The sequence below is a fragment of the Brachionichthys hirsutus genome, chromosome 13, assembly GCF_040956055.1.
Source record: "Brachionichthys hirsutus isolate HB-005 chromosome 13, CSIRO-AGI_Bhir_v1, whole genome shotgun sequence".
Classification (NCBI taxonomy): Eukaryota; Metazoa; Chordata; class Actinopteri; order Lophiiformes; family Brachionichthyidae; genus Brachionichthys; species Brachionichthys hirsutus.
In genome coordinates, this window is record NC_090909.1 from 11751765 (window position 1) to 11821517 (window position 69753).

The 69753-nt window shown below is 47.8% G+C and overlaps 6 protein-coding genes across 6 annotated transcripts; 1 reads left to right on the top strand and 5 right to left on the bottom strand.

Annotated features, from left to right (window-relative positions):
* Window positions 1-5390: 5390 nt before the first annotated feature.
* On the bottom strand, window positions 5391-10629 carry fbl (fibrillarin). Its single transcript, XM_068747285.1, has 9 exons — window positions 10520-10629; window positions 9526-9672; window positions 9242-9394; window positions 8105-8199; window positions 7833-8003; window positions 7498-7630; window positions 6733-6845; window positions 5915-6060; window positions 5391-5696 (listed from the first exon to the last, which is right to left on the bottom strand). The coding sequence occupies exons 1-9, from the start codon at window positions 10527-10529 to the stop codon at window positions 5672-5674; spliced, it is 993 nt and encodes a 330-aa protein (XP_068603386.1). The 5' UTR covers window positions 10530-10629; the 3' UTR covers window positions 5391-5671.
* Window positions 10630-11168: 539 nt separating this feature from the next.
* sacm1la (SAC1 like phosphatidylinositide phosphatase a) lies at window positions 11169-31576 on the top strand. Its single transcript, XM_068746988.1, has 20 exons — window positions 11169-11299; window positions 11906-12003; window positions 13600-13674; window positions 13757-13884; window positions 19559-19708; window positions 20668-20727; window positions 21150-21183; window positions 22206-22307; window positions 23479-23564; window positions 24624-24710; window positions 24798-24866; window positions 24996-25075; window positions 25182-25280; window positions 25370-25508; window positions 25753-25822; window positions 27260-27332; window positions 27987-28080; window positions 29558-29650; window positions 29729-29786; window positions 29863-31576. The coding sequence occupies exons 1-20, from the start codon at window positions 11271-11273 to the stop codon at window positions 29997-29999; spliced, it is 1761 nt and encodes a 586-aa protein (XP_068603089.1). The 5' UTR covers window positions 11169-11270; the 3' UTR covers window positions 30000-31576.
* A 360-nt stretch (window positions 31577-31936) lies between these two features.
* s100v2 (S100 calcium binding protein V2) lies at window positions 31937-39136 on the bottom strand. The gene is made up of 3 exons (XM_068747283.1): window positions 39066-39136; window positions 34611-34742; window positions 31937-33563 (listed from the first exon to the last, which is right to left on the bottom strand). The coding sequence occupies exons 1-3, from the start codon at window positions 39072-39074 to the stop codon at window positions 33393-33395; spliced, it is 312 nt and encodes a 103-aa protein (XP_068603384.1). The 5' UTR covers window positions 39075-39136; the 3' UTR covers window positions 31937-33392.
* Window positions 39137-47222: 8086 nt separating this feature from the next.
* Window positions 47223-52529, bottom strand: thap7 (THAP domain containing 7). The gene is made up of 5 exons (XM_068747632.1): window positions 52450-52529; window positions 50750-50887; window positions 49634-49688; window positions 47757-48281; window positions 47223-47648 (listed from the first exon to the last, which is right to left on the bottom strand). The coding sequence occupies exons 1-5, from the start codon at window positions 52527-52529 to the stop codon at window positions 47223-47225; spliced, it is 1224 nt and encodes a 407-aa protein (XP_068603733.1).
* A 4146-nt stretch (window positions 52530-56675) lies between these two features.
* On the bottom strand, window positions 56676-58831 carry polr1h (RNA polymerase I subunit H). Its single transcript, XM_068747380.1, has 5 exons — window positions 58714-58831; window positions 57868-57987; window positions 57424-57527; window positions 57231-57340; window positions 56676-57153 (listed from the first exon to the last, which is right to left on the bottom strand). The coding sequence occupies exons 2-5, from the start codon at window positions 57983-57985 to the stop codon at window positions 57129-57131; spliced, it is 357 nt and encodes a 118-aa protein (XP_068603481.1). The 5' UTR covers window positions 57986-57987; window positions 58714-58831; the 3' UTR covers window positions 56676-57128.
* Window positions 58832-65694: 6863 nt separating this feature from the next.
* mgat1b (alpha-1,3-mannosyl-glycoprotein 2-beta-N-acetylglucosaminyltransferase b) lies at window positions 65695-68927 on the bottom strand. The gene is made up of 2 exons (XM_068747440.1): window positions 68073-68927; window positions 65695-66393 (listed from the first exon to the last, which is right to left on the bottom strand). The coding sequence occupies exons 1-2, from the start codon at window positions 68919-68921 to the stop codon at window positions 65695-65697; spliced, it is 1548 nt and encodes a 515-aa protein (XP_068603541.1). The 5' UTR covers window positions 68922-68927.
* Between the last annotated feature and the right edge of the window lie 826 nt (window positions 68928-69753).

A 69753-nucleotide genomic window follows, 5' to 3' on the forward strand; every position in this document is an offset into this window, starting at 1 on the left:
TCAGCCACAGACTGTTTCTCTAGAATGCAGGACTAAGATTCCCTCTAGAATGCGGGACTAAGATTCCCTCTAGAATGCAGGACTAAGATTCCCTCTAGAATGCGGGACTAAGGTTCCCTCTAGAATGCAGGACTAAAATTCCCTCTAGAATGCGGGATTAAGGTTCCCTCTAGAATGCAGGATTAAGGTTCCCTCTAGAATGCAGGACTAAGGTTCCCTCTAGAATGCAGGACTAAGGTTCCCTCGAGAATGCAGGACTAAGGTTCCCTCGAGAATGCAGAACTAAGGTTCCCTCTAGAATGCAGGACTAAGGTTCCCTCTAGAATGCAGGACTAAGGTTCCCTCGAGAATGCAGGACTAAGGTTCCCTCGAGAATGCAGAACTAAGGTTCCCTCGAGAATGCAGGACTAAGGTTCCCTCTAGAATGCAGGACTAAGGTTCCCTCTAGAATGCAGGACTAAGATTCCCTCTAGAATGCAGGACGAAGGTTCCCTCTAGAATGCAGGACTATGGTTCCCTCGAGAATGCAGCAGTCAGACTTTAATTCACTGGATTCTAATTCCACAATAAATATTTATAGGTTTTGATCAGTTTGAACCATATTGGTATCAGCCATGCACTGTTCACTGTGTATATGTGTGTATTATACATATCTAGTATTTCACTATCCTGGATGTGTATTTGTTACTTATTTGTTTAAACTGCATGTATTTTATTCTGCTATTACTATTATTATTATTTTGCAAATTGCTCACTGCGTGTTACTCCAGAAATGCCTCTTTTATATGTTGTTTTAAATTCTTTATTTATTTATTTTTACGATTTCCATGTTTTTATTAGAATTTTTCTTGTACATATTTCTATGTGTTTCCTTTTGTGAATGAGAGACTGTATTCACACAAGCTGCTGCTGTAACAGTAATTTCCTGCAAAAGATCAAAGCATTCAGGCAAGCGCTGTAAAAAGTGATGGAAAATGTTTGTGGAGCAGAGAAAGTTTAGCATTAAAGGGAACCACGACTATAAATACAACCATAGACCTCTACTATGGAAATACAATGACAAAGATATATAAACATGTCTTATAAATTATAAAATGCATTTTGTTTACAACATAAATTGGTACATGGTGAGAACACGCCGGCTCGCCGAAGAGGCGGGGCTTTTTATTATTATTTCTCTGCACATTAATATGGCTTTTAGCTCGCTACCTGCCCCGGTCACACCGACACACACGTCCCCTCCGCGGGTCGCTCACAGGGGCGCGCACACACTCGCGCACACACTCGCGCACACGCATTCACACGCTGAACTCTGCCTATTCCAACACATCAGCAAGACACGTCTCACAACACCTCACAAGGAGCACAAACGCTCACGAGTGAGAACAGGACCAAAAGGCGTGAAAAGCGGGACCGGTTGGACCGGTGGACAGTCCGCGTCTTCACCTACGGAGGACCCGGAGGACTCGGTTCACACTGGAAGGAGCACCAACACAACATGCCTGTCAAGCAGGACGTCTGTCAGTGTACAGTTTTCACTACGTATGAAAATCTAGCATCAAAGACGCCCATCAAAGACGGCCATCAAAGACGGCCATCAAAGACGGCCGTTCCAGCATGAGCACCGAGTGAACACCGTGTTTAGTTTGGTAACAGTAAACCATGCTGTGGCATTACTCAAGCACATTTTCGGACGATATTCATGTATTGCACTTTGGGACGCCGTAATATATTCTTTGATCTCAACACCATGAATTGTGAATTTACTCTGTTTTAAATTAAAATAGTAAAGTCGGTGGGTGATTGTTGTGGATTAGCTGAATCTCTAGCGGCAGATCATTGTGGCAATTCTAAAATGTTGTCAGGCAAATACTTTTAACTGTAAGCAGGTTTCGCTTGAACCAGATCCACGATAAACAAGGAAGCATTTATCCAAGCAGCGAGAACAATATCAAAGGATTCAAAGGAATCTCAGCGGGGGGAGAAAAATGTGTGTGTATTTGCACACATTAATATTTTATTTAACAATGGGACTGATAAAATCATGACACAAAACCGGTACCTCGATGACATCAACACAACCTGGATCAACGTCGCTGATCAAACAGTTCTGCACTTCTGACAATTTGTCCAATCTGAGAGAAGACATACCCCCCCCCCCCCCCCCCCACCCACACCTGTTTTATTTCATTTAAAATGCCAAACTCGTCTGTTGAGCAGCAGCAGCGTGACTCGGCGTGTTCGGTTCTGATGCGTCCTGCGAGCCATCAGAGCCTCCTGAGCTTCCTTCACCGCTCGGGAACCGGCTCCCGGTGTCCCGGTGTCCCGGTGTCCCGCCGCGCACAGCAGGGCTGGGGCTGCGGCGGTAGCTAAGCTAGCGGCTAGCTGTCATGACGTGGGGGGGGGGGGCTGCAGCCTCAGGGGAGGCGGGGGCCGCCGGCCGGCTAGCTGCGTTGATCTCTAATGCCCGGAAGGATTCCATCACCCGTTCTGGTCGTGCAGCTACACCCCCCCCCCCCCCCCCCCCCCCCGGGAGGGTCCGCGGGCATCAGCCAGGCTGCGTGCAGGTCGCCGTCGCGCTGCGCGGAAACCTGCCCAGAGACACGCACACCGGTTTCACGCAGGACCGTGGATCCGAGTGGACAAACTAATATCTGGTTCATTCACCAGACGGTCGTCCATGAAGCAGGGGTCTGTCCCGACGTCCACGCAGGGGACATGATGGACTAAGAGAAAGGGGGGGGGGGGGGGGGGCAGTCCCTCGCCATAATACATGTCTCAGCCATTACCGACCAGCATAGTCTCTTATTTAAATCAAGTCCATTGTCCAACGCAGCAGGCGTCCGTCCTTGTCCCCGTCCCTGTCCATGTCCTCGGCCATGCCGCCGGGACGGAGGGACCAGGGGCGGGGACGCGAGGCCGGCGGACGGAGCAGAATAACGGACGATGCGGCGACATCAGGAATCATTACCACAAATCGAATGTCAAGCAGCCTGTCGTCCAATCCATGCGTTATAACGGACTGTAATAAGCGTCCAATTCATGCATTATAACGGACTGTAAAAAGCGTCCAATCCATGCGTTATAACGGACCGTAATAAGCGTCCAATTCATGCGATATAACGGACCGTAACAAGCGTCCAATTCATGCGTTATAACGGACCGTAATAAGCATCCAATTCATGCGTTATAACGGACCGTAACAAGCGGCCACTTCTTACCTCAGGCGGTGCGTCGAACCGAGTTCCGCGGAGCAGCCATGTTCGGAAGCCTCTATCTCCCTCCGTCCCCGGGAGCAGCCCCCCCTCCCCCGGGACGACCGTCCCCTTCCCGCGGTACAAATCCAACCAATATATTATAAAGTCGAGGCTGGCGGCGTCCGGGAGCTTAGTGTCCGCCGCGAACGCGTCGTTGTCCGGAGCGGAGCTGTCGGGAAAGCGCAGCGCGCCGCGCCGGAAGGGAGACGGACAGCCCGCCGCTTGGAGCGCCTTCCTGCCCGGAGAGCGCGCGTTACGCGTCAGCGCAGTAAAGCTAACGAGGACAGCGTCACCGGTCGGTTGTTCACCATTAGTTAGCTGCTATTAGCATCGTGCTAACAGCGGTGCGTCTTATAAACTACCGCCGCGCGGCTTCGGAGGACAGTCCGGGCACCGGCCAGCCGGTGAGCCGCGGGGCCGCGTTGGAGCAGAGGATTCCGGTTGGCTCGCAGCGCGCGCTGGCCATCCCCTCCGCGGCGCGAACAGCGGTCAAAGGAACGCGGCTGCGTCGAAAGCGCACTCCCGACACCAGCGGAGTCGGGCCCGGCGCGTTCCGGAGACGTTTCCCACAAAATGGCTGCCGAACAGACCCGCCGGATTCTGCTCGACAGCCGAACGTCGACTTTAAATCACGTTTCTGTTCTGTGCCCGGATCGATCTCTGGATCTCTGGAGCTCCTCGTGTCCTCGGAGGGACGCGGGCGTCTCACCTGTACACCGCTGATGTCCTCACAAACCAGCAGCCTGTCGGGTCCCGACGTGTCCACCATGGCCAGGACCCCAGAGCTCTTCTGCACCCTGCTCTGGGGGTTATACAGCCCCCCCACAGGACAAGCCGGTCCACTGGACCGGGTCCAGAGACCCGGAGCTCGATTTGTACGAACTTTTCAGAACTTTTCACGCAGCAGTGAACGCTTCGGACCCGGGACACTTCATGGTTTCTGCTCACTCATCTACAGAACGTACATCAAAGCGGATTCCCACTGGTTCTGTTCTGTTCATCTGAAAGCAGACAGATGACCTTTGAACTCCGACACAAGCGCTACCACCATGAACATTCACCCAAACCAAAGACATCTGCGCCATTTCTATAAATACCCGGAACTCCCGAGCAGCCAGTCGGATCTGAAGCGTCTTCAGTCCAGTTGGCTTCGTTGGACGTTGGACACAGCTCTGTCCAGCTCCGTCCCGTCCTGGGTGACTCAAACTGGAGTTTGTAGGACGCCGTCTGGACATTTTCACAATCTCCTCGTTTGAAGGGGGTATTTGGAGCTTAGTCACCGTCCGTCCGGTGCCACGTTCACGGGGTCTCGGCAGAGAGCTTTTCTGGACACTCAAAGACGCTTTACATCGTCCATTATTCAGCCACTCCATACTTGGTGGTGGTGAAGCTACTGTTGTAGCCACAGCTGCCCCGGGGTAGACTGACAGACGAGAGGCTGCCAATTTGCACCAGCGGCCTTCCCGACCACCACCGACATTCACTCGTTCACCGCATTCACACAGGCAATGAGGGTGAAGCGTCTCGCCCACGGACACAAGCGCCGGGAGTCGAACCGCCAACCTCTCGATGAACAGACGACCCGCTCAGCCACCTGCACCACCGTCGCCCCGTAGTTGCACTGACTTTTTTTGGGGGGGTCATTCAAATGTCCAGTGAGCTTGATAGCTGCATGTGTTACTTGTGCTGTTACTACTATCAATATAAGTACTACAACAAATACTTGTTTTGAAAATTAATTTGTTTATACAGGTTGACACTGTAAAATCGGCAAATCAAACAATCCGGCATAATTATAATTTGCAGGAGGAATTTAGGTTTCCCGGTCGGATTATTGTAAATGTGCCGCAGCGACCCCATCCTGCTTTTGGGAAGCCGGGTCGTGTTAAAGTCCGGCACGGAACACGGGGGGGGGGTCCACGCTCCCAAGTGACCAGGAAGTGACATCATTAGTGAAGCTAAAGTTGCTTTCACACCTGTCCAAATTAAAGTCGACGCTCAAATTACAGAGGGACTCATTTTAGAGGACACTCCGCACCCATCCGAGACGCAGACCATCACCCACAAACCTCCGGAACGCCGGGACCGAGCTTCAGATCAAGGAATTATGAACCAAGAAATTCACATCATCAATGTTTGTCAAAAATTCCAGCAGTTTATTTACAGCATAAAAGTAAGTCCAGTTCTGCTGGGGGGGGGCTATACAAAGTCGTTCCCGTGGAATATCTAATCAAACACAAGAACCCAACGGTCTTGATTAGGTAAAAAAAAACAACACACGGTCGTGAGAAGTTGAGTATAATGACAATTCAACACAAACGTTGTATCGATAGTCTCGGTGACAGAAACTCTGAAAAGTACTGCAGATGGTGGAAGAAGACGAGGATCCGTTTCCATAAACTCTGGGCCACAGCTCATTTCTTCTGTTTGGGTAGCGGTCTGTGGGGGGGGGGCGACAGGAGTGCATGTTAACAACCCCCCTGCAGGAATGTACTCATCCACAGCTGTCACACATCGTCAATGCCGTTAGAGAGACCGTCCTAGTCGTGTGACTGTCCCAACGGTCTGGTGGGGGACACGGCAAGCTCTCGAGGTCGCCGCCATATATATATGACAAAGTACATAGAGACAGCACAGAGACTGAAGACAACGCGTACCTGTAGACGCCCACCACCACAGCGTGGTCCCTCTCGTAGGGCTCCAGCGTCAGCTGCTCTTGTGGCTTCATGTTCTCAGAGCTCATCTTCTTCACTTCTGAAGCAAACACTGCCTCTGGAGCTGCCGTCGAGTCTATACAGTTAGCCTGAATCAAAGACAAGGCGTCCGTCAATACAGCGGGGGACACTCCATCAGCAAGCACCGACGACTGGGACATCAGGAGCTCATGGGAAGGACATGAAATTACCCAGCAAGCACCAATGTCCAACATATGAATTCAGAATTTAGTTTAATGTAGTTTCAGAGCTGTTTGAGACAGAAATGAGGGACGCTGTCCCGTCCAAATGAAAACACTACCCATAATGCAGCATACCAGAAACTGGGTCTTTATTAGGGTGGAGGAAATTATGAAAATGTCAAAATCCCGATCATTTTTGTGATTTCAGGTTTCTACCAGAAAGCTAAAGATGAAGAGGAACCTGCCAGGAATAATGGCCCAACTTAGGATGTGCAATGCTGAAAGACTCCTACCAACACAAACTACAGGAGAGAAACAAAAGGTGTGTTCAAATATCGAACCAAGTTCATGTACTTTCTAGTTTTTCCATTCGTGCACGTTACGGCCCATGTCAAAAGGTGCAAATATTCTGAAAGTATTTCTTTGTCTCGAAATCATAGCATGTAAATAGGGGTGCAAAGAAATGTATAGCAGCCGTAAAAATTACGTGATGATTGTCGAGCGGTCCGCTGGTAAAGACAAGCTTAACTCCAACACACAGACTCTCGGGACTTCCGCACGTGAAGGCAGCAACGTTACCTTGATGGAGATCACAAAGTGTCCGCCGTTCTTCAGGAAGTTGTGCGCGTTCAAAGCAACAATCCTCGTCTGGTCAGGTTGGGCGACATCCGCAAAAATCACGTCCACCATGCCTGGAGAGGACATACCATCACCATGGTGACAGCATATATTCAGCCATTTATGGGTTCAGTCTTACTACGCAAGTCCAGATCAGGCATGGGCAACCTAAGGCCCGGGGGCCATACACGGCCCGTTGGCTTTTCTAATCCGGCCCGCCGAATTTGTCCAAATTCTCATTGAATTAAATGTCATTATAACAAAACCTCATTCATTTGAACTTTTCCCTGTAATGCTTCCCGTAAAAGGCCAAATCCTTTAATGCAATAGCTTTTACATGTCATTTATATTAGTTCACACAGAGTGGAGAGTGAATATGACCGAAACAAGGGCCTCACTCCTTCCTGTAATTTTGTGAGAAGTGTAAACGGGTTCATCGGGCGACATGACACCGATCTTCGTTCGTTTCGATCGCGCTAGCAATACATTAAACCGGAAAGGTACGCAAGTGGACCGAACCAAAACGGTTCAACACATTAGGTGAACCGTTACACCCCGAATATATATTTTGAAGGTAGGTTAAGGCAGTAGTAGACAATTTTAAGTCGTCTTAAAATTGTAATAAACATCCTAGTTCGCTAAAACTCACAGCTACAAGTAGCTTTCCGGCTAGCTAGCCTATGTGACGGATGGCTGTCGCCATGGCGGCGGCGCCGCTCCACTCACCGAGCAGCATGCGGTATTTGTGCGGGTGACGAGCGTCTTCGATGATCGGAATGATGTTGGTACGTTTCTTTGCCACATTGAGGAGGTCACGACCCGATCGATGGGAAAACTCCACAGCGTAGACCAGGCCGTCCTGAGACACATCAAACGCTCGCATGACTTCAAAGGGAACCCGACGGTTTCTACAAGTCGGCCTAGAAATACAGACAGACCTCTACGGACACAAATATAGAGACATGTCTCATGACGCAAGAACAAATCGGCGAATCGAAACAAAATACCACGCTCGATGCGCCCGGGTTTAATTTCTCGGCCACGCAGGGAGGCGCACTCACCGGTCCAACGATGTCAGAGACGTGGGACACCGTGGTGCCAGACGCCGCCCCCAGATACAGAACCCTCACCCCCGGCTTGATGTGAATCTGATCGATTCCCCCCAAGATGGCGGCGGCCAGCTTGGAGCGGAACGGGTTCCAGGCCCTGTACTCAATCTTTGTCTCTCCTTCCTAATGGAAGGGAGGAGGGGGGGGGGGGGGACAGAGACACCAGCTTCAGACGTCACGCAAACCGGACTCGTACTCGCCGCTTTGGCTGCCGACAGTCTCACCTCCACGTTGATCCTCTTCTCTCCGTACACCGACTCGCCGACGACCATGTTCTTCGTCACCAGGGCGTCTTCCTTCCCTCGAGAAATGAAGACCCCTAAGGCACAGAGGAAACGCTGTGTGAGTTGCTAACATGGAAAGTGCACGTGTGGCACAGAATCGGTCACACTGATGACATCACTGGTCCGGTGGCGGCAAAGGTTGAAAAAAAAAGTTGAAAACAGAAACGACCCGAGCCGTGTTAATTACCCTCACCGAAGTTTGTCTGTCTGTCCGAGCGCATAACTCAAAAACTAGTAACCCAATCGACTTGAAATTTTTACACAAGCAAGGTTCCGTCCGTGGCTCGGTCCTCCCCGAGAATGGCGTTGATCCAGATCTGGGTCCAGATTCTAGAATTATTTTTACATCTGGAATTGTGCCTGTGCTGTAAACTGCCACTTTAAGAGGGAGGGACACGAATGGCATGATGGGAAAAAGAGTCCAGAAGGAGTCTTGTAGTACGTTCCGGAGCAGCAAGCTAGAGCAGGTTTGGCCCCTCTGATCCGGAAGCCCTGTTTACTGTCTCACAAGATCCAATAGTCTTTTGGAGGCGGGGTCTGCAGTCTCTGATTGTTGTTTTCTAGTTTCTATTGAAATCGTCACAAAGATGCTGCGTTTAGTCTTTTTGCACCACAAGAAAGGAAACTTATAAAGAACTCAGGACGCCTCGTTGGTGGTTCAGGTCGGTTTGTTCGTTCGTCATCCGTCATTTGTAAAGGCCAGTTACGGCTGTGTACTTTATTTTAGGCTCAAAGCAGGTCTGCAGCATCACCTGTTGCACACGTTTAGTTTGTTTTCACTAAAGCAAAGATCGGAACACTGCTGCTAGTTATTCTTAATAAATCGGTATCGGGCCCGAGTGTTTTGACCAAGCGTCAGAAAGCAAGGCACTTTTCCGGGATCGCTCGTGGCGTCTGAACCGACAGGTCTCGGTTCGTCACCTTTGATCCTGAACATTCCCTTTGATGATTGCAGAGGACAATCCTACGATAACGGCGCCAACATGAAGGGGAGGAGCTAAGGGGCTCGAGCCAGAACCGTCATGGCTTCATGTTCCACGTGTTGTGTTACTATAGCAACACAGTCACAAGGATCACCTTCATGTCTGTGCGGCTCAACCAGGACCTTCACCCCGCCGCCGAAGCCTCCTCTGCCGCCCCGCCCGCCGCCGCGGCCTCCTCGTCCCCTCGGGGTGCCTCTGCCACCACCCCGCCCACGAAATCCTCCGCCCTCGGGGGACCTGAATCCACCTGGAAAAAACACATTTAGCCCAGGTCAGGGGTCACGGTCATCCAACCCGCCGCCGTCACGGCGGTTGTGTCTCGGACCGGAGCAGCGTCCCAAAGACAACGACACCGTAAACGGCATCACTCAGTCTCACCTCGTCCTCCGAATCCTCCACGTCCGCCCCCAAATCCGCTGCCACCTCGTCCTCCTCCGAATCCCCCACGCCCTCCTCCGAATCCTCCGCCGCCCCGTCCATCACCGAATCCCCCCCGACCTCCGCTGTCCCTGCGAGGAGTGAACCCTGAAAAACACAAAAGCATTCCGTGTTCGTCGGCGTCTTGATTCTCAAGAGACCAAACGCGACACCGAAATACTGAAACCGGCGGCGCCCGAACCGGGTCGACCGGCGCCGACTTCCTTCGGCGTTTGGCGTGAGGCGACCCTCCAGCAGCACCGCCACCATGCGCTCTGACGTCTCTGTTCGGTGGAATAACGTGTCTAATCGTCGTTTTAACGTTTTTAAAGGGGCTTCGGAGTCGAGGCAGCCGGATGACGCGCGGCCACGTGCTGGAACAAATACATCCCATAATGAGCACTGCCTCCTGCCCGATCCCACCGGGGCCGTAGCGTTACAGCCGCATGCTAATGCTAGCTAGCTGCCGTCCTGCCATGTATCCACGTTGAGATCTCTGTAGCCCGCAGAACACGCACAAGAACGCACGGCCACGCGCGCTTTGGGCTCGGGCTCCGCGTCACGTGGCCGCCTTTCAGTGATCGATAAAGTCAGCGGCTGAATCCGGATCTGCGTCGTTGGCGCGTCCGGATCGCATCGCCTTAGAAGTTTCCCTCCATTACAGAAACTTTAGTTTTGTGTTCACAAGTACTCCAGTACTACGCACTCGTTTACTCACTTGTGTATTCACTCGCGTACTCACGAACGATCCTCATCCAGCCGAACGGAAGCTCAACACGCGTTTGGATCACGGCTAGTAGCTAGCCAGGTACGCTAGCGCTAACTGGCTACGTATCTTGCGGTATTCCGCGGGACGCGCCGTTGTGCGCAGCGCTGTAGCCGGATCAAACGACATGCAGGTAATATAATGCTGCTCTAAGCACCGTCACAACGCGCGCACGCGCCTGTAGCTTACCTGGTCTCATGTTGTCTAACGCGTGAACGCAAAGGTGCGAACGGGATTCAGTGCGAGCCGCAGAACGAACGCAGACGCGACACGTGCGATAAATGTGTGGCTTCCGCTTCCGGTTCCGGTTCTTCTTCTTCTTCTTCTTCTTCTTCTTCTTTAGATTGTGGGTCGCCACCAGCTGGGCGGTGCGCTACCGCCGCCACTGTCGCGAGATTTCAAGAAGTCTCTGCAGCCTCATCACGGAACACACAGTTGTTCAAATCGAATTGAAATCGATGATGTAATAATGCAGAAGATGTGTACCGGTATACATTTATTAGAGTTTTCAAATAAATGTTCTTCACTTTGGGGTTCACAGGTAACTTAAGGTATGCATTTTGAAATGAGCTTTCCCAAAGTGATCATGTATTTGTATTTGTTGTGGATGGAGGTGATTCGTGAACATCGCAGTGATTACTTCATTTGGAAGCCTCTTTGAGACAAAGTACAAAGTACTTATATCGACATAAATAAACCTGCAGTTCCGAAGAGGAGTCTCATGAGGGGGAACAGCTGGACCTGTGCGCGGAATGAGGTGCCTGAGCCACACCGGGTCAGTAGGGGGCAGTAATTCCCCTTCCCGCAGGTGGCCAGCCGGCGTCAAACACCAGAGGAAGAAGAAGGAGAAGACGAAGAAGAAGAGGAATAAGAATCTGCGCTTCCTTATCAAGTAGCAAATGCGTTTTTGCCACGTCACTGAGGTCAAACGACAGGAAAGATGGCGAGCACCCCTGACAGCTTTAACCTGTAAGCGACAGAAATAAACATCGTCGGTTTGGGTTACTGTCCCGGGGGGGACGGGGGACAGGGGACAGGGGACGGAATCCAGCCGAGCCAGCGTCGTGTGTCCGAGAATGGACGTCCGTCATCGCGAAACGGAGTTCGGTCTGATTCGCGGACAGGCTACATGAGCTAAAAGCAACCTGCTGCTACAATGCTACATAAGCTAAAGGCTACCTGCTGCTACAATGCTACATGAGCTAAAAGCAACCTGCTGCTACAATGCTACATAAGCTAAAGGCTACCTGCTGCTACAATGCTACATGAGCTAAAAGCAACCTGCTGCTACAATGCTACATGGGCTAAAGGCTACCTTCTGCTACAATGCTACATGAGCTAAAGGCTAGCTGCTGCTACATGAGCTAAAAGCTACCTGCTGCTACATGAGCTAAAAACAACCTGCTGCTACGTGAGCTAAAAGCTACCTGCTGCTACAATGCTACATGAGCTAAAGGCTACCTGCTGCTACAATGCTACATGAGCTAAAAGCTACCTGCTGCTACAATGCTGCATGAGCTAAAAGGCGTCTTTGTGGGGTTTAACGTGCTCCTCTTCCTCCTCTTCCTCCTCCAGACACACCACACCGGAGAAGTTCTACATCGAGGCTTGTGGCGGTGGGTTCGATGAGATCCTCGTCATTGACAGGCTGTCCACCGAGATGACTCTGACGGGTAAGAACCGGCGAGGAACCAGGAAGTTCTGGGAGAGGCCGCTCTCATCACTATGTTGTTATGAAACGTTCCTAAAATCCAAGGGAACGCTCCTGAGACCCGAGGGAACGCTCCTAAAGCCCGAGGGAATGTTCCTAAAACCCGAGGGAACGCTCCTAAAATCCGAGGGAACGCTCCTAAAATCCGAGGGAACGCTCCTAAAATCCGAGGGAACGTTCCTAAAATCCGAGGGAACGCTCCTAAAATCCAAGGGAACGCTCCTGAGACCCGAGGGAACGCTCCTAAAGCCCGAGGGAATGTTCCTAAAACCCGAGGGAACGCTCCTAAAATCCGAGGGAACGCTCCTAAAATCCGAGGGAACGCTCCTAAAATCCGAGGGAACGTTCCTAAAATCCGAGGGAACGCTCCTAAAATCCGAGGGAACGCTCCTAAAATCCGAGGGAACGCTCCTAAAGCCCGAGGGAACGCTTCTAAACCCAGAGGGAACGTTCCTAAAATCCGAGGGAACGCTCCTAAAATCCGAGGGAACGCTCCTAAAATCCGAGGGAACGCTCCTAAAATCCAAGGGAACGTTCCTAAAATCCGAGGGAACGCTCCTAAAGCCCGAGGGAATGTTCATAAAACCCGAGGGAACGCTCCTAAAATCCGAGGGAACGCTCCTAAAATCCGAGGGAACGTTCCTAAAATCCGAGGGAACGCTCCTAAAATCCAAGGGAACGTTCCTAAAATCCGAGGGAACGCTCCTAAAGCCCGAGGGAACGCTTCTAAACCCAGAGGGAACGTTCCTAAAATCCGAGGGAACGCTCCTAAAATCCGAGGGAACGCTCCTAAAATCCGAGGGAACGTTCCTAAAACCAGAGGGAACGCTCCTAAAATCCGAGGGAACGTTCCTAAACCCAGAGGGAACGTTCCTAAAACCCGAGGGAACGCTCCTAAAATCCGAGGGAACGTTCCTAAAACCCGAGGGAACGTTCCTAAAACCCGAGGGAACGCTCCTAAAATCCGAGGGAACGCTCCTAAAATCCGAGGGAACGCTCCTAAAATCCGAGGGAACGCTCCTAAAATCCGAGGGAACGTTCCGAAAGCCCGAGGGAACGAGCGAGTTCCCAAATCCCGCCGTGACAGCAAGCGTTAAACTTCACGGTATTTCTACAGTCGGGTCTATTTACGGAATAACTGCAGAGATGAAATGAAAACATGTCAAACAATAGATGTTAAAGTAACATGGAATGGTTTAAGAGTACATTGAGTATTATAGTGATTTGTGTTGTGTAAAATATCCTTTACTGTTAGGATATATCTATATAAATACTTCAGTGAAAGCCTTCGTTGTTGTATTTCTGTTTTCTTTTTCGTGTAAAAAGGGTTATGACGTTAAAAAAATACAAACATTTGACACAAATGAAGTTCTTTAAACGAGCGGCTTATCGGGACAGCAGACACAAGGACACGCTCGTACGAAGACGTGTCTCCAGCCAGGAAACGGAAAGGAAGTCCTTCTCGTATCAGGAACTCGAGTCTTTTGATTTGTGCCGTCATCCTGAGGACGCATCGAGTGTTGCAGCAGAGTCATTGTGTGTCTGCTGTGTCCCCCAGGGAGGAGGGACATCCCTGTCTATGCTGAGACGAGGCCCATATGTGGACTCATGGGGAACATTCGTTTGGTGGCGGGTGAGTTCGCTCCGCTCCAGCCGGCCTGTGGACGGCGGGAAGCCCGGGGGGGTCTCAACGTCGTGTTCTTCTGCACCTCCAGGAATGTACCTGGTCGTTATCACAAAGACCACCAAGGTGGGAGACCTGCTGGGCCACGCGGTGTGGAAAGCTCACGACTTCGACATCATCTCTTATAAAAAGACCGTCCTACACCTGACAGACTCCCAGGTAGGGTCCTCTGAAGTCCCTCGCAGGTTGTCTCATGTCCCAAAGTGGTCCATCGTCCAGCAAAGGGCTCGACGAGTTTATTTCATGAGATCATCAGAAATGGGGAAACGCTGATCTCTTGCTATTTGAGTGATTCCTTTAACTCATTCAATCCCCAAACGCATATATACAGTATTTATATATATATATGTATATATATAAATCCATACCTTTGCTACCATGACGTGTGTGTGTGTATATATGTGTATATACAGTAGTCCCTCTTTTTCCGCGGGGGTTACGTTCCAAAAACAACCCGCAATAAGTGAAATCCGCAATGTAGTAATCTTTATTTTTTTACAATTATTATACATGTACATAAATGTTTTAGGGCTGTAAAACCCCTCACCACACACTTTATACACGTTTAACAGTCAGGCATTAATCTAAATAGATTGTTTCAGTATTATAGAATGAAACCAAAGATCAGAACCTTTTCAGAACTAAACATTTGTTTGATGAATATAAATATATAGTACGTACAGTAAACGTTTTCCTGTTAATAATGTTAAGGCGTGCAGGTCGAGGAAAGAGCCGCTTGGAGTGCAGAAGAACAAATATTCTACTCGTGCTGTCTTTAGCCTCTCATGCTGCTTTATTGGATAGCTTAGCACAGCGGAACGGCAGCGGCAACATATATCAATAGGAAGAAACGAAGCCCAAAAGGGACGTGACGTTTATGCTCCTACAAAATAAAAGCCTCTTTTTACACAGAGAATAAGAGCGCTATAAAACAAACTCTTAACAAATAAACATGATAGCTTTTAGAAATAACAAATTTAATTTTAATGATCAACCTACGAGGTTGAACACATGAGAAGTTATTAATAGCAACTCGCACGTATTTCACAGTTCCTCCGACCGCGCCCCTTCGTCTTGCGCCGTTTCAAGGCGCGTTCAAGTGCAAAAAATAAAATCTGAAATTGCGATAAAAAAACTCTGCGAAGCAGCGAAGTCACGGAAGATGAACCGCATTATATCGAGGGACTACTGTATATAAATCCATACCTTTGCTACCGTGACGTGTGTATATATATGTATATATATATATACTAGGGATGGAAAAAACAAACCATTTGTAGCGATGCACGGTTTTGCACATGCGAGTGCATCGGAGTGACGGATCGATTCATTTTAAGGGATAAACTTTAGAGTACATCGGATTTCAGATTATTGTATCGGTTAAACGCGATTTACGACTTTAATAAAAGTTTACTTTTAGACGTCATTCCTCTGATGGAATGTTTGTGAATCTTAATAAATATGTTTTCAGTTTATGGTGAATAAACTACGGTATTTGGGCATTAAGAGAATAAAAAAGCTGGTGACGCTACAGCCTGATGGTGAACAGTTTTCTATTTGACCATATCTGAAGATATTGTTTACAGTTTTTGTCACTTTGTTTACAGTTCTGAAAAATACGGCAATTTTTGACGTGCCTGGAATTTAATACCTTAAATAAATTAAAGTTACTGAATTGCTTTATTCATTTCTATAAAATAACTACATTGCTTGCTTTTATTAATATAGTTAAAACTAAGATGGGAATGAGTGTAGGGTACACAAACCTAAAAACCCTAAAATACTGAAACCGAATCCAGATGCATCGTGGGAAGCGAGTGAATCGAATCGGAGGTTTGAACAGATGTATCTTGAAGGACTCGTATCGTGACGGAGACCAGAGACTCCCGTCCCTCGAGGGGGGGCGCAGGTGGACAGGGAATATCAGACCGCTCCCATTCTGTACTGGGGTCCAAAACAACAACCGTACAATATACAGAATATAGTCAATCAATCAATACATTGTTGGTACAATTATACACGTTTCATTCGCCTCAAGTGAATTTACTTTCAGACCATCTTGGTTGATAAAAATAGCTTCAGTATTGATTTAAATATTTGTATTGTTTCTTCCCTGATAATTATTAGCATTAGCATTAGCATGTTCCATACGTTGCTCTATTTGTGAGGGTTTTCTTAATACTTACTTTTGGTCAAATACATTTTCTCGCTGTAGCGTCTCTTGTGTGATAATTGTGTTTATCAATACAAAGAGAAGAATTTGATGAAGGACTTCTGGCCGCTTCGATTTATAGGGAAGGTCAATGTCTCGTAAATAATCTGTCTTTAAGAACCACTTTAATTTACAGAATGACACCGGAGCTTGTTCTACAATCCCAGCAGCAACCGTCACCACGCTGTGTGGTCTGGTTGTGTGGCCGTCGTCGTCACCACGCTGTGTGGTCTGGTTGTGTGGCCGTCGTCGTCACCACGCTGTGTGGTCTGGTTGTGTTTTCGTCGTCGTCACCACGCTGTGTGGTCTGGTTGTGTGGCCGTCGTCGTCACCACGCTGTGTGGTCTGGCTGTGTGTTCGTCGTCGTCACCACGCTGTGTGGTCTGGTTGTGTGGCCGTCGTCGTCACCACGCTGTGTGGTCTGGTTGTGTGGCCGTCGTCGTCACCACGCTGTGTGGTCTGGTTGTGTGTTCGTCGTCGTCACCACGCTGTGTGGTCTGGTTGTGTGATCGTCGTCGTCACCACGCTGTGTGGTCTGGTTGTGTGTTTGTCGTCATCACCACGCTGTGTGGTCTGGTTGTGTGTTCGTCGTCGTCACCACGCTGTGTGGTCTGGTTGTGTGTTTGTCGTCGTCACCACGCTGTGTGGTCTGGTTGTGTGGCCGTCGTCGTCACCACGCTGTGTGGTCTGGTTGTGTGTTCGTCGTCGTCACCACGCTGTGTGGTCTGGTTGTGTGGCCGTCGTCGTCACCACGCTGTGTGGTCTGGTTGTGTGTTCGTCGTCGTCACCACGCTGTGTGGTCTGGTTGTGTGTTCGTCATCATCACCACGCTGTGTGGTCTGGTTGTGTGATCGTCGTCGTCACCACGCTGTGTGGTCTGGTTGTGTGTTCGTTGTCGTCACCATGCCGTGTGGTCTGGTTGTGTGTTCGTTGTCGTCACCATGCCGTGTGGTCTGGTTGTGTGTTCGTCGTCGTCACCACGCCGTGTGGTCTGGTTGTGTGGCCGTCGTCGTCACCACGCTGTGTGGTCTGGTTGTGTGGCCGTCGTCGTCACCACGCTGTGTGGTCTGGTTGTGTGGCCGTCGTCGTCACCACGCTGTGTGGTCTGGTTGTGTGTTCGTCGTCGTCACCACGCTGTGTGGTCTGGTTGTGTGGCCGTCGTCGTCACCACGCTGTGTGGTCTGGTTGTGTGTTCGTCGTCGTCACCACGCTGTGTGGTCTGGTTGTGTGGCCGTCGTCGTCACCACGCTGTGTGGTCTGGTTGTGTGGCCGTCGTCGTCACCACGCTGTGTGGTCTGGTTGTGTGTTTGTTGTCGTCACCACGCTGTGTGGTCTGGTTGTGTGGCCGTCGTCGTCACCACGCTGTGTGGTCTGGTTGTGTGTTCGTCGTCGTCACCACGCTGTGTGGTCTGGTTGTGTGGCCGTCGTCGTCACCACGCTGTGTGGTCTGGTTGTGTGTTCGTCGTCGTCACCACGCTGTGTGGTCTGGTTGTGTGGCCGTCGTCGTCACCACGCTGTGTGGTCTGGTTGTGTGTTCGTCGTCGTCACCACGCCGTGTGGTTTGGTTGTGTGTTCGTCGTCGTCACCACGCCGTGTGGTCTGGTTGTGTGGCCGTCGTCGTCACCACGCTGTGTGGTCTGGTTGTGTGTTCGTCGTCGTCACCACGCTGTGTGGTCTGGTTGTGTGGCCGTCGTCGTCACCACGCTGTGTGGTCTGGTTGTGTGTTCGTCGTCGTCACCACGCTGTGTGGTCTGGTTGTGTGGCCGTCGTCGTCACCACGCTGTGTGGTCTGGTTGTGTGGCCGTTGTCACCACGCTGTGTGGTCTGGTTGTGTGTTTGTTGTCGTCACCACGCTGTGTGGTCTGGTTGTGTGGCCGTCGTCGTCACCACGCTGTGTGGTCTGGTTGTGTGTTCGTCGTCGTCACCACGCTGTGTGGTCTGGTTGTGTGGCCGTCGTCGTCGCCACGCTGTGTGGTCTGGTTGTGTGTTCGTCGTCGTCACCACGCTGTGTGGTCTGGTTGTGTGGCCGTCGTCGTCACCACGCTGTGTGGTCTGATTGTGTGTTTGTCGTCATCACCACGCTGTGTGATCTGGTTGTGTGGCCGTCGTCGTCACCACGCTGTGTGGTCTGGTTGTGTGGCCGTCGTCGTCACCACGCTGTGTGGTCTGGTTGTGTGGCCGTCGTCGTCACCACGCTGTGGGGTCTGGTTCTGTTTTCGTCATCGTCACCACGCTGTGTGTTCTGGTTGTGTGTTCGTCGTCGTCACCACGCTGTGTGGTCTGGTTGTGTGGCCGTCGTCGTCACCACGCTGTGTGATCTGGTTGTGTGGCCGTCGTCGTCACCACGCTGTGTGGTCTGGTTGTGTGTTTGTCGTCGTCACCACGCTGTGTGGTCTGATTGTGTGTTTGTCGTCATCACCACGCTGTGTGATCTGGTTGTGTGGCCGTCGTCGTCACCACGCTGTGTGGTCTGGTTGTGTGGCCGTCGTCGTCACCACGCTGTGTGGTCTGGTTGTGTGGCCGTCGTCGTCACCACGCTGTGTGGTCTGGTTGTGTGGCCGTCGTCGTCACCACGCTGTGTGGTCTGGTTGTGTTTTCGTCGTCGTCACCACGCTGTGTGGTCTGGTTGTGTGGCCGTCGTCGTCACCACGCTGTGTGGTCTGGCTGTGTGTTCGTCGTCGTCACCACGCTGTGTGGTCTGGTTGTGTGGCCGTCGTCGTCACCACGCTGTGTGGTCTGGTTGTGTGGCCGTCGTCGTCACCACGCTGTGTGGTCTGGTTGTGTGTTCGTCATCGTCACCACGCTGTGTGGTCTGGTTGTGTGATCGTCGTCGTCACCACGCTGTGTGGTCTGGTTGTGTGTTCGTCGTCATCACCACGCTGTGTGGTCTGGTTGTGTGGCCGTCGTCGTCACCACGCTGTGTGGTCTGGTTGTGTGTTCGTCGTCGTCACCACGCTGTGTGGTCTGGTTGTGTGGCCGTCGTCGTCACCACGCTGTGTGGTCTGGTTGTGTGTTCGTCGTCGTCACCACGCTGTGTGGTCTGGTTGTGTGTTCGTCGTCGTCACCACGCTGTGTGGTCTGGTTGTGTGTTCGTCGTCACCACGCTGTGTGGTCTGGTTGTGTGGCCGTCGTCGTCACCACGCTCTGTGATGTCATTAACTGGTTATTATGGGTAGCGTAATTAGCCTTTAGCGCTACATGAGACAAGCTACTTTACAACAGAGATAAATGAGTGCACCGTGTGAACAACACACCTGATTCATTCACCTGGTTGGTTGGTGCTCCAGTCGGGGGCGGGGTGGAGCTGCTGTTCTCCTCGTGTTCACGTTACGAGATGGGGCGGGTGAGTTGCGGCGCAGGTCGTGTGTTTAATGTTTAAATAAAGTAAAATAAAAAGGTGAGCGGCGCTGCTGCTGGTCGTCGCTGAGCCTCGACCGACCCGGTACGACTTTCTTATTTACATTGATTTGCATGTTTGGCAAATGTTTATGGTGGACGCCATTCCTGACGCAACCCTCTGCCTTTATCCGGGCTTGGGACCCGCCCAAAGGAGGCACTGCTTGTGCTACGCTAGCTCCTGCTAACCATCTGATTGTGCCCTTAATCTGTCTCTCGTTTCAGATGCAAGACAACAAGACGTTCCTGTCCATGATCAACAGTGTGCTCCAGACGGACGGCTTCTACTTCGCTAGAGATTACGACCTGACCCACACTCTGCAGCGCTTGGCAAACACCAGTCCTGAGTTCCAGGAAATGAGCATCCTGGAGCGGGTAAGACGGGCCAGCGTGCTTATTGGTGGATGACTTCACATATTAGAAAAACGGGTACATATACAGTGTACACACAGAAACAAACAAAATGCATAAATCTTCTCTTGCTCCCTGCTGTCTTCGCATCGGGGGGCGCTCTTCCTGCGTTGATGCTTGCCAGCTAGCAGTCTCATTGTTAGCAGTAGCAGCTAGCTGTGTTGTATGTTCCTTGTTTTTGTTTTGAGCGACGAGTTAATGAAGCCGTCTCTGAACGGAGGAGGAGGGTTGAGAGATCGTCTATAAGCAACGTACAGCCGGTGCGTCTGTCCCCCAAACACAACGACCGACCGCGCCTGGGTGCAGCTCAACGCAGCGCCCACGAGGGCGGGGTCAACGCCCCCCCTTATGAACGACGATGGCTCCTGATGAGTTTTGTTGTCCTGACGGTTTTATCTTTCCTACGTCCCCGGACTCTCTAACTGTCATTTAGAGCTGAAGAAGGTTCAGATTCCTTTATTCATTCAGACGGTGCACGACAAGGAACGGCTAAATAAACACTATGAAAGATGTGGAATTGCAGAACAGGATGAAATGGATGACGACTTCATTCAGTCTCCAGAAAAGTGTTTTTTCATTTCTGTGAATTCTTGTCTATAGAATTGCTCTCTATAGGTTTAGGTTATAGCTAGTGTAAAAGCTGCTTCCTCCCTCCTCCCTCCACCAGGCCTTTGACATGTGTTGGAGATCCCCGATGCCCTCGCGTGATTGGGTTGTTGTCATATAATTTAAAGTTCAAGTGACTTCTTATGAATCTGTCCGAGTTGAACGGACAGAGATAAGGATGAATGTGGTTTTCTGTTCGTGTTCAGTAAAAGTGCATCTCGAGTGGGAACTGTTTGTTGTCGGTCTGTTGGTGGGAGGTTTTCTGATTGATGGGTTCTCTCCTGGATGTGATTCATGACTTGTGGTGCTCGTTGCAGGCAGATCAGCGGTTCGTCTGGAATGGCCACCTGTTAAGGGAATTCATTGCACAGCCAGAGGTGAGATCCATTTTATTTTTCCCTCTGAGAAATACTGAATTAGGAACTGTCCTCAAGTTCAGGTACTTTCACTACAATCACTGCATATTTGATTGTTACAGCTTCTATTTATCCGCTCTCAGAAAAAAAACTCTTTTCTTTTCAAATAGGTCGACTGTTTTATTTATTTTTGAAATGAGTTTTCAAAAATAATCTTTTTTTATGGCTTTTATTCATACTTCCATCATGCCATGGTGTTTACAGAGATGATTGTCAGACAGTTTGCAAATGTTCTGAGAATAGATATGCTGTTTAGAACGCGTTTAAGAAAAGGGTTTGAAATGATCTCATTGTGGAACATCAAAGTTACAAAGGAAGATTTAAGGTTTTCCTTTTGCGTTGATGGAAGTCGTGTAATTGTCTCACGCCGCTTTATCTTACAGTTGCACAAGTTTGTCTCTCCCGTTGTCCATGGCTGTATCCTTTCTTGTTTATGTCAGTTCATCACTCCTGTCACAAAACTTTAAATGGACATTATTTTCATGACTGATTGGGACGAGATTCATGTCAGATTTTTGTGATGCCATCCAAGTGAAACATTAAGTTAAACGTAGATACATTAAAAGTGTTGGTTAATTGGAGCCTTGATGGCTTTCAATGTGCTTCCTGTTCATACAACAGGGCTCTGATATAATAGTCCCCGTGTGGTTTCTGATTCTCCAGCCTAAGCTAACAAGCAAGCTACAACATGTAGCTAAGCTACACACAGGTAACCGGGCAGAGAGAACAAATAACATCAAACTGCTCACACTTACTGCCTCGTATCCACTTATGTCCCTTGAATTCACACTGACACTTGATATTTTATAAGAAATTAGACTGTTTTTCTGGCACTGAGTTGTTTTGTTTTTTCATGATGCACCATCAAAACAATCAAATTAAAAAAATCACAGCAAGATTGCTGTAGAGGGTTCCTCGCAGCCTGCAAATCATGAACTCCGGCTATTCTTTCATCTTCTTGAGCGCTCTGTCCGTTCCTGGGTCGTGCTGGAGCCTATCCCAGCAGCCAGCGGGCGAGAGGCGGGGTCCACCCTGGACAAGCCGCCAGTTCATCGCGGGGCCACACACACACACACACACATTCACACCGAGGGACGATTTAGCGTAACCAAATCACCTAATTAGCGTGTTCTTGTTGATGGGAGGAAGCCGGAGAACCCACACAGGCACTGGGAGAACCTGCCAACTCGTCACAGAAAGGCCGCAAGTCTGATTCCAACCTGTGACCTTGCTGTGAGGCAACAGCGCTGACCGCTGCACCAACGTGCTGCCCTCTGAGTAAAAAAGTGTAACTTTCAAATATTCTTTGAGATTAAATATCTCTGTTAAAAAGTCTCTCCCAAGAACCCGAATCGAGATCCGTGAAGAACTGTGATTGACGGACAGGTCTCGGGTATCGATGCTGGTACGGCTGGTTTCTTAACAAATCTGTTGACCAGTCATCATCATGAAGTCGAGCTGCGTCAACGGACGGGTGTTTGACTGGAGCATCGTTTCCAGGAGGAGCTGTTTCCGAGCTGGTGTTCGCTACTATGTACGAGGTAACGCGCCGCGCCACTCAATCCGTCATTCAATGCATTGCTGAGTACATAGTACTCAGAGTACTCAGAGTAAACTACCGTCCATCGCACTTGAGTGAGAGTCTTACCAATTGTTGATGGTTTTGAAAACATGAATGAGATAAAATAAACTTTATTGATCCCTCAGTGGAGAAAGTTCACCATCACAGCAACACAATAGACAATATAAAGGGACACGTATCCGTCCATCCATTTTCCACCGCTAATCCGGCTCCCGGGAGGGAGGGACGCCGAAATGGATGCCCCACCCACCTCAACTGACTCCTCGGTGTGAAGGAGGATTGACCAGTAAATGGAGAGCTTTGCCTTCGAGCTCAGCTCCTTCTTCACCACTAGAGGGAGTCGAGTTGGTCCGGTGTTCCACGACCGGGATGAAAAGCACATGGTTCCTCCTGCGTCCGAGGTTCGACTAGAGGTCTAATCCTCTCCCAACAACCAGGAAAAGACTCCCCGGGGGGCTGAGGATTGTGATCCTCCTGTAGTTGGAGCACACCAGGAAGGAAAGAGGAACCACTACCCCGGTCTGCCCGTCCAGAGGAATTGCCCCCAGCCGCCATGCGATGTTAGAGATGTTACAGACACAATGTTGCTCCTTGCCGTGACTGTGTCCGGCTTTACACCACTTTGTGTTCACGAACGAAGCCGCCTCCTTACCACTCTCAAGTTCAGCCAGGTCTCCGTGGGGTTGGTCAGGCCGCCCTGCTGCAGCTTTAACACCGCCTGCTCGGCCATCTTCTTCAGGAGAGACCTCGTGTGTCCTGTAACAGATGGAAGGCACGGATTGTACCGCCGTCGCCTTTCTCGCCGCTTGACCCGTTGTCTACGCCCGGTAGCTCCGGCCGAAGAGACTGACTCTGGTGGTGTTGGTGCTACAGCCGTAGTGACGGATGGTAGAGGGTTAACTCCGGATCTGCATCCCCCTCCTCCTCCGTAGTTCCACGGGGATCACCAGTCGATCCTCGGCTGCTCCCAAATGCAAACAACTTGAAAGAAAAACCTCACGTTTGTGGCTAATTAAAGGAAACATTCAGTGGTTCTCGAGGTTCCTTGCTCCAGTACATGCATGCAAGGCTCAGCCAATGAAACGTTCCGCTTGACGGCGTGCTTCATCTCCTCTGTGTTCTCTCTGCAGGCATCGATTCAGAGGGCCACGCTGCTAACTATGTGGAAACAGAGCAGATAGTGCAGCACAACAACGCCAAGGCTTCATTTGTTCAGGCAAGCCACGTAATCTGAGATCACGGTGGGGATTTGGGGGGAATCGTTTTTGCCCATGGTCAAATCATACCTCAATGCTTTGAGTTTCAAGTTCCAATGTAACTTTACAAAGTTGAGCCGTGTCTTGGTTAAGATGGGCCCAGAGCTCAGCTAGCCCAGCTCCATGCAGGTTTAAGTCACGTCTTCTTGCTGACTGCAGCCAGCTGGCGATGGCTTCCTTCTCCCACTAACTAAAATGTGTCCAGAGATTTCAGAGATCAGGGTTTATAGTTGACAAGCCGCCCTACTCGAAAACCCCAAAACCCATCCTGACGGTGCCCCCGTCTCCGCAGGCCCGCACATACTCGCACCAGAACACCACAGACCAGGAGGCCATACATCAAGCAAACCCATCGCCCCTCCAGACTCTGACTACAGTCATCTGGATTTAAAAGCAAAGCTTGAAGACCTGGTACCTCATTCCAGAGGCGGCTTCTCATCTACCTGGGTCCCAACAAAAGGCCCTCATCTGAGCTGCTTCACTTTGGTCAGACAGCAAGGCTCAGTTTGGATTAGGGCTGGGATTATGGTTACTGCAGAATACTCTGATATTTCCACACCAATAATTCAATTCGATCTGCTTTTCATTACTTGGCATTACGGCACCTCAAACGTTTAGGTCCGTGAAAAAGCAGCATTCATCAAGATGCATAAATATACATAAATATACATCCACACATACATTTTTAAATTGTTGGCTGCAGAGATAAACGCCTCAAACTGCTTGCAGGGCCACACTTCCAAAATTGTGGAATAGATAAATGGTTCTTCTTCTTTTTGTGATGAAGATATTTAAAAAATCAATTCTGTACACAAATTATTCAACTTGGATCACCGTGAAGAACACCTGTCGAATTTTAAAGCACGAGTAGGTCAAAGATGCAGGAAGAGAAGCCATGCTGGCCAAAAGCTGCTGAAGTTCATCTGCTGTGGGACGAGGGAAGACACGGTCGTGGTGCGTTTGGTCGTTATGGTAGCTTATAATGAGATGCCTGTGCGTCGTGCTGCTCTTCTGCGCAGACGAGAGGCTCTATCCCGTTCTACTGGTCCCAAAGGCCCAATCTGAAGTACAAGCCGAAACCACAGATCAGCAAATCCATTAATCAAGTAAGCTGTTAAAGAATACGACGGACATTCTGCATTTTAAGTCGTATTTATCTTGATTTATTGTCCTTTCTGTCTTCATCTGATCAGTTGGATGGATTTCAGAGACACTTTGACTCTCAGATTATTCTCTACGGGAGGCAAACTATTTTGAACCTGGTAAGACGAACATTTAAATGAGAAATTCTTCTACCTGTTGATTTTATCATCAGCAGAAATAAAAGTATCCATTCCAAATATGAAAGGTTATTTACGTTACACTGAATTCTTGACGCCCTTTTATCGCAGATCAATCAAAATGGTTCCGAAAAGCCACTGGAGCTCGCGTTTGACAAGATGGTGACGACCTTGGGAAATGGCATGATCAAGTAAGGCGAGGAGCATTCCTGGCTGACGGCTGGCTTCTTTCATGTTATGTTTTATGACTCGAGTAGCATTTCTGTCGTCGTGGTGAGTAACGTTTGCCATGTTTAGGTACATAGCCTTTGACTTCCATAAGGAGTGCAGCCGGATGAGGTGGCACCGCTTGCAGCTCCTAGTGAACATGGTCGCTGACATGCAGGAGGAATTTGGGTGAGTATTTTTATAGTGTATGATGCAGCAGCCTATGTTCGATATTGTTTCACGCTGCATCAGGACTAACGGTTTACGTTTGAATTCAGATATTTCCTTGTGGATGCAGACGGGAAGGTGATCTCGAATCAGGAGGGGACATTTCGGAGTAACTGCATGGACTGCTTGGACCGTACGAATGTCATTCAGAGCCTGCTGGCCCGGCGTTCACTTCAGTCTCAGCTACAGGTAGGACCCCCCCCCCCGAAATAATGCTGCCAATAGGAACCAGAGTACCCGAACCTCTCAGTCACACTGAGAAAAAGGAGTCTTCAACCACTCTAAGACACGTCTCTCTGATCACTTTTGATATGAATCAATACAACATAATCCAGAACTTTCCCCAGAAAGGTTGGGGCCACCGGTGCCAAGTATCCCCACCTGGTGACCTCTGAAGATTGATTTTAGACTTTCTGTGTCCTTGTGTCCACAGAGAATGGGGGTCCTTCACATGGGTCAACATATTGAGGAGCAGGAAGACTTTGAAAAGGTGTACAAGAACGGTGGGCTCCCCGTCACGCAGCAAAGTCCTGAACTGTTTCTTTTGAACAAGTCGCCATTGAAGTTATCCCACTGAAAAAGGGTTGGGGTTAGCGGTCGGTAATATTGATCTGTAATATTCATCATTCACCTCAACTGAGACCGAACGTGGAGAAAATACTAAAACATCCAGGAGATCACGCGATCTTTAAACTATTTATCTTCATAATGGTCCAGAAAATAAATATTTGGTTGGTTTATAGTATTGCATATACTATATATATATTAGTATATGCAATACTTTGTAATGTAACCGATTGGCAATGACAGAGGTCAAACGTTTCCTGTTGTTCTTGAGTTTGCACACTAGCTGGTCTTTTGACCCACGTGAACACGCCACCGTGCCGCCCTGTATCTGGTAGTTTGACCCACGCCACCGTGCCGCCCTGTATCTGGTAGTTTGACCCACGCCACCGTGCCGCCCTGTATCTGGTAGTGTGACCCACGCCACCATGCCGCCCTGTATCTGGTAGTTTGACCCACGTCGCCCTGTATCTGGTAGTTTGACCCACGCCGCCGTGCCGCCCTGTATCTGGTAGTTTGACCCACGCCACCGTCCCGCCCTGTATCTGGTAGTTTGACCCACGCCACCGTGCCGCCCTGTATCTGGTAGTTTGACCCACGCCACCGTCCCGCCCTGTATCTGGTAGTTTGACCCACGCCACCCTGCCGCCCTGTATCTGGTAGTTTGACCCGTACCGCCCTGTATCTGGTAGTTTGACCCACGCCACCGTCCCGCCCTGTATCTGGTAGTTTGACCCACGCCACCCTGCCGCCCTGTATCTGGTAGTTTGACCCGTACCGCCCTGTATCTGGTAGTTTGACCCACGCCACCGTGCCGCCCTGTATCTGGTAGTTTAACCCACGCCGCCCTGTATCTGGTCGTTTAACCCACGCCGCCCTGTATCTGGTAGTTTGACCCACGCCACCGTGCCGCCCTGTATTTCTTCTGTTTCCTTGTAATTGCTCCGACAGGTGAGCTCGTCTCACCAGCCACTTGCCGGTTGCAGCTTGGCTCAGGTCTACCGGTACAATGTTGTCCCTGGTGAACTCGGGCAGCTCCCTGGTCTCCCATGATGGAGATTGGAGTCTGTCTGTGTGAAGGTGTGGACGGTTGTCTTTTAGACGGGTAACAAGTTCAAACGGGTAGCGAGTGGAGGATAGAAGACCTAACGGTTCTGTGAAGGCCAGAATTCTTGCTTGTAGGTACAAAATGCTCGATATGCAAGAATTTACTAATCGATTGTTTAAAAAACCTACAATATGATGTCCTGGATATCTTTTGTTTCTCACAGCTGAAATGTACCGGTACCCATGATGAATATTAGAGACCTCTCTCGTCTTTTCTTGCCCCACCGTGTACGATATGATCCTCTATTATTCTGTGTTGCCTTCTGCAGCCTGGGCAGACAACGCTAACGCCTGCGCCAAGCAGTATGCTGGGACCGGTGCCTTGAAGACGGACTTCACCAGGTCGGTTTTCACGCAGCAAACAGGCTGGTTGGTCTGTTCCCGTAGCGCTTCCCGGTGATGTCCTGGCCTGTCTTTCCACCAACGGGGAAAACTAAATAAATAGATCGGAAACATGATTTCCTTTCTTTCTTCCTGAGAACTTGTCAAACCATTTGCTGACAACAAGGTTTCACTTAAGAGAAAGCAGCTTTGTTTTGTAGCTGTTATGCAGATAAATGATGTTTAATACAACCTTTGTCAATATAAAACATTTTCTTAGCATGGGTTTTCTGCCTTTTTTGCTTTCCCTATCCCCAAATGAAATAAAAGTACACCACGTCCATTTTGACGAGTTTTTCCCAGGACCCTGTATGATAAGAATATTGCTTTTAGATGTTAAATTAAAGTATCCAGAACTCATGACCAAACTAGACAGACATTGTGTTTTTGTTTTAATGGTTGAATTCTATTCAAAATAAATGATTATCTTTCTCTCTTGGAAAAACCTGTCCAAGGTTCCCAGGACTGCACTAAAAACCTCTTTCATGCCGTATAGAAGTGAAAATTGTGATAATAGAGGGGTCAGGGTCAGGTCAGAGTTCGCCAGAATAGTTCAGATTCCTTATCTTGAGACTTGATTTTCCTCTGTCATTCCAAGTATTGTTGCCATTTCAGGACAGGGAAACGGACTCAGATGGGGCTCCTGATGGATGGTTGGAATTCCATGATCCGATATTACAAAAACAACTTCTCTGATGGTTTCAGACAGGTGAGTCTGCTCTGCAATCTGTTTGAATGGCACATGTCCGTTTATATGCTGTAAACACATCTATGTCATCTATCTAGCTCTGCTCCTATCTTTTGAAGAAGTAACAAAAGGTAAAAAACATACAAAGCTAAATGAAAAGTACAATTAACCGGCTCAATGTCAATGAATGAATTATATTTATGTGAGGTAATGTTAATTCTTGAAGCCTGAATCTGAAGCAATGGGACTTCTGTTTTATATTATTCATCCATATATTAACATTCTTTGTCCTATACGTCAGCGGTCCCAACCTTTTTCCTGCCACGGCCCGGTGGTTGGGGACCGCTGCTATACGTTCTACATTTTATTTTCATACATTTGCACAGTAAATGGGCAGTGCTTTGTGATCTGGAGTGCTTTTTGGTTGGTTATTTGTACATGAAATCTCCATCCGGAGCTTGTGTGGGGGGGGGATAGTACAGACTCGATATTGTCGGGTTCACTCCGTGCTCAGCTTGGGCTCTGGAACTCAACCCCATGAGAGGAGCTCGACTCCCCCCTTCTCTGGTGTTGCCCACGGTGAAAGGCGGTGGGCTTGCTTAAAGGTTGAGTTCAACTTTATTGTCATTACAAATGTACAAGTACGAGGTAATGAAATGCAGTATAGCCCCACGGCTTAGCCCCATGTGTCGGAGTTTACCCCAAAGGAGGAGAGGGTCGCATCCCTGCACCTTCGGGGGCGTCTCGAGACGTCTCTCTGTCGTCTTGGCCTGTGTTCTGAGTCGGGACTCGGGGGAGTTTAGTGTAGAGGTGGGATGCACCAGGGATCAGCTCTGAGCCCCTTTTTGTTTGCCATGAGGTGAGATGGGAAGCTCCTTGGAATGTGATGTTTGCAGATGACGTTATGATCTGAGGAATGAAGGTGAGCAGGAGTAAAACAGAGTACAGAGTAAAATGTGAGTAAATGAGAAGGCCCCGGGGGGGGGGGACAGTGAAGCTACAAGAATAGACATAAAGAAGGTCGAGGACTTCAGGTACCTCGGGTCAACAGAGCAGAGTGTCTCTGAGGAAAAGACAGGAGGCGGAGCTAGAAGTGGAGGAGATGAAGATGCTGAGGTTCTCCTTGGGAGTGACCAGGTTGGACAGGATTAGAAATGAGACAATAAGAGGGACAGTGAAGGTTAGACGTTTTGGAGACAAGGTCAGAGAGACCAGACTTTGATGGTTTGGACATGTCCAGAGGAGAGACAGGGACTATATCGGTAGAAGGATGCTGAGGATGGAACTGCCAGGGAACAGGACTAGAGGACGACCCAGGAGAAGAGACATGGACGTAGTGAGGGAGGACATGAGAGCGAATGCTAGGACTGTCAGGGCGAGTCTTTCGGAGGTCCCAACATACCAACTTTGCATTTCATCTTCTTTTAGTGAAGCGATGAATGAAACGTTTTACTCTCCGGTTCTGCGGATTCATTTCTCGTTCCGTGTTTCGATGCAGGACTCCATCGATTTGTTTCTGGGGAACTTTGCTGTCGATGAGACCGATTGGACGACGCCATTACATGACACCAAGGACTGGAAGTTTCAGACGGTAATAAGGGCTCAGGAATATCCATGGAAGACGAGTTCTCCCATCGTGTCCTTCGTCTCATTTGTCTTCTCGTCCTAGTTGCCGGTCATCATGGTGGTGGCGTTCTCCATGTGCATCATCTGCCTGCTGATGGCTGGTAAGAGGAGCAGTACTAAAACTCTGTCGTGTACTTGAGTCCCCCTCTGACTTTGTGAGCTCTTCCGTCCCACCAGGTGACACGTGGACTGAGACGTTGATCTATGTCCTGTTCTGGGGGTCCGCCAGCGTGGTAACTGGGGGCCTCATCCTCTTCAACGGACTGGATTTCGTAGACGCTCCCAAACTTGTCCAGAAAGAGAAGCTGGACTGAACGTGTGCGTGTGGAAAGCAGCTTGTCCCTGAAGAACCGGGTGCTCCGTCATCCTGGAGCCTTTACTGACTGGGGGGGGGGGGCAGAGACCCAGATTGAGAGTACGCGGGCTGCTGCTGTCCACACCAGTGAACAGAAACGTTCTTTTTACTGGACGGCGTCCTTGATTTTAGATTTGAGACGTCTGAGACATTCCTGTTTGTCTTCTTGCATTCCCGTAATACTCCGGTTCCTTCTGTTTTATATCAAATCAATGCAAATATTCAACACAGAGAAGCTGCTGACATCCTTTTTGCATGACCCCCCCGGCAGCAGCAGATGCCCCCCCCCCCCCCCCCAGCTATTACTGACGGACGCACCGACCTGATGCGTCTCGTCTCGTGGTAACGGGACGCTCTTAGATAAGTTTTTATCACTTCATACAGACATGAAATAAATACACCAGATAAGTACTCTACTGTATTTAATATACGAACATCAGCCACTAGAGGCTGAGTACAATCCGTCCCGGGACGGTCCGGTCGTCGGTCCTCCTGCCGGGTCGCGGAAGCAGCAGCGAGAGAGCAGGGATGCCGACGCGTCCCTCTTCCCAGACGCGTCCCTCTTCCCAGACATGTCCCTCTTCCCAGACGCGTCCTCCAGCTCTTTCAGGGGGATCTTGAGGTGTCCTCAGGCCAACCAAGAGACATGTTCTCTTCAACGTGTCCTGGGTCTTCCCCGAGGTCTCCTCCCGGGGGGGGGGGGAGCCTCCCCCAGGATCTGGGACAGGCCGTGCTGACGGAGGACGCCACCAGACATCCCCTCCAGACCATCATGACAAATTTGGATCCTGTCGAGTGTCCGACCCGTTACCATGCCAACGGGTCCAATCATTACCAGGTGGTGATTGATTGACAGCGCCCCCCCCCCCCCGGCGTTGGTCCTGCCGCTGATCCTGCTTATGGACATCCCTGTGTTCGTTATGGACCAATAACAGAAGTCTTGCGTTCAGCTCGGGGAGACGATCAATTCGAGTCTTTACATGATGTAGCTACTTGCATGGCGCGCTAACGTTAGCGAACTCTTCAGCACTACGATGGAAGATGATTTGGATGAAATCAATACTTATTTTTTACCAGTCGATCGCCTTTAACGTGACTTTAAATGTCGTTTTCTTGGAAGTTATCCAGCACAAAATGGATTCATCAAATAACGCAGAAAGTCATTTGTGTTGAGAAATGTGCGTTTGTGTGACCACGCCCCCTGGAATCAAACTCATTATTACATTCTATTATTTCAATGCTCAGTATTTGTTGGTTGCAGGTTGTATACAGACAATTTGAATGTGCATTAGCAAGAAGATTATTGATTGTGGAGATCAACTTCTCCGAGGACCGCAGGATCCTCGACTCAAACGTTCTGATTCGGGTTTGTGTTCTTGCTGTTTCTAGAATCAAATATCGTTGCTACGTTTTGCTGTGTTTGCTTTGAGCTTAAATTAAAGCTTTACCAGCTTTAAAGCTCTGGCTTTTATATCTGTGTGATTTCCTGATCAACTCTCTAATTTACTGTTTGCTTAATTTCACTTGGGAGAGACTGTGGGAAATAACATTCCCGACGCTCATCCGGATCCGTCCGGAACGTTTCGAGTTATCTTGCTGACAGTCGGACGGACAGACAGACAAACGCCGGCGATTACGTAACCTCCGCCTCGCCGGTAATAATTCTACAAGAAGTCAGTCACAAGCAGTACAGGAAGGAAAACGTAGTAATACATTTTCAAACGGTGGCGTGAGTACCTCAAGTAGTTGCTGTTAAATACACAGAATGTATTCCTGTCTCTCCTCGCTCGCATTACAAACACCTAATTGATTCAGCAGATGATTTATCATATGAACTAATCTTGAATCAAGCACCCCCCCTCCCCCCCCCATGGAGCTCAAGAACGATTACACAACTCAAGTCCTGGCAGTGTCTTTATTGCATTATGTCGCTGGAGGTGCCCCACAGGTCAGAATAGAGAACTACACGACGTAAATATCCAGAAAATCCGGGCTCATCCAGGCCGAAGCGTTTCTAGCTGAAATCGATGAAACGATGAAGCACATATTTTGAGCCGTTTCCCCAGATGACAGACGTTAAGCAACAGTTAGCATCAGAGGGCGTGAACGTTTGACAGCACACGACCTTCCGGTGACCTTACATTTCTCATGCAGTAACTGATACTGAACCGAGTTCAAAGATTTAACTCTTTCAAAGAAGCTAACCTGCTGTTGTAAATATTTGTGATTAAACGCAGGATTTCGCATCAAATGGTATTTATGGAGAGTTAACTTCGCTACGTATTAATACAGGTTAGGTATGCGTGGAATGTGATTAGCTGGTGAAAGGATTCTGATTCTGCTCTTTGATAATTCGATGGCATTAAATGAGATTCCCTTTGATGGAGTCGACTTTTTCTAAACGGCCGGCATGGACAGAAAACAAGGCGGATTCTTTTTGGGCGGTAACCGAGCAGGAAAGCACCGTGGATCAGGGGAATCTTCGATTGGCCTCAAACTGTACGGTGTGAACGGGTGTCTGATAATGCCCCGCCCCCTTCCCACCAGCTACTGTGCACTAATTTAATCTTTATTTCACCAGGAAGTCCCTCGAGATGAAACCTCGTTTGGGAGGGAGACCCGAGTCAAAGGGATCGAAATGTGGAATTAGTGGATAAATTCAGTTAAAAGTATGAAACTAGTCTAGTCAAAGTGAAACGTAGGCCCGGCAGAAAGTACACGTAATACTGCAGGAGCTCATAAATGAAAGATGGTTCGACAGAAGAAGCCAAAGCGAGGGACAAACGATAGACGAGTGGGGAGCTGATCCGGAACTTGTAACACGGCAGCCTGAAGTATCGTGATTTTAGTTTTGACTACTAGGACAGACGCTAACGAATCATAAACATCCCCTCATACAAAAACGCAGTATACTACATGAGTACTGTGAACTAGGGGTGTAGTTGTGCAACTTCTCAGGCAGACTGACTCAGAAAGCGTTTCGGAGGGTTCAGATCCGCTCCAGATTCACGTTGTTCATTTCAGGAAAATGTTTACCTGGAAGAATGTTTGAATAAAAAAAAGCTTCTCCTGCTCTAAACTACGATAAACTAAACTATTGAGAACGCTACAAAAAGTCGCCTTTTGAAATGCTCTATTAACGAAAACTTGCTCGAATTGTGCTTTTATTCTACGAACTCGGCGGAATTGAAAGTTAAACTGGTGCGAAGGGTGTGAAGCGTAATCAGAGAGATTACAGCGTTTAAATCTATGATGTTTTCATCTTTAATATTTGCTGCGTGCACGTTGGACTCTGACGTGCACGCCGTGACCATGGCCGGGTTGCTGGCGGGCTGCGCCGAGCGCTCGCTCCTCACATCAGGATGCAGTTGCAGTTGCAGCCTTTCTGGCCCCCGAGGATTCCGTGCTGCGAGGTGGCTAACGTCTGGATTAGGCTCCAGAAATGCTTGAAGGAGACGCCCTCGCCGTCGCCGACGCCCATCTTTCTCAGGATCTCGCTCAGTCCTTGGTCTGTGCCGACTCCCTGTGGGAACAAACAAGGGCAGCAGCTGAACTCTGAACTCCACTTCATCACGACGCGGCTATGGTCAGCATTAGGGTAACAGAACCCTAATGCTAATGCTAATGCTAATGCTAAAGAACCCTAATGCTAATGCTAATGCTAAGGAACCCTAATGCTAATTCTTGCGTCTGCCACCACGGCCAGTTTTGGGAACATCATCATCAACACCTAAACAGAAAAGAACAAGAACATAGTGCGCCAAAGAGGAGCCGTCATGGACGGTGGACGGTGGACGACTCGGTGATTATTGAGTGATTATTCAGCGACGGATCGCGACTCTGCGTCGGCCCAGGAGATGTAACTGGACTTAAACAGCGCATTCACACTCCAGTGGGCGACTGCTGCCAGACCCACTGGGCTGCGTTTACAGTGACCTGCAGTAGACCATGTGCTAACATGCTAGATCGGGGGTGGGCAAACCTTTTGACTTTTACAGGTAGCAGTACAGGGCAAAGGTCAAAGATTGAGGTTTAATTATAATAAAACTTAATTTAATGATATAATTTGGACAAGTTCGGCGGGCCGGGTTAAATAGCCCAACGGGCCGCATATGGCCCCCGGGCCTTAGTTTGCCCATGCCTGTGCTAGGCAGTGTTTTAGTGTTGCCCTGCTGTCGCCCTTATTGGTGAAATAAATTGTGCTGCCGAGGCGCCATGTTTCCTTCTGGCTACCTGCTGGCTACCTGTTGGCTACCTGCTAGGCTACCTGCTGGCTACCTGCTAGGCTACCTGCTAGGCTACCTGCTAGGCTACCTGCTAGGCTACCTGTTGGCTACATGCTAGGCTACCTTCTAGGCTACCTGCTGGCTACCTGCTGGCTACCTGCTGGCCACCTGTTGGCTACCTTCTAGGCTACCTGCTAGGCTACCTGCTAGGCTACCTGCTAGGCTACCTGCTGGAATTGATGAGGGAATCATTTGCAAAACATGGCAAGCGATTCCACGGAATTGAAACACTGGGAGCCGGTTCTCAACCCCCCCCCCCCAACGCAGAGACTGAAGGAGCTTACCTTGACCAGGTTGGGCAGCTGTTTGGACAAGAGATTTTTGAATTCGTCAGTTTTCAGAGTTGATGAATTGTCAGCCGACGCAGAGTGGAACTGGGTGACCATCGTGCTGATGGCATTCTCGAGGTCTGAATACTGTGGAGAAGAAGAAGAATGAACAATATGGCCCCGCCCAGATCTAATCACCTTTATTACGAGTTACACTGCCCTCCAATGTCGGCACAATGTCACGTAATCACCGTCTTGTTCACTGTTATCATGCTCACCATAAACTACAATGATGAATTTTCAGTTTTATTCCCTCTCACAGAGTCCAATTCAATTATAAATACATCTGTTGAGTTTCAACATGGAATTCATGCTGTTGGGGGAATTCCAGAAATGTAAGAAGAGCACGGAGAAGCAGAAAAGGAAGGAACTTTTGTTCAGCTGCTCTTGATTATATGCTCATTTTAGTGGAGCAAAAGAAAAAAAATATAAATAAATCAGACGTCTTCTGAGGACATGACATGATCATGGTTGGGAAAACAGGAACATCCATTTCTTCTCCTTCTCTCCTCTACTGAAGTACCAGGAGGACATCAAGTATACATTAAAGGAGACATATTCTACCCTTTCTCCACAAGTTAACGCAGTTCCCAGACACTTTTATGAAATATCTGAGCCAGTTTTTGTTCAAAATAGCAAACAGGTGCTGCAGGACATTGTCCCTCATTTCTGTCTCAAACAGATGCTGCAGGACAGCGTCCCTCATTTCTGTCTCTAACAGATGCTGCAGGACAGCGTCCCTCATTTCTGTCTCAAACAGATGCTGCAGGACAGCGTCCCTCATTTCTGTCTCAAACAGATGCTGCAGGACAGCGTCCCTCATTTCTGTCTCAAGCAGATGCTGCAGGACAGCGTCCCTCATTTCTGTCTCAAACAGATGCTGCAGGACAGCGTCCCTCATTTCTGTCTCACACAGATGCTGCAGGACAGCGTCCCTCATTTCTGTCTCAAACAGATGCTGCAGGACAGCGTCCCTCATTTCTGTCTCAAACAGATGCTGCAGGACAGCGTCCCTCATTTCTGTCTCAAACAGATGCTGCAGGACAGCGTCCCTCAATTCTGTCTCAAACAGTTCTGCCAGAAACGCTCTAAACCCGGAAGCAAAAGTACGTTCATAGCGAGCACGTGCGCAGCAGCGCTACCATGGTAACCGTGAGGGACTTTTTGAGCACACAAAAAACATTTTTGCCAATTTTCGCTGAAATATTACCACAAAAAATAAACGTCATCCACTCTGTTCTTCTTCACCCACACGGCGGGATGACGGCAATAAACTCAGGATGGAATAAAAAAGCTTTGAATCCTCCACCCCCCCCCCCCCCGAGGCCGCCTCACCTGAGTGCGAGCAGCGGCTCGACTCCGAGCTCCTCCCGGATGACGGAGCGTCTCACCCGATCTCTAAGGGAGAGCCCAGCGACCCGACGGAGGAAGCTCATTTCAGCCGCATGTCGATTATTAATCTCATAATAATGTGGCTATGGCTCGGGTCAGTGGTCGGTTGTATCAAAGGACCATGAATGGGACTCAAACCCATGACCACTGCGTGAGTACTTTAGATGCGAGTTCCCGATTACACTGATCATGACTCGCTGTTCACGCAGCTACTGCGTCTTTCGACATTCTTCTGTTAAGTTGCTGAGCACACGAAGCCCAGCAGGAATAACTCAATCAATAAAACAACAGAGTACTAAGTCACCCCCCCCCCCCCGCCCCCCCCCCCCCAGCTCCCCCCCAGCTCAACTCATGTCATTGCACGCAGCCGCGACTAATGCAAAGCTAAATGTGGTTGAACAAGTTCTGTGTTGTAGTGATGAGTTGGTAGTGAAGTAAACCTTCCAAACGCAGCCGGCCTCATTTATCTTGAGGGAAACGTCAGTCTTGGTAATTTGTCTTTGTGATTTATTGTAATTTATGTAATTTATTGTCGTTTTGCATCTGTGGTGTGATTTATTTTAAATTTATTGTTAGTCTGCATCTGTGGTGTAAAATTATTTTTAGTTTTCCAATGTTATTCTGCATCAATTGAGTTATTTAATATTGGTTTTATTTGTATTGTTAAATGTCGATGATTTATGTACGAAGGATTTTCAACAGAAACAAGACCGCAAGGGCTTTTTTGAAATGCTCCTCTTAGACAGGATGTTTTACTGTACTTGTACTGTAATACATGCTACTGTGTGACTGTATTTGTACTGTAATACATACTATTGTTTGACTGTACTTGTACTGTAATACATGCTACTGTTTGACTGTATTTTTACTCTAACATTCTATCTAATAAATATATTCATTCATTCATTCATTCATCATCTCTAACTGCATAATGCTGTAGCAGCTAAGCTACAGAGGGTCCGTCTGCTGTTTGCTAACGACAGACGGACCCTGAAGGGAACAAAGTTTCTGCTTGATTTAACGAGCTGCAACGCTAAAAGCTGCAGCCTGTGAAGTTTCATTGAGAGGCAACAAAATGTCTGCCTGGCTATTATATTCAGCGTGGACATTCGTGGAGAAGAGGCTGCCTATCCGTGCAGCTCGCTACGCTCTGCCTAGCTATTCAACGCATGCAGCCCAACAGCTTTGTCGGACCACGCCCTGACCGATGCGCCACAAGCTGCTGCAAGTCTTCTCATTTTTTATCCCACAGACTGCAAATCACAGAAAACTGCAGACGACAGAAACACCTTCAGTTCTGGCAAAGCTACGCGGAAGCGTAGCTTTGTAAGCTACGATGCAAATACCTCACGCTGGAAAACGTTTAACAAAACAGATTAAATTCTAGGAAGAAAAAAGTTCAAGCTCGCGTGTAAAATCGAACCGCCAAACTAAACTGGTGCAAAATTCAAACAAAATGTATTCCATGTCACTTAATTGTGTTTAATGCAAACAAAAAATAGTCTACAAACAAACTATTAATTTAAATGTTTAAAGACTGTCAGCGGTGGTTTACGTCCCTCGGTCGGGATACTGTCCCCACAAGGTCGGTAAGAAAGGGAAAAACAACCTAACAAACGTTTAATTGTTCTAATTCATGTGGAAAAGAAGAAAGAAAAATCAAATCTGAGATGATATTACAAAAAATAATGTGACAACTGGGTGTGTCCACAAGTGGGCGGGGTTTGCATGAGAAACTTCTGGAATGTGATTGGCCATCCCGAGTTCCAGCCGATCATCTTTGAGTATAATTCGGGTTAGTGAGTGAGACGCTCTGGAAGAGAAAGATTGTTCAACGTGTTGCTGGTTGCTGGTTGCTTTTGTTTGGAGTGAAAACAGTCGGGACACACGAGTCTTCAGCTAATAAGACTAAATAGCCTGTTCCTGTTCCGCGAAGAACCCGCAGAGCACCTTTTCTTTGTCCCCTCCCTGTTCACCCCGACATTCTTACGCATCTTGTCCCGTTCCTCTGGGGGTGAACCGTTTGTCCCCTCCCTGTTCACCATCTTGTCTCGGTCCTCTGGGGATGAACCGTTTGTCCCCTCCCTGTTCACCATCTTGTCTCGGTCCTCTGGGGGTGAACCGTTTGTCCCCTCCCTGTTCACCATCTTGTCTCGGTCCTCTGGGGGTGACCCGTTTGTGAAACACATTAAACGTCTCACTCGTGTGTAACTAATGTTTTTAATGAAATACTGCACTACACTCATCGCCTGCTTTTGTTCCAGAAGGCGAGCTTCAGTGCTGCCCCCCCCCCCCCTCCCCCCCTGCCACACCCACATCCCGCCATTTCTCCTCAGGTAGCCGTCGGGCTGAAACTCAGGTGAGATCACCCCCCGGACCGGAGCTACAAATCCAGATCGAGTTCTGCAACCTTCTACCTGAGCCGAGCGGGATCCCGGCGATCTAGCCCCGCCCCCTTTCACTGTTGCAGCACACGATGCATTCTTGCACAACCATGATCAGCACACAGGTGAGTGAGCTGCCCCCCCCCCCCCCCCCCCCCCGCACGCCCCTGAATTAGGCGGCATCCGAACGCTCTCTCTTATGCAGAATCTTGACTTTACAGTAATACTCGCGCGTGTATTAATACTCGAGCGGGTACTCTGGATGCCAGACCGTTTTCCTGCGGTCGCCTCTCTCTCTCTCTCTCTCTCTCTCTCAGGGAGGGGCCGCTCCGGATATTCCTCCGTTCGGTGGAAAGTTTCAGACGTTTCTGTTCTCCGGGCTTCAGGCGCGTCTTCAGCCGGAAGCCGCTCCGGACGAGGCTTTAACCAGAGTGCGTGCGTCCCCGTATGAAGTAGTAGTAGTAGTAGTAGTAGTAGTAGTAGTAGTAGTATCAGGAGCCGTCCGCCCCGTTAAAAGCAGTTTGAACCTCCACCGTGACGCGTCTCGCTCAGCTTGAAGTTGCGTGTTGTTGCGTGATGTTGCGTGATGGTGCGTGTTGGTGCGTGATGGCGCGTGATGGTGCGTGATTCCTACCTCGGGCATGTCGGCGGGGCTTCGAGCGGGCTGCTGTTCTCTCTGCGGTTCTTCCTGCGTGTCTCCGTGGATCCTGCTGCTGCTGTCCCGCGGCGGCTTCCTGGATCCTCCCTCTCCAGGAGGGAGGGAGCTCCGATCATGGGTTTTCCATTTGAGCGTGGATAATGCGCTGAAGCGCGCGCGCGCGCACGCACGCGCACACACACACACACACACACACACACACACTTTCCTGAGGATGACGGCGGGATTGGTAAACCTGGATCTTCATCTGTGGCGAACTCGAATAATTCAAAGTCATTACAAGACGCTAAAATCACGAGAACAGAAGTTATAACACAATGCGAGAAGAACCCCAAAAACATGAAGAACCCAAAAACATGAAGAACCGCTTCAGTCCGGTGAAGTCCAGACATCGATCTGACCCATGACCCAAAGAACGCTTTGCCTCACAGCCCAAAGTACAAATGTCAGGATCGTGAGGAATGTGAGTTCTAATGTGAGTTCTAAATGTGAGTTCTAATGTGATTTCTAAATGTGAGTTCTAAATGTGAGATCTAAATGTGAGTTCTAATGTGAGATCTAAATGTGAGTTCTAATGTGAGTTCTAATGTGAGTTCTAAGTTCTAAATATGAGTTCTAAAAGTGAGTTCTAATGTGAGTTCTAATGTGAGTTCTAATGTGAGCTCTAAATGTGAGTTCTAAATGTGAGATCTAAATGTGAGTTCTAATGTGAACTCTAAATGTGAGTTCTAATGTGAGTTCTAATGTGAGTTCTAAGTTCTAAATGTGAGTTCTAAAAGTGAGTTCTAATGTGAGTTCTAATGTGAGCTCTAAATGTGAGTTCTAATGTGAGTTCTAATGTGAGTTCTAATGTGAGTTCTAATGTGATTTCTAAATGTGAGTTCTAAATGTGAGTTCTAAATGTGAGTTCTAATGTGAGATCTAAATGTGAGTTCTAATGTGAGATCTAAATGTGAGTTCTAATGTGAGTTCTAATGTGAGTTCTAAGTTCTAAATATGAGTTCTAAAAGTGAGTTCTAATGTGAGTTCTAATGTGAGTTCTAATGTGAGCTCTAAATGTGAGTTCTAAATGTGAGATCTAAATGTGAGTTCTAATGTGAACTCTAAATGTGAGTTCTAATGTGAGTTCTAAATGTGAGTTCTAATGTGAGTTCTAAGTTCTAAATATGAGTTCTAAATGTGAGTTCTAAAAGTGAGTTCTAATGTGAGTTCTAATGTGAGCTCTAAATGTGAGTTCTAATGTGAGTTCTAATGTGAGCTCTAAATGTGAGTTCTAATGTGAGTTCTAAGTTCTAAATGTGAGTTCTAATGTGAGTTCTAATGTGAGCTCTAAATGTGAGCTCTAAATGTGCGTTCTAATGTGAGCTCTAAATGTGAGTTCTAATGTGAGTTCTAAATGTTAGTTCTAATGTGAGTTCTAATGTGAGCTCTAAATGTGAGTTCTAATGTGAGTTCTAATGTGAGCTCTAAATGTGAGTTCTAATGTGAGTTCTAATGTGAGTTCTAAATGTGAGCTCTAAATGTGAGTTCTAATGTGAGTTCTAAATGTGAGCTCTAAATGTGAGTTCTAAAAGTGAGTTCTAATGTGAGTTCTAAATGTGAGTTCTAATGTGAGTTCTAAATGTGAGTTATAATGTGAGTTCTAATGTGAGTTCTAAATGTGGGTTCTGATGTGAGCTCTAATGTGAGTTCTAAAAGTTTCCTTCCTCTAGTGAGCTTCATGGAAAGACCAAAGACAAGTAAAATGAAACGACACAAGGACAGAGTTAGGAACAGACGAGGAGTCTCTCTGGATAGCTGATCACGTGTCAGGGTGTGGCCACTTCCACCCGAGCCATGCACCCCCCCCCCCCCCCTTCTCTGACCACACCCCTACATTTATGCAGAATGTGATTGTTAGATTTAACTATTTAACCTCCAGATGAAGAGAAGCAGACGATCAGATCAGTTTATACTGGAAGGAGAAACAAGCTTCTCCGTAAACATCTAAATATAAAATGTGCTGCTTTAATCAGGATATTGTGTCTGAATCCCACCAAGCTGCTGATAAAGCCCTTTAACGCACGCTGCTGGATCACCTGGTCTGTTTGTGCAGGGGTCCCCAAACTGTTTCCTGTGGGGGCCACATAACGTCTCCCTTCTCTGATGGGGGGCCGGGGTCAGTTTGTACAGGAAAAGTGTGACGATGGCAGGGGGGCCTAAACATTTATTGTTTTCCAGACAGCCACCAAGTAACCCTTCACAGAAAAAGAGTCAGGAAATAAATAATAACACTATTAATAAAATAAATAATAACAATATTAATAAAATAAATAATAACACTATTAATAAAATAAATAATAACAGTATTAATAAAATAAATAATAACAATATTAATAAAATAAATAATAACACTATTAATAAAATAAATAATAACACTATTAATAAAATAAATAATAACACTATTAATACAATAAATAATAACACTATTAATAAAATAAATAATAACAATATTAATACAATAAATAATAACACTATTAATAAAATAAATAATAACTAAATAACCCTCTCCGGGTTCGTCACAGAAACAAAGTCCATGGAACATTAACTTTCTGGTCGTATGTGATCATCATTAAAATTGTCCCAAACAAAAGGAAGAATGCTTTTCTTCATAATATTAATATATTCTTCTCTATCAATATTATTTTTAGGAAACAAAAGATTGAATTAATGACCCCTGTTAAATGCACCCCATTCCATTATTGATCCCCCACCGGCTACTCGTGTTGCATGGAAAGGAAAATAATAATTTTAAAAAACAAACGTTTTTTTTTTGTCTCTGGGATTGTTCAGGGGGCCGGGCCACATGTGGAGGCGGGCCGTAGTTTGGGGACCCCTGTGTTTGTGTGTCAGCTCGCTTTGAACTGAGTCCACATCTGGAAACATTTAGCAGTCCGAGTTGGACATGTTGAGGCTGGTATTCCACATCCTGCTAACGTTACCAACTGAAACATGATCCTTTTAATATTACAGCTTGATATGCACGCGTCCAGCCTTTTAACATTCTCTTTTCCCCCAGCTAAAAAAGGAGGGAGAGATAGAGAGAGAGAAGGAAACAGCCACAGCTGCATTCCTTCTATCCCGTTTTATGGCCTCTGTAGGAATGAGGGAAAAGCTCAAACACAAGAATTCCAGCAGACCGAGGATCCAACGTTATATGATCTCAGTCATTTAAAATGTGGCCCCATGGGTAGTGCAGTTAGCAGGAGCTAACGTAGCATTGGCAGTTTCTCCCTTGTGATGATGATGAATATATTTATTAGATAGAATGTTAGAGTACAAGTACAGTCACACAGTAGCATGTATTACAGTACAAGTACAGTCACACAGTAGCATGTATTACAGTACAAGTACAGTCAAACATCCTGTCTAAGAGGAGCATTTCAAAAAAGCCCTTGCGGTCTTGTTTCCGTTGAAAGTCCTTCGTACATAAATCATCCACATTTAACAATACAAATTTAACAATACAAATAAAAATAAAACCAATATTCAATAACTCAATTGATGCAGAATAACATTAGAAAAATAAAAATAAAATGATTTTACACCGCCGATGCAAACTAACCATTAATCTAAAATAAATTACACCCCTGATGCAAAATGACAATGAATGACAATAGATTACATAAATTACAATAAATTACAATAAATTACAATAAATTACTAAGACACTTCATATGTGCTGGTCTTAAGCCTGGATAAGTTGCGTCAGGAATGGAATCCGACGTAAACATTGTCCAAATCAAACGTGAATAAGAAAGACGTACCGAGGCCCGGGTTAACAACGACCACCAGCAGCGCTGTTAACCTGGGGGACGCTGGTGGACACTGGATGACTGAGGGTAAGACAGAGATGAAGAAGAGGAGGAAGACGAGTGCATCAGCAGCAAGAGAAGAAGGAATGGAAGAGTTCAGGACTGAGAGTAGAGACTCTGAATGTTGGGACGATGACGGGAAAAGCTAGAGAGCTGGTGATGATGATGAGGAGGAGGAGGAAGGTTGATGTGTGTCCAGGAGACCAGGAGGAAAGGAAGCAAGGCTAGAAGCTGAGGAGAAGGATTCAAGTTGTTCATAACGGAGGAGGAGTTATCTTGAAGGAGGAGTTGGTGTAGAGAGTTCTAGAGGAGAAGGAGAAGTTCTTACGCTCCACAGGTAGGAGGTGAGTTAGAGGAGAAGGAGAAGTTCTTACGCTCCACAGGTAGGAGGTGAGTTAGAGGAGAAGGAGAAGTTCTGGACTGACTTAGATGAAGTGGTTCAGAGCATCCTAGCAGTGAGAGAGTCCTGATTGGAGCAGACCTCAATGGGCGTGTTGGTGAAGGAAATAGAGGAGATGAAGAAGTGATGGACAAGTTTGGTGTTCAGGACAGGAACCTAGAAGGACAGATGGAGGTGGACTTTACCAAAAGGAGGGACATGGCAGTAGTTAACAGTTATCTCCAGAAGAGACTAGAACACAGGGTGACCTACAAGAGTGGAGGGAGGAGCACCAGGTGGACATCTTGTGTAGACGGAGCAGTTTAAAGGTGACTGTAAGGTCGTGGTATGAGAGAGTGTAGCCAGCCAGCATAGGCTGGTGGTGAGGAAGATGACTCTAGTGGTGAAGAAGAGGAAGAGGATGAAGGCAGAACAGAGGACAAAGTGGTGGAGGCTGAAGAACGAAGAGTGTTGTGTGGCTTTCAGGGAAGAGGTGAGACAGACGAGAGGCTTCCAGAAGACTGGAATACAACAGCTAAGGTGATCAGGGAGACAGGTAGGAGAGGACTGGGTGTGTCTTCTGGGAGGAAAGGAGATAAGGAGACCTGGTGGCGGAACCAGGAAGTGCAGAAGTGTAGACAGGAAAAGAGCTAACCTCTTTTCCTGTCTACACTTCTGCACTTCCTGGTGGGACATTGACCAATAGCGTGGCTCCAAAGTAAAAGTCCAAGGGCTAAACTGACCTGCCTGCAGTTCTGAACCGTCGCCCATTTCAAGTGTTTGCTTCATAAGGAAACACAAAAAAGGAAACGAAACACCCAAACTCTGGAGCAGTTGTCCTCCTCCATTCCCAAAGTGGCTGAGCGAAGGGAACGACAGCCACAGGACGACGCCCTGCCAGAGGTGAGGCTCATGTTAATTTCAGTCTGGGTGGGATCTCATATTCAGTTGCTATGGCTACAGTGTGTGTGGGGGGGGGGGGGGGGGTGCAGTGAGACAGCAAGACATTTGGAGAGGAAACAAACATGTTGACTTTCTTTTCAGGAGCCCAAAAAAAAGAAAACAATATATCTGAGGAAGAAAGACCGAAAGAAGACCTCAATCTGTCTGGACCTGGACCCCCCGGCCCCACAACCGTGAACCTTCTGGTTCCGGACTCCAATGTCCATCAACCCTCTGGACTGGGACCCATGAACTACTTTGTCTCTCCGGATGTGTGACTGCCTGTCTGATATCCATCCATCCATCTGATACAACCCAGCCGGTCAGACAGATGGCCGTCCACCACGAGCCTAGGTTCTGTTCAAGGTTTCTGCCTGTTAAATGGAAGTTTTTCTTTGCCTCCGTTGCCAAAGTTCTTGCTCTTGTGGGTCAAGTTGGGTTCTGTCTTTCGCTGCTACTCCTGTAAAGAAATAAAACTGAATTGAATGATGAAAAAAAATATAAAATAAAATAAAAATGAAAACTTGAATTTCTGACATTTTGTTTGACTCTTTTGAGTGAGGATGACACCACTCTTCCTCAGAAACACATAGAAAACATTAATTAGACATTAAATCAGAGAGCACAAACCTCCACCAAGCAGCTCGTTCCCCTCCTAACTGGATCTACACCGTCCACATGGTGATCCGGATCAGCACCAGAAGGTTCTAGATCTGGGGTGTCAAAGTCAAATGGACAGAGGGCCAAATAAAAAATGTAGCTACAAGCCGAGGGCCGGACTGATCGAATGCTCATTGATAAATGTTAAAATGGCCGCATATAGTCAAGCTGCTCTTTTAGATTGATCAACAGCTGGTCTATTCGCCCTGAACGGTGTTTCTGCTCACGTTTAAAGAGTTGCTTTTCTTCAGGGTAAACTTCATCACAAACTTTAAGCATACAGTCTTTGATGAAATCCCCATCTGTAAATGGCCGGGCTGATTTAGAGATCTAAAACTGCCCTTGACAACAGCCTGGCTTTGTGATTTGGCTTTTTTGAACAGAGCCTTGTTTTAATCCCTCAACCTTCTTGGCATCTTTGAACGAAAAGTCAAAGTGAAAGAGTTGATGTGTCCCCTTTATCTTCCTACTCGCTCTTTCCTCATCCCTCTTTTTTAAGACATGTAAATTAAATTACCCCCCCCCCCCCCCCCCTCGATGGTACAGGGGCTTGTTGACAGTTATAGCCGACCAGCCTACTTTGCATTCCAACGGCGGTGGAATCTTGTCTTTCTCGATGGGTCCATTTTTGAGCAGCCTCAGAAGTTGGACTGTGCGATTTACCTGCTGGAGTGAACTCTCCCGTGTCTAGCGGTGGCAGCGAGGTCCTTTTCTCCGAGTCAGAGCCGCTCACTTCGTCTGACAAGTATGACAGTTGATGTTGTTGACATTGTGGAGAGCCGCAAACTGACATTTTCTCCCTTTGTGTTCAGGTTTTGAGCCACCAGATCTAGGTTAAAGGTCGTGTCGCCCTGCGTGTAGATATGACAACACGAATGCTATTGGAGATCCATAGCATTTATAGCATTAGCATTTATAGCTTTATATAGCAGCTCTTTAGTCAGTATTTGTTCAGCAGCCTTTATGTTGTTTTGTTTCTCTCTGCTCCTGCTCTCTCTCTCTCTCTCTCTCTCTCTCTGTCTCTCAGCCCAGCTGGTCCAGACAGATGACATTGGACAGTCTTAGGTTCTGTCCAAGGTTTCTGCCTGATAAAGGGAAGTTTTTCTTGCCTCCATCTCCAAAGTTCTTGCTCTTTTGTGGGTCAAGTTGGGTTCTGTCTTTCCCTGCAAATCCTGTAAAGCAGGGGTCCCCAACCACCGGGTCGCAGCCCGGTACCGGTCCGTGAGGCATTTGTTACCGGGCCGCACAGAAAGAATGTATACAACTAATGTATACAATTTCCGTTGTATCGATTATTAGCGTCTAAAAGGTGTTTTATTTTGAAAAACGACCGGATTTTCTCCACCGTAACATTCGCCTGTGAATTTTCATGCTTTACGTGATACGTTACTAAAAACAGACGTGAACTAGCAAAGATTTAATTAAAAAACAAACGTCTTTGCAGAGCTTCTTTGCTAATGAGACAATCCAACTGAGGAGGAAGAAGAGGAGCTGATGACCTCCAAGAAAATAAAACCTCTTTTAACAGACAAACCAGGAGTCAGACTTAAAACTCGGTTTATTTACAACAGCTGATTCGCTTCGTTAACGAGCAACGAAGGGGTCAAAACTTATTCGGCACACAAAGACCAAGAAGCCTCGATTAAAACGCAAGAATGTGGAATTTATGACAGAAAAAAACGTGACTATGAAGGACAGAAGCAATTATTGAGACCACGACTAATGGTGAGTAGATATTGGTGTAATACTTGTTTAATAGTTATTGCAAGTGCATAATGTGATTATTAGTTTTACTGCTGCTAATACACATCTGTGTATCCACTCCTGATGCTGGTGTTTGGTGATGTGTCTGTACTTGTATGTTTTTTGTATTTTGTCATTACTGTTACATGTAGCACGACTTCACCGAGAAACGTTCCTAGTCTGTGAACCCTCATTGGGGGTTCTGATTCTGATAATCTAAAGTTTAGTGGTAAGATAATACTCCTATTTTTTATTTAATTACCCCCCCCACTGTAAAGTGTCTTGAGACGACTTTGTGTTGTGATCTGGCGCTATAGAAATAAAACTGAACTGAACTGAATGTGGAACACACGATGTGGGCCCCCAGCGAGGATGCTTCATCTTCATCACAGAGCACTGCCGGTTCTTAATAATAATAAAAATACATTTTATTTATATAGCGCTTTTCTGAGAACTCAAAGACGCTTTACAGTGCACATAAAAAATCTTGTCCTCCACAGCCAACAAGTCCCTCTGGTTTGGCCGGACAGTCTTTTAATGGTTCAGAATCTGCTGTCAGCTTATGAACTCGGTGCTGAGCTGCAGCTGAAACTCTTCCAGGTGCTCTTTAAGTTTCTCCCTCACGTCTTCTCTGCTTTCCACCAGCGCAGTGTTGCTAACTGAAGGCTCGTTGCTGTGTTGCCCATCACAGTCTCGCTCCACCCTGGGCAGAGCGCTGCTGATCCCGTTCTCTTCTTTAAGGTCCACATCCGACACCAGCAGGATCCGCGCTTCATCTGTGACTCCCTCCGTCTCGAGAACGCTTTGCAAACTATCGTCGGCAAGGAAAGGCACCAGAAGGACCCGTCCCTCGGCACCGTCGCGTATCCAATACAGCGGCTGCAGCGCGTCCGGGTGACGCTCCTCGCTGACAAATCGAGTCTCTGTCTCTCGCGTGTCAGAAAGTAGAAGCTTCTGTTGCGGGCCAAGAAACTGCCGACTCTGCACGCGAGTGTCAGTCAGACACACTCCAGCAGAACAAAGGTCAAGGCTTGGACTTTGAAGCAGAACTTCGGTACTTTTCCCTGGTAGACATTTTACTCTGACTACCTGCATGTCTTTGGTACTTCCATTTTCAGCGTGTTGGCTCTTCGGAGACTCCTCCGCTGCGGCCTGGGCGTGTTCCCGAGTGTTTGGAACGGTCGGGGCCTCCTGACTCCTACACTTTCCCTTCTCCCCCGGTGACAAGCTGTCCCTCTGATCCACATATCTGTCCTCACACACTCCAGACGCAGATCTAGCACCGGTCTCAGAGCTCCCTATGCCTCGTCTCTTCTTCCCACATGGTGCCGGGCTCGCCCTCTTTTTACAACCATCTTGCGAGAAAAGCAGAACCTGTTTCAGCCGTTTCTCACGTAGCCTCAGCACCGTCTTTCGCAGGCGGTTCTCCCGCCGTCTGGCTGCATGCAGCTGTTGTACGGCCTTCTCGAGGCTATCGATAGCCTCGTTGTACCGTCTTCTCCACAGCAGAGGACAGAGCTGAGCATAGCTGTGCTCCTTTGACAAGTGGAAGCCTGGAGCAGGAGGCAGGCGTCTCATATAGTTTGATGGAGACAGGGGACGAGGGACCTGTGGCTGGGGATCACATTCTTGCTTTGAGAGCTCCTCGAGTCCTGACGGCTCGTGAGAGGACACCCCCCTCTGGTCCGAGACCGAGGGTTCTCGAGGGTTCTCCTGGTGAACGGTGTCGATGTTTGTCCTGCAGGGGAGAGTTGAAGTAACAAATGTCTCAGCTTTTCAGTCACATCATGCAACACGCACCTGTACGCTCAACTCATAGCACATCGTTTAATGGCGACTCAGCGTTACGACGCGCTTTCGGAAACTCAAAAGTCTGTGTTTAGCAACAAGAAATTACGTTAGGACGAGCGGAATGCGGCGTGCAGTATAAATGTCCTGAACGCATGCAAACATAAAAAGGTTTTCATTCATTCATTCAGTCATTCATTCATTTTCAAGTCTGCTTCATCCGCCTTGTGGGACACACATACTGCTGGAGCCTATCCTCGCTCTCCTTTGGGCGAGAGGCGAAATCGTTTAGCGTCTTCGGAGCATAACTCCGTCGCTGCGTGAGGAGGAGCTGTAGTTGCATCATCAGTACAGGAATACTCCACAAGCATCGAGACACAGGAAATTCATTCTCCTTTGGTACAATGGTGCTAATTAAAGGTGGGAAGCAGAGCTGAGATGGGACAGAACATGCCGAGTCTCTCATCAGAATCAGGACCAAAATCAATTTAAAACCTACGGACTAATATGGATAATAATTAGGGGCGTCCCGATCAGGTTGTTTTGCCCCCCGAGTCCGAGTCATTTGATTTTGAACTGATAGGAGTCCCGATCAAATACTTCTATAATACATAAAAAAAATAAAGACGAGTGAAGAAACGGATCCAGGATGTCCCTTATTTGTTATTCTATTCATCTTATCTCAACATTTAACTCTTAAACGGAGCACTCGAACATTCAAGTCATAAATCAAATACTTTCTTCACTTTGGACTTGGACTAGAGCAACAGGAAATATTAAATACGAATATTTATAATAAACTGAACAGTTTATTATAAATATCATTTGGAGTCGGACATGCTTTAGTTAATTTGCCTTATCTAACATCAGAAATGGAAACCCAAGTATATACTGTATACAGTATTAGATTGCAATTAATTAAAAGGATAATTTAGGCAAAACAACCAAAGGAAATCATGCAAAGTAAAGAGCGAGCGTGTGGAAAGTCCGCGGGACGCATCACGACCAGGGCAGACGTGGGACATAACGTGGACGCGGTCCTCCTGAGCACCTCCCCACGCCGCTGCCTGTTCCGTGTCGATTAGAAATGCTTTGAAGCCGGACTCGATCGTTTATTCTTACCTGAGGTGAATGTCTTTTTGGCTCCTCGGTGTTCCTCGTCTTTTACGTTTGGTGGCTGAAAAGGAATCAAACACTGTCGGAAATGCGTCTTCCTTCAGTCTTCTGATTCCACTGTGAAGTAAAAGGGCAAAAAACGCTTTAGTGCAATACACAAACAGGTATTCGGTATATCCGGTACGTCGTAAACAGGCAGAGCAGTGAACAGGCAGGCCGTAAAGTCGAACCTGCATTCTGCGCTCACGGCGAATAACAAGAGACTCTGCCATGTTTGATATAAAGTACGGCCCTTTCATCTCTCACGTTATCGACTGCTTTGATTACCGTAATTCCCGGTGTACAAGCCGCTACTTTTTTCCAATATTTTGAACCTTGCGGTTTATGCAACGACGCGGCAAATTTACGTATATTTTCCCACTTTCGTTACGAGCCGTGTTTCGTTAAAGCCTATTTATTTTCGTTACGAAATTCACGCCCGCCCGCCCGGAGGGAAAGCCCCGCTTGCGCGTAGCTGGGGAGATCCGCGAGAAGGGCCCGGCGCTCGTCCAGAGTCGCCGCCGCCGGACCGCCGTACCCGGTCCCCGCCACCGGACCGCCGTACCCGGTCCCCGCTGCCTGCCCGCCATCCGCTACGCGGCGTCGGACGCGCCGCCCCGCGGGGAAGGAACCCGCCCCTGCCGCACCACGCTCCCGCGGACGGAGGATGAGGGGCACGGGGGCAAGGGGGACGGGGACACCCCGCCAGGCGGGCGCGCGCGGCGCGCAGCTTCCGACGGGCGGAGAGGGGAGGGCGACGGGGCGACTGCTCCCCCAGCCGCGGCTCGAGCCCAGCCCCGCTTCGCACCCCAGCCCGACCGACCCAGCCCTTAGAGCCAATCCTTATCCCGAAGTTACGGATCTGATTTGCCGACTTCCCTTATTCTAACATGCCAGAGGCTGTTCACCTTGGAGACCTGCTGCGGATATCGTTACGAGCCGTGTTCCGTTAAATATCATTTGTTTCAATGTACCGGTAGACACCTGCAGTTTACGAATATGTGCGGCTTATTTTTGTACAAAATAAATATTTTTTTAAAATTCAGTGGGTGCGGCTTTTTCACAGGCGCGCATAATAGCCCAGCAATTACGGCAAGTTCTATCCATCATCTCTGGATTTATTGCCTCAGTCCACAGACCTGCATCCAGTCAGTTCAAAACTCTCCGGCGTGAAGTGTTTGGAGCAAAAATAGACGAAGTCCGTCCGAGGACGCCAGGAGGCGGCTCGGTGGGAGTGGGAGATCCAGAGAGTCCTCCGAGCCGCTCCTTTGGGTAACCTGAAACCACGATGGAACAACATGTTCAACATTTGGTCGAAAGGTTTTCACTTTACATCCTTTAGAGAAATGAGCTACTGAAACATGACAGACACGGACGATTTATCCTCAAAGAAAACGCCACAGCGAAAGCTAAAAAAGAAACAACTACGAGCTCAGCGTTCCGATACTAATATTATATATAAATATATAGTGAAGAAATGCTGAATTCCCTTCAGCAATAGCTGGAGGGTCAGAATGAAGAGGCCAGTTCTACGCAACAAGCGGAAGAAACACAGATTCCGCTTTGCAGTGTTAAAAACCAAACGTTAACAACGTTATTGATGAAATGTTTAAAAACGTTTAGAAGGAATACGGACAACGGAACTATTGCATCGGTGTTAAACTTAAATGATATTGGAAAAAAGGTTCTAAAATGTTTTGTCTGAGATCAGCACCCGCTGATATTTGTTGCGTAGAGATCAGTTCTCCGGCGCAGTGAAGGAGGGAACCCCCGAAAACATGGCTGAAGAAAGAAAAACCACGTCGTCGTCACAGTGGAGCAGAGAAGACGGTTTTTCTACCGCTGCGAAAGGTTCCTGTGAGCGACGACAACGTTCGCTCGATCGCTTTACGGTAGGTCGTAAAAACACGTAAAAACACGTAAAAACGCATAAAAACACGTAAAAACGCATAAAAACACGTAAAAACGCATAAAAACACGTAAACAGACGAGCGCAGTTCTAAAGTCGACGACTACCTGTATACATATTAGCATGCATTATAATGCAATGACAATAATACACACACACACACACACACACACTCTCACACAGACACACACAGACAGACACACACACACACACACACACGCACACACACACAGACACAGACACACACACAGACACAGACAGACACACACACACACACACTCTCACACAGACACACACACACACACACACTCTCACACAGACAGACACATACACACACACACACACAGACACACACACGCACACACACACAGACACACACACACACACACCCACCCACACTCTCACACAGACACACACAGACACACACACACAGACACACACACACACACACAGACACAGACAGACACACACACACACACACACACGCACACACACACAGACACAGACACACACAGACACAGACACACACACTCTCACACAGACACACACAGACACACACAGACAGACAGACACACACACACACACACGCACACACACACAGACACACACACACACACACACTCTCACACAGACACACACACACAGACACACACACACACACACACAGACACACACAGACACAGACAGACACACACACACACACAGACACACACACGCACACACACACAGACACACACACACACACACACACAGACACACACACACACACACACACACACGCACACACACGCACACACACACAGACACACACACAGACACAGACAGACACACACACACACACACTCTCACACAGACACACACAGACACACACAGACACACACACACACACGCACACGCACACGCACACGCACACACACACACACTGCTCACTTATGGAAGGTGAGCCCAGCGTCTCGAGTTTGACGATTGTCCCGAGATTTACAGCCGCCGGCTGAGCAATGTCTCGGCATCTGATCAACAGAGAAAGAAGAAGTTATTTCCTCGTACAAATATCACGAAAGCTTAATTCCAGCATAACGTCCTCCGTGACTAAAGAATGAATGTACTAATCCTGCTACACATTGTGTAACAGTTAGCGTTTTAACGTGTATATCGTTGTTTTATCGTGTATATCATTCCTATATGGGCCTTCACACGATTTTGTTATGTCGGCATAATGACAATAAAGAATCTTGAGGAATCCCAACAGATCAATCGTCTCACTATTGATCTGCCGTTTTATATTCTCCATTGATTGAGAGTGAACGGCCGACGCATTGAAGGCTCGTCGGCGTCATTCCATTTACGGACGGGAACTAATCAATAGTTAGGAGTCGAGCGGAGCAACTTTATCCATTCTGAGATATTCAGTTTAGAAACTATTTCGTTTTTGGATTTTTCACCTGCGAGTATCAATGAATGAATGAATGAATATATTTATTAGATAGAATGTTAGAGTACAAGTACAGTCACACAGTAGCATGTATTACAGTACAAGTACAGTCAAACATCCTGTCTAAGAGGAGCATTTCTAAAAAGCCCTTGCGGTCTTGTTTCCGTTGAAATTCCTGAGTACATAAATCATCCACAATTAACAATACAAATAAAAATAAAAATAAAAATAAAACCAATATTAAATTGCTCAATTGATGCAACGTGACATTAGAAAAATAAAAATAAAATGATTTTACACCACTGATGCAAACTAACAATTAATCTAAAATAAATTACACCCCTGATGCAAAATGACAATGAATGACAATAAATTACAATAAATTACAATAAATTACTAAAGCAATTAATATGTACAACGTAGGTGGACAAAAAAAAGGGGGGGGGGGGGGGGGTTGATCCGGAGAGAGTCGTGATGACTATCTCCGTTTCTGTCCCCCTGAAAGGTGTATTTTTAGGGCCTTTTTGAAGGAGGCCAAAGAGGTGCATGTTTTGAGGGCAGGAGTCAAACAGTTCCACCCCTGGGGGGCAGTATTATAAAAAGATGATTTACCCATGTTGGTCCTATAGTAGGGGGTAATCAGGTTGTTGTTTGAGCTCCCTCTAGTGTTGTGGCTGTGGGTGTCACTAAATCTGTGGAGGTGTTTATTCAGGTATGCAGGGATTGAGGGGACTGAGGGCAGAGCTGCATTGACTATTTTAAATGCCAATCCCATTTTGAGTTGTTTAACCCTGTCTTCTACCCTGAGCCATTTTAGGCTAGCAAAATGTCCAGGAAGAAGGTGGGTCATGGGCCCCAGATTGAGGAGTAGCCGAATCAGTTTGTTTTGGGAGGTTTGGAGCCTGGTTTTCAGGGACATTTTGATGTTTGAATACCAGGAGGTGCTAGCATAGTCAAAAAGGGGCTGAACGAGGGCTGCAGCAAGCGTCCGGAGAGCACTTTTGTTGACAAAAGCAGACATTCTGCCCAAAAATCTTGTTCTCTGATTGACTTTTTTGATCACCTTAGTTGCCATACTATCGCCAGACAGGTATTTGTCAAGAACACAGCCCAAATAGGTAATCTCTTCTTTGCTGGAGATGACTGTATTATCGACTGTGACCTTGAAATCATCAACATTTATCTCACGTAGAGAGTGTTTAGACCCAAAAAGAATCGATTCGGTTTTACCAAGATGTAGTGACAGTTTGTTATCGGTAAGCCAAGTACGGATTCTGGTGAGCTCAGAGCTGAGAGCCTCCTCAACCTGCACTTTGTCCTCTCCCGAAATCAGGAGTGCTGAGTCATCAGCAAACAGGAACAATTTGCAGTTACAGGCAGCATTCATGTCGTTAATGTATAGGAGGAACAGTAACGGTCCTAGAATGCTGCCTTGAGGAACCCCACAGCTCACTGGGAGGGATGAGGACAAGGTTCCGTTTATGTCTACCATTTGTTCTCGTCCCTCAAGGTACGATTTCATCCGGTTTGTTGATGTGCTATCAAAACCAATCGCCCCTAGTTTATTCAATAGGATTGAATGGTTAACGGTGTCAAAGGCCTTCTGGAGGTCCAGCATGACCATGCCTCAGTATTTGCCCGAGTCTACTTCACGCTTGATGTAGTCGGTCAGATATATGAGGCACGTGTCAGTGGAGTGGGATGTTCTGAAGCCTGATTGGAATTCAAAGAGCAGGCTATGCTCGGCGAGGTAGCGGTTGATTTGCTCCTGGATTATTCTCTCCATGACCTTTGACATGGAGCAAAGGATGGAAACAGGGCGGTAGTTGCCAGGTTCTAATTTGTTTCCTTTTTTATAGAGGGATAACCCGCGCCGTCTTGAATTCCTGTGGGACGTGGCACTGATTGATGGATAAATTTATCAGATGGGTTACCACGGGGGCGATAGAGACAGCTGCGTCTCTGAGGAACCGGGTGGGTATGTGGTCGAGGCCTGTGGCCTTGTTAGGTCGAAGGGCAATTAGTTGTTTTAGCACATCAACGGTATTTACAGGTGTGAAAGAGAAAGTGTCCTTTTTGGCACCTCGCTTCTCATAGTGATTCTGGATGTGGTCAGAACCGTACAGACCTGAATGCGGGGGGAGTTTGCTGACCAACAGGGGGCAATGGTGGTGAAAAAGCTGTTAAAACAATTAGCTAGCACCAACCTGTCGGTCTGGAGCGAACCACTTGAGTTAATGCAGATATTACTGGTTTTTGTTTGGAGTCTGTTGCTGCAGCCTAATTGTTTTAGGGCCTCCCACATTACCCCCCCCCCCCCCCCCCCATTCAGATTAAATTCAGGCTGATGCAGATCCGATACCAATACTTTGTACAAATGGTGAAGAAAGGAGTGAATTTCAAACCATAACTTTATAATGCATCGTCTGATGTACATTGAACCATCTCTCTAAATAGCCTCCAGCAGGGGGCAGTAAAATATCTAAATACATTACTGACACAGAAGTCGCACCTCCACGTGACGAGCTTTTACAGTATCGAATCAGGCGGCTCTTTGTTGAAGCGTTTAGTTACTAATATGTTATAACCATGTTTATTAACGTGTATCGGGACCTGCGGCGCGGCGCCCCAGCACACACTGACCCAGGCGGAAGAAGAAGTAGTTCTCACCGATGCGGATCATTCGGACGATAGCCCAATAGTTCCGCTCCTCCCCGCGGCGTTCCTCATATACGGTTACATTGCCTGATATGACTGAGGCATCGAAAGTATCGATATTTACATTTTTGATTCGATTCTAGAGTCTGGTATCGATCCGCACATCCCTACCCGGAAGTGGACCCTCCGGAAGACACGCACCGGGACACGTTTCGGTCCGCTCCGGTGCCGTCAGGCGTCATTTTGTTCCGGACACAACCAGATTACAGATTCTACGTTTCGAGCCGCATGCTAGCGGCTAGCAGCTAACCAGCGGTCGGTGACGTCACCCGTAGATCCGCGCGAAGGATCGATACTAATAAAGAACGATTACCCTCGCGCTGAAGAGTTCGACCTCACGAAGATGGCGGATCCTTTTCCTCGTACGTTTTTTTTGTCAATAAAACTTTATTTAAAGACGCAATCCCGTGTTAAAAAAGAAGTTCCTCGTCTTTCTTCATGACGCATGCGCGCGCGCGCACGGTCCGTGGCTGTCGTTCACTCAGCCTGACCGGGGTCACTTCAGGTCATTCTCTAAAGCCTCAAACACGGCTTTTATTTCCGGGAGGAACATGACATGTAATTAATACGCGACATTACTACTACTACTACTACTAATACTATACCCCTAGTGGCACGAATTAGATCACAGACCGCATTCAGTACAATAACAACCAGAAAAGTACTCAGAGTGTGTACACAGCCTCCGCCAAGCAGCTCAATCCCCTCGTACTTTCATACTTACACCAAAATATACGTAAATATTCGTGTTGATCCGGATCATCAAAAGGTTCCGAATTATTTTTAGTATCTGAATACCCGGATGAAAATCCAAAATGTATTTTTAGCTGATTCTGGAATCCGTAAACCGGGTTTTCAACGTTATGCGTATCCGACCCCTTCATGATTTTTGCTGAGTGAATTTAATTCATGTGTTTGTTTTTTTTAAAGCCTCCATTATAAGTAAATGGAAACATCCGGATCGCTCTAAAAACTTCATGGAATCCACGTCAGGCCGAGACCCATCTTCAGGTTTTTATTTCATCAAGATCCACTCAGAAGATTTGTCATCAATCCTGCTAACGAAACAAAGAAGCTACTAAAGATGAACGGCAACATGGACCCCTGATTGATCAGCCAGCTGTCCGTTCTGACGGGTTTAGAACCTGCAGCTTCACAGACTAACGCACATCAAGGGTCAACGGCAGCGTTTCCATTTACAACCGAGTAAAAGTACGCGTGAGACAATCGAAAGGCCGGGACAGACGCTGAGCTAAACGCTTCATTCACTGTGAACGGGTGGAAACGGTTCAGCAACCGCAGGTGCGACCGCTCCAACCGCAGGTGCGACCGCTCCAACCGCAGGTGCAACCGCTCCAACCGCAGGTGCGACCGCTCCAACCGCAGGTGCAACCGCTCCAACCGCAGGTGCGAGCCGCGCGGCTCGAGGGAGGCTGCCGGCGGTGCCTCGAGCCTCTCCTCAGGAATCCTCCTTCTCCTGATGCCTGCAACCCCAAAGCGAAACCGGTCACGCAGCGGCACCAAACGCTCACGTTGGGCCCGCAGCGCCTTCCTGCATTACCTGCAGCGTGTGCAGGTGAAGAAGACGGTCTGCCCTTCGTCGGCAGACCTGGTTTGTCTGGTGTGGTAAACCATCCCCTCCTGGTTGCAGCGGGAGCATCGCCGGTCGACCTACGGGGAGCAGGAAACACCTTTCAGCGTTCCAGAGCGGCTCAACGACCGGCGGCCGCCGCCCGCAGGGAGTCTGTTCTCACCACCGGCCCCTTGAGGGCGCCGTCCGGCTCGTTCTCCGGAGCCCTCGCCGTCTGCTCGGCAGGGTTGAACACGACCGAGGAGCGGATCTCCTGGCCGGAGAACTCTGGACAGCAGAAATAACGTGGAAGGTACACAAGCGAGTACTTTCAGAGGAAGCTTCCCGTTAGCTCGATCACTCCAATAGACTGAAAACACATTTGTGTACATTGGGCCGGGGAAAGGGCAAAGGGCAAAGTCGCTGCATTTTAATGTGGATCCAGAGCAGAATGCTGCAGAGTAACCCCCCCCCCCAATAACTGAATCATTCCATTGTTAATAGTCTGAACTTTTATTCACTCCCTTTTGCTCGTTGAGGGAAAGACTCCAGGAATCCAGAACCGTTCTCGTGTACTTTGGGTTTAGGGAACTACGAACGTTCACTCGGGGAGTAGAAAGCTTCTCACCTGCCACAGGGATGCCGAAGGAGCAGCGGGGGCAGCAGACGGTGTCCCGTAACCCTGGGAGGGGGAGAACGCTCCCACACTCAGGGCAGAAATTGGGATTAGCGCCAGAACGGGACATCTCTGCAGCAGGGGGGGGGGGGGGGGGGTGGACAAGTCAGTCAACGTCGACCCAATCTAGTGGAGAAAGGAGAAAGGAGCCCCCCCCCCCCCTGTGTAGCTTCATCAGCCGAACTAGAACAAGATTTATTACAAATACCACAGGAGGTTCTGATTCTGGGAGCGTACTATTGACTGTACTTGTACTGTAATACTTACCATTGACTGTACTTGTACTGTAATATATGCTATTGTTTGACTGTACTTGTACTGTAATACATGCTACTGTTTGACTGTACTTGTACTATAATACATGCTACTGTTTGACTGTACTTGTACTGTAATACTTACCATTGACTGTACTTGTACTGTAATACATGCTACTGTTTGACTGTACTTGTACTGTAATACTTACCATTGACTGTACTTGTACTGTAATACATGCTACTGTTTGACTGTACTTGTACTGTAATACTTACTATTGACTGTACGTGTACTGTAATACATACTACTTTTGACTGTATGTGTACTGTAATACTTACTATTGACTGTACTTGTACTGTAATACATACTACTTTTGACTGTACGTGTACTGTAATACTTACTATCGACTGTACTTGTACTGTAATACTTACTACTGACTGTACTTGTACTGTAATACATTCTACTGTTTGAAGCAACAACAGTTTAACAAAGAGAAAGAAAACATTTCATAAACATTCGTTTTTAAACGAGAATTAAACTACTTGCCTGTTTATTGCGTAAACAACGTTAATATCGACAAACAGCATCCGGGTTACCCTGAACGACTGAAACGTTGTTCAACACGTTGAAGACATTTCGTTTGGCACTTCTATGGACAGCCTGCGGGGTCCTTCGGCGTCTTCTTCTTCCGGCTTTAACGGCAGCTGGTATCCGTGGATCTAGCGACACCGCCATCTGCTGGAGCTCTTTGTGACTTACACGTCTCAAAATTCTTCCTGGTGTGAAATAGGGAATCTCTGGTCTCTGTCCAATCCGATTCGTTCTAGATCCATCTGTAATACGATTCGATTAAAGTTCTCCCTTCCCATGATGCATCTGGATTCAGCGTTGCCTGGTCAAGATTATGTGATTCAGTTGGTTTCAGTGTTTTAGGTTGCTCTCTACACTCATTTCATTCTTCTTTAAATAAAAGCAACAAATGTCGTTATTTTAAAGAAAAGAATAAAGCAATTTTAATAATTTATTAAATTCAAAGCATTTCAAAAATTGCTGTATTTTTTTAAAACTGTAAACAAAGTGACAGAAACTAAACAACGTTGGCCAATTAGAAAACTGTTTACGTCAGTAAACGTAACACAACCAGGGTTTGTGTCGATAGCAGCAAGTCACATTTCATTATTTTTAAAGGCCAAATACATTCCATCAGAGGGACGAGGTAATATTTATACATTCAAAGACAAACTGGGGACAACGGGCAACTTTCAATAGTGGAAGGCGAGGAGTCTGGCTGTGTCGGCGTTTCACGTGGGCGAGAAGATAAGTCGTGCTGCCGGTACAAATCGGGGCTTTTCCCATCCCGACCAGCCTCATGGGTAGCACGGGTAGTGCGGTTAGCAGGAGCTAACGTAGCATTGCCAGTTTCTCCCTTGTGCCGGTCTGCAGAGTAAATGCAGAGAGTTGCGTAAAAATGTGGCAAAATCTAACAAGCAAATCGATCTAAACAAGAAAGACGTACTGGATCGGTCGAGGCCCGGGTTAACAACGACCCCAAGCAGCGCTGTTAACCCGGGGGACGCTGCTGGAAGATGGACTAGTGTGGGTCGAAGACAGAGACAGAGAAGAGGAGGAAGACGAGTGCATCAGCAGCGAGAGAAGAAGGAATGGAAGAGTTCAGGACTGAGAGTAGAGACTCTGAATGTTGGGACGATGACGGGAAAAGCTAGAGAGCCGGTGATGATGATGAGGAGGAGGAGGAAGGTTGATGTGTGTCCAGGAGACCAGGAGGAAAGGAAGCAAGGCTAGAAGCTGAGGAGCAGGATTCAAGTTGTTTATAACGGAGGAGAGGAAAGAGGAATGGAGGAGGAGTTATCTTGAAGGAGGAGTTGGTGCAGAGTGTTCTAGAGGAGAAGGAGAAGTTCTTACGCTCCACAGGTAGGAGGTGAGTTAGAGGAGAAGGAGAAGTTCTTACGCTCCACAGGTAGGAGGTGAGTTAGAGGAGAAGGAGAAGTTCTTACGCTCCACAGGTAGGAGGTGAGTTAGAGGAGAAGGAGAAGTTCTTACGCTCCACAGGTAGGAGGTGAGTTAGAGGAGAAGGAGAAGTTCTGGACTGACTTAGATGAAGTGGTTCAGAACATCTCTAGCAGTGAGAGAGTCCTGATTGGAGCAGACCTCAATGGACAAGTTTGGTGTTCAGGACAGGAACCTAGAAGGACAGATTGTGGTGGACTTTAACAAAAGGAGGGACATGGCAGTAGTTAACACTTATCTCCAGAAGAGACTAGAACACAGGGTGACCTACAAGAGTGGAGGGAGGAGCACCAGGTGGACGACATCTTGTGTAGACGGAGCAGTTTAAAGGTGACTGTAAGGTCGTGGTAGGAGAGAGTGTAGCCAGCCAGCATAGGCTGGTGGTGAGGAAGATGACTCTAGTGGTGAAGAAGAGGAAGAGGACGAAGGCAGAACAGAGGACAAAGTGGTGGAGGATGAAGAACAAAGAGTGTTGTGTGGCTTTCAGGGAAGAGGTGAGACAAGAGAGGCTTCCAGAAGACTGGAATACACTCAGCTGAGGTGATCAGGGAGACAGGTAGGAGAGGACTGGGTGTGTCTTCTGGAAGGAAAGGAGATAAGGAGACCTGGTGGTGGAACCCGGAAGTGCAGAAGTGTACACATGAAGAGAGGTTAGCTAAGAAGAAGAGGGACATTGAGAGGACAGAAGAGAGTAAACAAGAGTACAGGGAGACGAGACGCAAGGCAAAGGTCAAACAGAGGTCATATGATGACCTGTATGCAGGTTAGATAGTAAAGAGGGAGAGAAGGATCTGTACAGGCTGGACAGACAGAGAGACAGAGACAGGAAGGATGTTCAGCATGTCAGAGTGATGAAGAGTAGAGACAGGAAGGATGCTCAGCATGTTAGTGATGAAGAGTAGAGACAGGAAGGATGTTCAGCATGTTAGAGTGATGAAGAGTAGAGACAGGAAGGATGTTCAGCATGTTAGAGTGATGAAGAGTAGAGGCGGGAAGGATGTTCAGCATGTTAGAGTGATGAAGAGTAGAGACAGGAAGGATGTTCAGCATGTTAGTGATGAAGAGTAGAGACAGGAAGGATGTTCAGCATGTCAGAGTGATGAAGAGTAGAGACAGGAAGGATGTTCAGCATGTTAGAGTGATGAAGAGTAGAGACAGGAAGGATGTTCAGCATGTCAGAGTGATGAAGAGTAGAGACAGGAAGGATGTTCAGCATGTTAGAGTGATGAAGAGTAGAGACAGGAAGGATGTTCAGCATGTCAGAGTGATGAAGAGTAGAGACAGGAAGGATGTTCAGCATGTTAGAGTGATGAAGAGTAGAGACAGGAAGGATGTTCAGCATGTCAGAGTGATGAAGAGTAGAGACAGGAAGGATGTTCAGCATGTCAGAGTGATGAAGAGTAGAGACAGGAAGGATGTTCAGCATGTTAGAGTGATGAAGAGTAGAGACAGGAAGGATGTTCAGCATGTTAGTGATGAAGAGTAGATATGAAGGTGTTGACAGAGGCCAGTAGTGTGTAGGAAGATGGAAGAAGTATTTAGAGGAATTCGCCTCCTGTGCGCTGCCGAGGATACCTCGAGCAAGGCACTGAACCCCCTGAAGCGACTCCCTGGGCACCGCTGTGTGTCTTGCCCTGTCGCTCTATCTTCTCTCTTCCCTAGCTCGCTCGTCTGCGGGCCCTTTGTGTGTGTTTGTGTATCTTTCTTCAATGTGACTCAATGAAACAGTGACCACTCAGCATGTAGGCAAATATCAAAATAGCAGGTTTTATTTATACTGTACTAAATTTAGAAAGACATCAGGCAGTGGTTTTACACAACACCATCCAGACATTGGAATCTCCCAAAGGTAATTACAGTACGGTGATAATCATTTCTGTCACCACTCCTCTCCGATAAAGCAGACGATCAATCGATCAGTGGTTCTTCAACAAACCCAAGATGACCCAACCCATAGTTTCGATGACATCATTACAACACGCCCCGTGTCAGACATTCAGGGTGATCATGAGGAGAATCAGTGGCCTTGTTCAGACCCGGTTCCGTAAGCCACAAATGGACGGCGCCACGTCCATGTGTGAACTTATTAAAGACCCCGGAAGGAAACGAGCTGTTGAAATACGCACGGATTCCCATTTGGACGCTGGAATGTAAACGATGTCCGGGGTCGCTAACCAGCAGCTGTTTGCGAACAGACTTTCTGTTTCAACCCATTTGAACACTAGTAGTGAACCAGAAACCACAATATCCATCGAGTCCCTTAAACACAAGAGCGAATGCGAGAGTTGTTAACATGACTAATAATAATGTAGCAAATTCCAAATCATTCATGCCTCATCATGAATTCACAATTGACTGAGATACATTAGTTTTCTTTCTCAGTTCTGGTTAGTCCTCTGTGGGTGGGCATCCTCCCACTCGCTACCCTGCCTTTCCTTGTGGGTGGGCATCCTCCCACTCGCTCCCCTGCCTTTCCTTCTGGATGGGCATCCTCCCACTCGCTCCCCTGCCTTTCCTTCTGGATGGGCATCCTCCCACTCTCTCCCCTGCCTTTCCTTCTGGATGGGCATCCTCCCACTCGCTCCCCTGCCTTTCCTTGTGGGTGGGCATCCTCCCACTCTCTCCCCTGCCTTTCCTTCTGGATGGGCATCCTCCCACTCGCTCCCCTGCCTTTCCTTGTGGGTGGGCATCCTCCCACTCGCTCCCCTGCCTTTCCTTGTGGGTGGGCATCCTCCCACTCGCTCCCCTGCCTTTCCTTGTGGGTGGGCATCCTCCCACTCGCTCCCCTGCCTTTCCTTGTGGGTGGGCATCCTCCCACTCTCTCCCCTGCCTTTCCTTCTGGATGGGCATCCTCCCACTCGCTCCCCTGCCTTTCCTTGTGGGTGGGCATCCTCCCACTCGCTCCCCTGCCTTTCCTTGTGGGTGGGCATCCTCCCACTCTCTCCCCTGCCTTTCCTTCTGGATGGGCATCCTCCCACTCGCTCCCCTGCCTTTCCTTGTGGATGGGCATCCTCCCACTCGCTCCCCTGCCTTTCCTTGTGGATGGGCATCCTCCCACTCGCTCCCCTGCCTTTCCTTCTGGATGGGCATCCTCCCACTCGCTCCCCTGCCTTTCCTTGTGGGTGGGCATCCTCCCACTCGCTCCCCTGCCTTTCCTTGTGGGTGGGCATCCTCCCACTCGCTCCCCTGCCTTTCCTGTCACGTCCTCAGCTTTCATCATCAAATAATGACGACACACTTTAACTACCACGTGTGTTCAGTCTTCTTCTGATGTGACCAAGGACAGATGATCGTTATCAGGTCTGAACAGGGGTAGTGATGCTTGAATCTCATTTGCAACTTGAGACCCTGATAACATTTCATGTTCAATAAAGTTACATCCCTTGAAAATAGCCATATTCTAATTTCATGGTTCCAATTAACACAATGTCTCCGTGTGGGCGACACCAAGTTCACTCGTGTGGCGCACAAGTGCGATGGAAGTGAATCTGCCGTAACCCTTTGGAAGCAAGGGTTGTAGAATTGCTGAAGTATTTCGTTCAGTGGAAAAAACATGACCACGTCACCAGTGTTGATGTTCTTTGCTCGGCTGCTCAGACACGTTACATTTATCGCACAATGACCAGAGTTACTCTCAAGCTCAGCGTTTGCAAGATAGCAGCCATTTTGTCACAGTGCAAAAGGTGGACCAGCGACTGGCCATGTTACAACCGGGGGCTGGAGGGGCAGTGCTGGGACAAACTCATTCAATCAGGAAAACCAACACTGTTCTAGGGGGCGTGGTTAGAATGTGCACCCCCATATGTCACGGTTATAAGCCCCTAGCAGTCAGCACTGGTCCTTCTCTTTGCCCCACATTTCAGATAAAGCCCCAAAAAAGGAACTCGTGTCTCACGAATCTCCAGCTTCTGCTTTCCTGACGTCAGTCACTGTTTCTCTGATGTGACTTCACTTCAAAGTAATAGATAAAAAATATATATTATTACAATCATCATAGATTATATATATTAATGTGATCTGTTTAAAGGGGCCTCTAGTAACGGGGTGTAGACGAAATGTCGTTGTGTGAAGGATCTTCACTGACAATAACAGTAAAGCTCTCTTTTAAAATTCTGAAAGCCTGTTTTTAAGGTTGAGCTCCAATTAGCGCTGATCCACGGCCTCAAGCAGCTCGTTGCAGCAAGCAGTGAAGCCACAGACTCAAATCGATGTTAAATACGCAATTTAAATTACAAACTGTATTCGGGGGAGGGGTTGTATCGGTGGAAGTTTGTTTGGAGTTCAACTTTCAGCAGTCCCACTCCGGGATCAGTGCATCTCTGACGTGTAATCGAAACCAACGGCATGGCCGCTTTCTGGGTTGGGGGAGTCTAGAAGTGGCGCGTATTGTGTGAAGCTGGACTTTGAATCGGGATTAGAACAGATTTAATTCAAGCGATGAAGGACAGTCCCGGTTTACCATCTTTAATTCTTTGACTGCTTTGAGTTTATTCACCATTCAGTAAGAGATTTTCATGAGACTCGTAGGTTCAAATGTGTCCGGATATCAGCCATTTAGAGAAATGTTCATGGCCCAGTTTGGTTTAGTGAGACAGAACAAGACATGGTTTGAGATGAAAGACCCAGCAGTATATTAACAGTATATTAGCGTAATTAGGGGGAAATAAAATTACGGCGCCTGGAACAGGGGGTGATTTACCAATTCCAAAATTAATTTTTGAAGAACCACCACCCGGATTCCATTTACACCTTTGGGTCGTGCATCGTTGCACTGGCACCTGCAGGGGATGACATTTAATACAATCTAAAAGTACAGCTCGAGCAATAATACTTGTGAATTTAGCCTGTAATCATCAGCATCTGTACTTATTTATGGGATCTTGACATACAATAGGATCATTTAGATTATTTTTCTTGATCACTGTTGGTTTTGTGTCTTTAATCTACATCGAGGCCCAAATAGACATCCCAGACACGTGAACTTGTCTAAGCAGTTTCTTGCCTGTCCCACGTCTATAACGACTTTAAACTATCGGGTACCAATACAAGATCTCCTCCCTAAAGGAGTTGGACTGGTTCCTTCTTTAACCGACTAGACGTAGATGGGTTAGCTTCACGTTAACGGTGACCGCGCTCGCGGCAGCCATGACGGCGTCGCTTCAGTTAAACGTATCCAGGCCTCGTAGTACTGGCTAATCCTGAAATATCAGAGTTCCTTGGATAAATGTGTTGCCGGTCCTCACAGTAGAAGCCTCGAGTTATGTTTGTGGTAACAAGGCAAAAGGGTGAACAATGTTTTCCATTGATGTTTTTAGTGTAAATGGTGCGTGGCCCTCTGAATGAGTCTCCCTAGCGAACAGACCTAGCGCCACTGACCGGCTTTAAATCCTTCATCGACCTCATTTGCTGATATTCTTTGGTATGAGAGGGCGTTCCTCTGAGTAAGGCTCTTTCCCCTCGCCATCAGTCTTCCCATTGTGCAGCCTGCCATGGCGCCACTCAGCTCCAGCTGACATCATAGTGCGTCCAGCCCTCTGGCGGAGCCAAGAACACTCGTCGACCCTTGTACAAGAAACTGACTATGCCCCTGTAGCCTGTCCGAGGGACCCCAGATTTAAAGTCGTCCATCACCCCTAGATTTCGAGCAAACACTTTAAAACTGTCCCGACTTGAATACTGGACCCTGTACGGTCCAGGGCCTCGGAAGCTGCCCCCTTGAAGTTCTTCGATTTTCACCGGAGGGGTGCTGTAAATCTCTTTGAGAAAGTTCTCATCATACTTCTCCTTCAGCAAATATGATAAATCCTGTTTGGTAAAAGGCACAAATTGAGTGTTTAGCTTAATGTAACGGAGGTACTGGTCAAAGAATTGACCTAAACTGACACCTTTCCGGCCAAAAGTGATGGTTCGTGATATTTCTGGCCGAATGCAGGAGCGGCCCTTGCGCTGCTCTGGTTGACGCATCCAGTCATCCCAGAAGGCAGAGGGCCATTTAGGTTCTAGTTCATTCCACATTTCCTTCAGCAGCATCCAGCCCAGCCCAGGGAAAAAGTCTGTTCTGTAGAGAAGCTCGGCTCGAGATGGATCCACCAAAGCATCTCTGCCATTATCGTTCCAGGCAGACACACACCAGAGGCTGGAGTCAGAACGCAAGATTGGGTACAGGGCTCGGAAATACTCAAAGAAGTCCGGTGCCACCTGGAGGAAGGAGAAGTCCAAGAATGAGACATTTATGTGAAGCAGTGCAACTACAGAGCCCTACCACCTTAACATTTAAAGGTTGTACGGACTGAGTGGTTGACAAGGTAGCACGCCAGCCTCTGATTGGTCAAAAGACACAACCAAGGAATCGACAATTAGTAATAGTTGGAAAAAAAAGAATAAAGAAGCCAAACATGAAAAATCCTGAGATTTAACAAAGTGGGTGTAGGTCATGTAATAAACTTCAGCACGAACAAAAATGGGGGCACAGCGCGACACACAAGCGCATTGCTGCTGATGTCACTGCCATGTGATGAGGCCCGTTTAGTCTGACTCCGCCCACATGTATGACAGTTTCTGCGGTCTCATCCACATCTTTCTATTCCTCATTTACAAAATCATGATGCAGCATAATATGCTTTTGGTAGGTTAGAATGGGCGGACTGACGACTGTTGGGTTCAAATTGAAGTATATTAAATTACATTAACAAAGATTAGCACCATATCGACCATAGCCCAATCAGAGACACGGTGGTATCTATGGCAACACCCAGGGGGTGTCTCTCTCACCCCAGGACTTTGGATGGGATATGAGAGGAACCACAGAAGTTTGATCCGGTTTCTCAAGGCAGACAAAGAAACCGAGCTCTGGGGACTGGTTGTAGCTTTGTCTTCAACGCGATGGCTCTGAACTGAGTCTTCCATTATATAGAACTGGGGTGCAAGTGGCACCCCCTGGATGTTGCCACAGGTGTCACCATGTCTCGGATTGGGCTATGGTTGACATGCCGTAAGGTTCGTCATCATTGTTTCCAAATCAAGATCATTATTGATCCCACATTTTTAGTGAACACCAAAGCCCTCGGAGCGCCCTTTCACTTCCTCAAAAGTCCGGTTCTTCCAGTAACATACCCCCACCCCTTATATGGTATCAAGTCCAACAGGAGAGTTTTCCGTGTGAGGGAAACATTCCTTATTATTAAGCATTAGTTTAATCCTGACATAAGAGTTCTTTGTTAATGCAATTTAATATATTTCAATTTGAACCCAACACGACCAAATCGGCTAACGGCCGATCCTTCGGAATCAATTATGGTCGTAAGTCGACGACTCCCTGAATATTATACCTTTTGAAGAAAACCATTTCAACTCAAGTTCCAATTCCAGATTTATCACATACAATGTATTGATTAAACAGCAGATAAGTCAATACTAAATAGGATCAATAGGATAACACAGTCACGTTAACTTATTATGCTGCTGGACCAAATCTAAATACGACCTCCAGTGGGCAGGTCAACTTAAAACGTCGCAACAAGCGGCACGGAAAGTCACACTTGCTCTTTAAACAGTTCACTCATTACTCACTCGTGATGGAAAACATCGATCTGTAATTTGTGAGTCACAATTATAGCTTAATCCGATTACTCAATATTGATCATATCAGGTATTGGCGGACCGCTTCGCCCCTGGTCTTTCTAAAACCAGACAAAGATGCTGGGCATTTCATTTCTGTAGGCAACGTGAACGGAGTCTTTCCAGCTCAAAGCAGCTTCTCTGGGTTTTTGACAGAAGTGTCTGTCAAACCCACGTTCATAAATCAATATATAATTACCACACATGTTGTAACAAATATTCAGCGAAGGCCAAATATGACAGGAAACACTAGCACTCACCTCCAGGTCATCCTCTACTACCACCACGGTGGAATGCGAGAACGTGCTGAACACTTGATTGAGTGCCCAGCGGTAATGGCGCGAAATTTTGTAGTAGCCTTGGAATTTCCTGTGCTCTGGCCGGACTCTGATGTCCGAGAGCTCGGGCTGCTTTATGTGCGTTACTTGAGCTCCATAAGAGCCAATCACACGAGCAGTCTCTGCGTGGCCGCAGTCTTGACTGACGATGATCGGATTCAAGTCTGGAGACGGGCGATACTGTATCAGTTTATCAAGGCTCCGTCTCACGGTCACTCTGTCACAGGCAATAACTAGGATGGGAATCACAACTGCTGGGCTGGAAACAGACGCCACGACTTTGTGCTGGACAACCTCCTCCTGTTCTTCGAAGGTCTGGTGTTGGTCGAACTTCGACTCGGAGCTTCTTGTATCAACGGGCCTCTGAGTGTGTTTTAGTTCCGTGTGGACCTGGTCATCCACGCCATCGTTAAGCGGCTGCTGGACAATCTTTGCTTTGACTTCTCTGGTGTCACCAATGTCTCTTTTCCCAATGTCTTTCTGCCGAGCCCACACGTCCCTGTGATTTTCAATCTGCTTCAGTAGGTTCTTCTGCACTTCGAGCTGATTTTCAACTTCCTCTGCAATACGGATCACCTCCCCAGCGAGACTGATGCCGCCTCCTTTCCCTCTGCCCACGCCCCACTCCTCCTGTCCTCCTGGCTCAGCTCCACCACCTTCTCCAAGATGGCCGATAGGAGGCCGTCCCCAAAGATAAAGTAGTAGCAAAGCATTCCAGCCAATAAACAGTAAAGCACCACATAGTATAAGAGAACCCTTCTTGCGAACCATGGCCCAATGACACTTGGTAAAATTAGGAGTTATGGAAAAGGCTGGAAGCGGTGATGGAACAAGAGTCAGAATCCAACAGAAAGGGCAGGAAGTAGATACTCCCTCACATTGGAATCATTTTAAAATGGAAGGCATCCTCTTTTACAGTCAGGAGGAAGATTGTCCCAATAAAAATCCATTTAGATGTGGAATCCATGTAGTCCCATGGAGATAAGCAAAGACCCGAGACAGAATGTCCAGAAAGTAAACAGTAGGGGGCTGGTTGCTGAAAATAAAACCATGGGAAGTGGAGTCGGACTGAATTGAGCGGACGCAACTCCTTCGATATTATATTTCAGCCAACGTCCTGAAAATAAAGCAAAGAAACAAATCACAATTATTGACGCAGCCCATTTGAACTCCCCGTGTAGGGACGCTGTGGTAAGAGCAATGGTCCACGTCAACATGCTGTCATAGGCCGAGACTGATGGCATAACCTCCAGACACTCTGAACCTTGGACCTGCCTCCTTGTCAATCCACACAAACGAGCCTGGCGCCGTTTTGCAAAAGGGACGATAAGAGACGGAGCGTTCTGATTGGATAGGGTTTGGGGAACTACGCCTCCGATTGGTTTGGCATGCTGATTGGGTTGGGATTCAGGACGGATATAGTGAGCCTGGCCCGGATTCTTCAGACGAGCGGTGCCGTCTGGATCGCCGAGGAGCAGTCGATGTATTGTTTGTAAATAAATGTGTTCACAACATCAAAAGCTCCTTTTCAGTGTTGTTTTTATTTTTATCTAGAAGTAAACAACTGTTTAGATGTGTGATGTCACTAAAGTAATAAATATTA

Coding starts and splice junctions, on each gene's coding strand:
- fbl (XM_068747285.1), bottom strand. Junction 7,631..7,832: donor TCTCTGACATCGTTGGACCG/GTGAGTGCGCCT, acceptor GATGTGTCTCAG/GACGGCCTGGTCTACGCTGT. Junction 6,061..6,732: donor ACTTTGTGATCTCCATCAAG/GTAACGTTGCTG, acceptor TCTTTGATTCAG/GCTAACTGTATAGACTCGAC.
- sacm1la (XM_068746988.1), top strand. CDS start 11,271: ATGGCGAGCACCCCTGACAGCTTTAACCT. Junction 13,675..13,756: donor GAACATTCGTTTGGTGGCGG/GTGAGTTCGCTC, acceptor CTGCACCTCCAG/GAATGTACCTGGTCGTTATC. Junction 27,333..27,986: donor TTGAAGACGGACTTCACCAG/GTCGGTTTTCAC, acceptor TTGCCATTTCAG/GACAGGGAAACGGACTCAGA.
- s100v2 (XM_068747283.1), bottom strand. Junction 33,564..34,610: donor AGCTGCCCAACCTGGTCAAG/GTAAGCTCCTTC, acceptor TTGTTCCCACAG/GGAGTCGGCACAGACCAAGG.
- thap7 (XM_068747632.1), bottom strand. CDS start 52,529: ATGCCGAGACATTGCTCAGCCGGCGGCTGTAAATCTCGGGACAATCGT. Junction 50,888..52,449: donor GCTGGGCTCACCTTCCATAA/GTGAGCAGTGTG, acceptor TCGTGGTTTCAG/GTTACCCAAAGGAGCGGCTC. Junction 47,649..47,756: donor GAAGTACCAAAGACATGCAG/GTAGTCAGAGTA, acceptor ACTCGCGTGCAG/AGTCGGCAGTTTCTTGGCCC.
- polr1h (XM_068747380.1), bottom strand. CDS start 57,985: ATGTCCCGTTCTGGCGCTAATCCCAATTTCTGCCCTGAGTGTGGGAGC. Junction 57,528..57,867: donor CTTCGGCATCCCTGTGGCAG/GTGAGAAGCTTT, acceptor TCTGCTGTCCAG/AGTTCTCCGGCCAGGAGATC. Junction 57,154..57,230: donor TTCACCTGCACACGCTGCAG/GTAATGCAGGAA, acceptor TTGGGGTTGCAG/GCATCAGGAGAAGGAGGATT.
- mgat1b (XM_068747440.1), bottom strand. CDS start 68,921: ATGGTTCGCAAGAAGGGTTCTCTTATACTATGTGGTGCTTTACTGTTT. Junction 66,394..68,072: donor TAGTAGAGGATGACCTGGAG/GTGAGTGCTAGT, acceptor TCCTTCCTCCAG/GTGGCACCGGACTTCTTTGA.